General features: G+C 49.5%; 1 protein-coding gene across 1 annotated transcript; it reads right to left on the bottom strand.

Moving 5' to 3' along the window:
* Nucleotides 1–626: 626 nt before the first annotated feature.
* Nucleotides 627–46,313, bottom strand: LOC149433199 (uncharacterized; the record flags this gene model as incomplete). The annotated part of the gene is made up of 7 exons (XM_089664529.1): nucleotides 46,191–46,313; nucleotides 32,844–32,945; nucleotides 28,947–29,030; nucleotides 23,685–23,741; nucleotides 11,887–12,012; nucleotides 8,391–8,436; nucleotides 627–717 (listed from the first exon to the last, which is right to left on the bottom strand). Coding segments are annotated over exons 2-7 (479 nt in total), but the record flags the coding sequence as incomplete, so codon positions are not given.
* Between the last annotated feature and the right edge of the window lie 17,356 nt (nucleotides 46,314–63,669).

A 63,669-nucleotide genomic window follows, 5' to 3' on the forward strand; every position in this document is an offset into this window, starting at 1 on the left:
TGAAGACGGTTCATGTATTTGTTTTTTTTTTACTTTTTGTTAAATTCACCGGCACTTCATCATTTCACAATATTGTACATGTTTTTATCCGATGATTCCCAGCCGCCTCCTCCTACGACTCAGAACCATCTTCCTTTGTGAAGACCCCACACATTTCCTTCCTGGAATTCTGGGACACGCTGTCACTAGGTCGCGTGAGTAGGTGCTGCTGTGTCACACATTTCACAGAGCCCGCCTTCTGAGGGGAGGAGGCGGGGTCAGTCCACGAATCAGTAAGGTACCATGGGATATGTAGTCCTTAGAAATGGAGAAGCTGCAAGCATGCTGGGAGACCAGGAAGTTGTAGAAAGAGATGGCCAGCAGACAAGCAGCGCTCACAGAGTGGACGATTTTTCATGTACGCCTATATTGGATAACGATTGTTTGTATTATTACAATGCTGATGGTATGAAATGAAAGTGTACGCTGTGCCGGGGGTCTCCTTTAATGCTCAATTTCGAGCGCTGTGTCCAGAATTGTGCTAAAATGAAGACTTGAAATCCATTGTGACCCGTATTGTACGCCGACACACGCACCTCCCCGGTCTATCCCGCCAGAGATCGATCGAACGTCTGTAGAACACGTACCTGTATTCTTTCGGATCTAATCGGATGGCTTCACTGAACGCCTCGATGGCTTTGGCGTAGTTCCCGTCCTTCACCAACTGAATGCCTTGTTCTGGAACAACAGAAAATATCAGGAGCCAACGTTAGGAGTCCACGTGGACACGAATTGTACAAAATCCTCCTTCCTGATGTGTACTGGAGGAAAAGACCTGAGAATCCAAACACATCGGATGCATAAAGAGAACCTGTCATTGCTCCCAACAGTGCCAGCACACAGAGCAGGGACAAGGGGTGGGCGGGAGGGGCCGCTGCCCCAGGCACAACAGAGAATAGACGCAGGGCAGTACACCCATTCTACAAAATGCATCAGTGGTGGGAGGAGGGCGCAGTTCTGCATCCTTGTTCTGGATGAACCTGTCCCAGTACTGCCGGTACATTCTCTGTCAGTGATTGGCTGTACAATCTGCCTGTGCAGAGCCCTGAAATTACTCACCAATGCTATGAACCGATGACACCACCAATCATTTACCCCCCCCCCCCCGAGTTATCTCAGCTCTTGCCTCGACTATTGCAACTCTCTTCTCATTGGCCAAACTCTACATAGACTGTACCCCCTCCATTCAGTGTCCTCCACCCCTCTCTGCCAATCCCTCCACTGACCTCCATTCAGTGTCCTCCACCCCTCTCTGCCAATCCCTCCACTGGCCTCCATTCAGTGTCCTCCACCCTTCTCTGCCAATCCCTCCACTGGCCTCCATTCAGTGTCCTCCACCCCCCTTTGTCATTCCCTCCACTGGCCTCCATTCAGTGTCCTCCATCCCTCTCTGCCTTCTTCCCTCTCCCTCCCGCTGCTGCAGAGAGAGCCATACAAGAAAACAGTTACAGTAATACAGACTTCTCCAGGTCCTCCCCCATCCTCTGGAACTCACTACCCCAATCCATCAGACTGTCACCTTCCCTCCTCACATTCAGGCGCACCCTGAAAACCCACCTCTTCAGGGAAGCCTACCCCTCCCTCACCTAACAGCCGATCTCCTCCACTCCTCCTACCACTCCACCCCCCACAGCCACTTCCTCCTGTACCACTACCCCCTCCCTCCTAGATTGTAAACTGGAAAGAGTAGGGCCCTCGCACCCCTCGTGTGTTGTTTGTTATTGCTGTACTGTGCCATGTATTGTCCCCCCCCCCTATTGTACAGCGCTGAGCAAACCCTTTGGCGCTATATAAACTCCATATAATAATAATAATAATAAATGTAGCACAGATAAAAACCATACAGGCCTAATTATTCAGGTGATGAGTGGTGACAATATTGGGGGGGGGGGGGGGGGGGAAGCTCAGGTGTTGCATTTTCAGTGCGCTCAGTTCAGCCAGGAAATAGCTTCAGGACTTGCTGGCCAACTCTTATTTAACTCCTTCACGCCTGAGGGTAACAAATCTTAATGCCTAAGCGCAATTTACCAATTTTGATGGGTCAGTAAAACCATGGATATCATCACACCTACTTCGTACATCCAGGTGGATTATACCACGTTATTTTTTCAGGACAAATTGGGCTTTCATTTGGTGGTAAATAGTGATGGATATCTCCTGCTTATTTTTTTTTTTATCAAAAGGAAAATTGGCCCAAAAATATATATATAAAAAAAAATGAATAATATAATTTTATATATATATAATTTTTTTTTCTTTTTTTTTTTAATTTAGCTGTGTGTTTCTTGTTACTACCATAACCTACCACCAAAGTACAACCCAAAATACATTTTCCAGCTCCTGACGATCTCAGCGATACCATATATGTGTGTTATTTGTACCTGGAGTTTGGCCCAGAATAGCGCACATTTTGTGTTTTTACCTAAAACACACCGACATGGATACTAATTTACAAAAAAAAAAACACCTGACCTTTGACCAACACTGAACTAGATCAAACCTTGATCTAGGCATTTTGTCTTTATTTTTTAAGAACTATTTATATTTTTTTTTACCAGTTTTTTTGTTTTCTCTTTGCATGGAGTTAGAGAGATACAATGTATAACGGATGTATATAATGCTACAATGTATAATGGAATGTATATAATGATACAATGTATAATAGGATGTATATAATGCTACAATGTATAATGGAATGTATATAATGCTACAACGTATAATGGGATGTATATAATGATACAATGTATAATGGGATGTATATAATGATACAACGTATAATGGGATGTATATAATGCTACAATGTATAATGGAATGTATATAATGCTACAATGTATAATAGGATGTATATAATGCTACAATGTATAATGGAATGTATATAATGCTACAATGTATAATGGAATGTATATAATGCTACAATGTATAATGGAATGTATATAATGCTACAATGTATAATGGAATGTATATAATGCTACAATGTATAATGGGATGTATATAATGCTACAATGTATAATGGGATGTATATAATGCTACAATGTATAATGGGATGTATATAATGATACAATGTATAATGGGATGTATATAATGATACAATGTATAATGGGATGTATATAATGCTACAATGTATAATGGAATGTATATAATGATACAATGTATAATGGAATGTATATAATGCTACAATGTATAATGGGATGTATATAACGATACAATGTATAATGGGATGTATATAACGATACAATGTATAATGGGATGTATATAACGATACAATGTATAATGGGATGTATATAACGATACAATGTATAATGGGATGTATATAACGATACAATGTATAATAGAATGTATATAATGATACAATGTATAATGGAATGTATATAACGATACAATGTATAATGGGATGTATATAATGATACAATGTATAATAGGATGTATATAATGATACAATGTATAATGGAATGTATATAATGATACAATGTATAATGGAATGTATATAATGATACAATGTATAATAGGATGTATATAATGATACAATGTATAATAGGATGTATATAATGATACAATGTATAATAGGATGTATATAATGATACAATGTATCTCTTCTCCATTCTAGAGAGAAAAAACAAACAAGGGGGCTGGGCTGTACAGTGACTGATTACTGTGATAGCCAATCAGAGGCTATCACAGTGATCATGTGACCCAGAATTGGGAGTCCCGGGTTCCAATCGCTAGAGTGAAAAAAGCCCAGTTGTGCGAGGACGCGTATCTGTGTGAAGGGGTAAAAAAAAAAAAAAAAAATTTCACATCCAACACAGATGAAAATGTCCCCCTTACAGCGCTGCTGATCGCAGGTGAAATGCTTTACAGGCTCCCAGGACAGAGAAATGCACGTGTTTTACCTGCAAAAAAAAGTGCAATTGTTTTTTTTTTAAAGGTAAACATCCTTTAAATGTAAAATTAATTTTCAGTTCACATTGTGGGATATATAAAACACGATGTTACTTGACAATATCAGCGCCGTCTCCTGTAATAGCGGTCTACGAAGCTCCCAAATTCTTGCCGGTGGTACAGCTGCCCATTCATCTCGGCAAACACCCTCCAGGTCATGCAAAGTCTTTGATCGTCTTCCATGAACGGCACACAGAGATCTCACCAGAGCGGCTCGATGACATGAAGGTCAGGAGACTGATGGCCTCTCCAGAACGTTCACCCTTTTCTGCTGTAACCACTGGAGGGTCAGCTTGGCCTTGTGCTTGGGGGTCATTGTCGTGTTGGAAGGTCCAAGAGCGCCCCATGCGTGGCTTTCCTGCAAATTGTCTGCCAGTATTTTCCAATACATGAGGCATTCCTCTCGCCATCAATTTTCACAAGATTCCCTGTGCCTTTAGAGCTCACATCCTCAAAATATGAGTGACCACCACCATGTTTCACAGTGGGGATGGTATTCTTTTCACTATAGGCCTTGTTGATTCCTCTCCAAACTTATTGCTTATGGTTGTGAACATAAAGCTCTATTTGGGTCTCGTCACTCCAAATTACAGTGTGTCAGAAGCTGTGAGACGTGTCAGTGTTGTCAGGCATATTGTATCCAAGCTTTTCTGTGGCATTGGTGTAGTAATGGCTCCTACCTGGCAATTTGACCATGCAGCTCATTTTTGCTCAAGCATCTTCGTACTGTGGTCCTTGAAACAACCACACAGTCTTTTTCCAGAGCAGCCCGTATTTCTCCTGAGGTGACCTGTGGGGGATTTTCTTTGCATCCCGAACAATTCTTCTGGCAGTGGTGGCTGCAATCATTCTTGGTCTACCTGACCTTGGCTTGGTGTCAAGAGGTCCCCGAACTTTCCACATCTTAAGTGATTGAACACTGACTGGCATGTTTAGGGCTTTGGATATCGGTTTATATCCTCTTCTATCGTTATAAAGCTCCATTACCTTGTCACGCAGGTCTTTTGACAGTTCTTTTCTGCTCCCCATGGCTCAGTATCTAGACTGCACAGTGCATCCACATGACAGCAGACATACTCACTGACTATTTATACACAGACACTGATTGTAATGTAAAAAGCCACAGATGTGGGAAATTTCCCTTTAACTGCCATTGTACCCTGTGTGTGTCCCCTTGTGTGTTTGCACCAAGGGGGTGGAGACTTCTGATCGGGAAGGGGGGGGGGGGGAGAGAGGTCTTCTGATCCGGGGTTGAGACTTCTGCGCACAAGTGTACAATGGGGATACGTTGTATGGGTGATCCATGTTGGGTACATAATGGGGATACGTTGTATGGGTGATCTATGTTGGGTACATAATGGGGATACGTTGTATGGGTGATCCATGTTGGGTACATAATGGGGATACGTTGTATGGGTGATCCATGTTGGGTACATAATGGGGATACGTTGTATGGGTGATCCATGTTGGGTACATAATGGGGATACGTTGTATGGGTGATCCATGTTGGGTACATAATGGGGATACGTTGTATGGGTGATCCATGTTGGGTACATAATGGGGATACGTTGTATGGGTGATCCATGTTGGGTACATAATGGGGATACGTTGTATGGGTGATCCATGTTGGGTACATAATGGGGATACGTTGTATGGGTGATCCATGTTGGGTACATAATGGGGATACGTTGTGTGGGTGATCCATGTTGGGTACATAATGGGGATACGTTGTATGGGTGATCCATGTTGGGTACATAATGGGGATACGTTGTATGGGTGATCCATGTTGGGTACATAATGGGGATACGTTGTATGGGTGATCCATGTTGGGTACATAATGGGGATACGTTGTGTGGGTGATCCATGTTGGGTACATAATGGGGATACGTTGTGTGGGTGATCCATGTTGGGTACATAATGGGGATACGTTGTGTGGGTGATCCATGTTGGGTACATAATGGGGATACGTTGTATGGGTGATCCATGTTGGGTACATAATGGGGATACGTTGTGTGGGTGATCCATGTTGGGTACATAATGGGGATACGTTGTATGGGTGATCCATGTTGGGTACATAATGGGGATACGTTGTATGGGTGATCCATGTTGGGTACATAATGGGGATACGTTGTATGGGTGATCCATGTTGGGTACATAATGGGGATACGTTGTATGGGTGATCCATGTTGGGTACATAATGGGGATACGTTGTGTGGGTGTTCCATGTTGGGTACATAATGGGGATACGTTGTGTGGGTGATCCATGTTGGGTACATAATGGGGATACGTTGTATGGGTGATCCATGTTGGGTACATAATGGGGATACGTTGTATGGGTGATCCATGTTGGGTACATAATGGGGATACGTTGTGTGGGTGATCCATGTTGGGTACATAATGGGGATACGTTGTGTGGGTGATCCATGTTGGGTACATAATGGGGATACGTTGTGTGGGTGATCCATGTTGGGTACATAATGGGGATACGTTGTGTGGGTGATCCATGTTGGGTACATAATGGGGATACGTTGTGTGGGTGATCCATGTTGGGTACATAATGGGGATACGTTGTGTGGGTGATCCATGTTGGGTACATAATGGGGATACGTTGTATCGGTGTTCCATGTTGGGTACATAATGGGGATACGTTGTATCGGTGTTCCATGTTGGGTACATAATGGGGATACGTTGTATGGGTGATCCATGTTGGGTACATAATGGGGATACGTTGTATGGGTGTTCCATGTTGGGTACATAATGGGGATACGTTGTATGGGTGTTCCATGTTGGGTACATAATGGGGATACGTTGTATGGGTGATCCATGTTGGGTACATAATGGGGATACGTTGTATGGGTGATCCATGTTGGGTACATAATGGGGATACGTTGTATGGGTGTTCCATGTTGGGTACATAATGGGGATACGTTGTATGGGTGATCCATGTTGGGTACATAATGGGGATACGTTGTATGGGTGTTCCATGTTGGGTACATAATGGGGATACGTTGTATGGGTGTTCCATGTTGGGTACATAATGGGGATACGTTGTATGGGTGTTCCATGTTGGGTACATAATGGGGATACGTTGTATGGGTGTTCCATGTTGGGTACATAATGGGGATACGTTGTATGGGTGATCCATGTTGGGTACATAATGGGGATACGTTGTATGGGTGATCCATGTTGGGTACATAATGGGGATACGTTGTATGGGTGATCCATGTTGGGTACATAATGGGGATACGTTGTATGGGTGTTCCATGTTGGGTACATAATGGGGATACGTTGTATGGGTGATCCATGTTGGGTACATAATGGGGATACGTTGTATGGGTGATCCATGTTGGGTACATAATGGGGATACGTTGTATGGGTGATCCATGTTGGGTACATAATGGGGATACGTTGTATGGGTGATCCATGTTGGGTACATAATGGGGATACGTTGTATGGGTGATCCATGTTGGGTACATAATGGGGATACGTTGTATGGGTGATCCATGTTGGGTACATAATGGGGATACGTTGTATGGGTGATCCATGTTGGGTACATAATGGGGATACGTTGTATGGGTGATCCATGTTGGGTACATAATGGGGATACGTTGTATGGGTGTTCCATGTTGGGTACATAATGGGGATACGTTGTATGGATGATCTATGTTGGGTACATAATGGGGATACGTTGTATGGATGATCTATGTTGGGTACATAATGGGGATACGTTGTATGTGTGGGCGAGCAAACCTTGGGGTAAGAACGTATTGATGGGTTTTTTCTTTTGGTGGGTATCAAAATTGACACGCACCCCTTCTCATTCACATTGGGAGGGGGGCAGTATCTGGTAGCCCCCCTATTGTCAAAGGAGGCTTTCAGATTCCAAAAAGCACCTTGCCTGCAGACCCCCACAACCACTAGGCCAGGGCTATGGGGAAGAGGCCCTTCTGCTCATCAACATGGGGCCCTGTGACTCGGTATGCTTTAGAAGGGGCGCTCACCTTTCCATTATTGGATTTAGGTCTGGTGTGGAATTTGTGGCCCCATACAGTTTTGTTTTTGCATGGGGCCCCCCTCCAAGAAACATTATTTTGCGGATTACACTGCCTGTAATGTGATGAATGGAGGAGAGTGATCAGTCACACGGTTCCATCTCTCTTTCATAAATGGTGGTACAAGCTGTGTAATCAGCGAAAGAAATGTTCTCATTGGAGGAGGAGGCAGGAGGGGGCGTGTCCCCGTTGGATCTTCTTTAGTGCAGCTGAGCTGGGAGACCTGAACATGGTAACATTTTGTTTTCAAAATAAAAAGATTAAAAATCTTGAATATTTCCATAAACTAAATGAAAAGGAAAAACAATGGAATGTCAAAACCATGTAAATGTTGACTTGTGGAGGAGGGGATGTACTTACTGGCAAGGCCTCGGCTTCTTTGGATGGAGGAATCTGTGCAATCGTCCTGAAAGTAAACAGATGTGATGACCGGATTATAGAGACGTTTATCAGATGTCATATGGAAGACGATCGTCACATTATCTGCTAAAGTGTTTCAAACCAAATACAAAACATCAATTCATACTGCGCAGAAAATACGATCATGTGACCATGTGAGGTCAACCTTTTCACCAGGGTGGCCAGTTTTCTCATTGGTCAACAATATCAGAGGGCCCTTCCCCCATTGGCCACCAATGTTTAAGACCAATACACCTACTGCCGGTATAAGGCGGCACTTTTCCACTCGCCACCAATGTAAGGGCCTTTGGTAAGGTATCAGGGGTCCAAACAGACCCAGACCCCTGACATCTCACCTTTGAGACAGAGGAGGATTGAGGACACGGCCCTCATCTCTGCAGCTTCTTGTTCATAGACAAAGTGGCCGGTACCGATCACTGACTGTCCATTCAGACATGAAAAGGGGTGGTAAAGGACATCCTGACAGAGGAGAAGGGGGCAGCTGGGAGACAGCACAGGGGTCCGGAGAGAGAACGGGAGACCAAGAGAAAGCACAGGGGTCCGGGGGCAGCAGAAAGAAGATGGATAGGAGGGGCGGCATAGAGGAACCACTCTGGCCACTTCCCTACTGCTCCCACTCAATGCCTGCAGGAGAAGAGGTGGCAGGAAGGAAATGGACAGATCGGTTCCTCTATATGCCAACCCCATCTCCCCTCTTAGCCAGCTCTTGTTAGGAAATATGGCCCCGGCCCACCAGGCAAATGCCCGGTGTGCCCTATGGCCAGTCTGGGCCTGTTAATCGTTTGACTTCTAGACTCAGGAAATCTGGAGTGAGATTCAGTGATGTCACTAATGAGCAGTTTACGGTTCCCTTTGCTGGAGAGGAATCTGCACCAAGCACCCCCCTGCTCCTCCCCCATTCATTATGTGGGCCTTTTTCACCGGTCCTCTGCTTCTTTAAAATACCCCCAATAGGTCTTAAATCACCAAGTTATCCATGAAGGGGGGTGGAGGTCTCTGGCATGATGAAACAAAGCCTCACTCCTCTACCAAGATGGCCGCCTCCACATAGATAGTGGTGAACAAGGCAATGTAACTCAACAATGGGGAACTATCAGCTGGAGAGAGCATTCAGAATATACTGGTGACTAGTCCTTTACCTTCTGCCTGCCTTTTTTGGGGTACAGTTCTCAGAGTTGAGAATCTTAAAAAAAAAAAGAAAAGTGTGTGTTAAACTGTTCGGCCACTTTTCCAGCGGGTCCCTATAGGTACCTTCACAAGTATTTAGGCTGCAGACTTCCCTCAAAACCAAAAACACATGGTGGTCAATCATATAAATGAAGGCCGAAGACAGAGCTGACCTCTCATCCCTACGTCCGCCAAACCTCAGGCCCCTCATCCCTACGTCCTCCAGACCTCAGGCCCCTCATACCTACGTCCTCCAGACCTCAGGCCCCTCATACCTACGTCCTCCAGACCTCAGGCCCCTCATCCCTACGTCCTCCAGACCTCAGGCCCCTCATCCCTACGTCCTCCAGACCTCAGGCCCCTCATCCCTACGTCCTCCAGACCTCAGGCCCCTCATGCCTACGTCCTCCAGACCTCAGGCCCCTCATGCCTACGTCCTCCAGACCTCAGGCCCCTCATCCCTACGTCCTCCAGACCTCAGGCCGCTCATCCCTACGTCCTCCAGACCTCAGGCCCCTCATGCCTACGTCCTCCAGACCTCAGGCCCCTCATGCCTACGTCCTCCAGACCTCAGGCCCCTCATGCCTACGTCCTCCAGACCTCAGGCCCCTCATGCCTACGTCCTCCAGACCTCAGGCCCCTCATGCCTACGTCCTCCAGACCTCAGGCCCCTCATGCCTACGTCCTCCAGACCTCAGGCCCCTCATGCCTACGTCCTCCAGACCTCAGGCCCCTCATCCCTATGTCTTCTAGACCCCCCCAGGGGAGCCAATAGGATCATTCTTTATAGGGGTTTTTTTTTTGCCTTCCTCTGGATCCTCTATGGGTATAGGTGTTCTGTATATGAAGATTTCCCATTTCCTTATTAATTTTTTTTCTACTGGTCGAACTGGATGTCTTTTTTCCACCTAAATATGTAACTTACTGGTACCAACAAAAGGTATTGGGGAACCGTCCCCATCACTCACTCTGCCGGTGACAGTAATTCATACAATGCGGCACATGTTTTGACACAACACCCCAGAATATCAACACTACAAGTGAATGGGAACCTCAAGCATACGGTTGTAGGTAGTGCTCCTCTTCTGACCTCGAATACCAGAAGGAACCGCCCATGAGGAACTCTGCAATGCGTAGGCCTTGCTGCCAACTTCAGAGAGGGGAGATCCTTAGACCAAGGGCTGAAACAAAGACAAAAGAGAAGGTGCACCGTCCTTGTGCATCATCACAAGACCACTGCCCTTGAAAACGCGTCAGCTACGCCCCTGTGGATGGCCACCATATGATAATTGGGACAATTGAGGATATGCTTGCAGTCATTCACATTTGTGGGTATACGTGAATCCTATGATCATGCGCGAGGCTGGTGCACCTTCTCTTTTTGTCTTTGTTCCTGCACATATTTTGGTTCGGATTTCACTTTCGGCTCCGCCCTCCCCCACAGAGCAGTGTTGGGAGTAGGTTATTTGGCTCCCGCTCGAGGTGGGACCGGTCATGCTGCTCCCGGTCGAGCTGGGACCGGTTATTTGGCTCTTGGTGGAGCTGGGATAGGTTGTGCTGCTCCTGGTGGAGCTGGGACAGGTTATTTGGCTCCCGGTGGAGCTGGGACAGGTTATGCGGCTCCCGGTGGAGTAGGGATAGGTTATGCGGCTCCCGGTGGAGTAGGGATAGGTTATGCGGCTCCCGGTGGAGTAGGGATAGGTTATGCGGCTCCCGGTGGAGTAGGGATAGGTTATGCGGCTCCCGGTGGAGTAGGGATAGGTTATGCGGCTCCCGGTGGAGTAGGGATAGGTTATGCGGCTCCCGGTGGAGTAGGGATAGGTTATGCGGCTCCCGGTGGAGTAGGGATAGGTTATGCGGCTCCCGGTGGAGTAGGGATAGGTTATGCGGCTCCCGGTGGAGTAGGGATAGGTTATGCGGCTCCCGGTGGAGTAGGGATAGGTTATGCGGCTCCCGGTGGAGTAGGGATAGGTTATTTGGCTCCCGGTGGAGTAGGGATAGGTTATACGGCACCCGGTGGAATAGGGATAGGTTATGCGGCTCCCGGTGGAGTAGGGACAGGTTATTTGGCTCCCGGTGGAGTAGGGATAGGTTATGCAGCTCCTGGTGGAGTAGGGATAGGTTATGCGGCTCCCGGTGGAGTAGGGATAGGTTATGCGGCTCCTGGTGGAGTAGGGATAGGTTATGCGGCTCCCGGTGGAGTAGGGATAGGTTATGCGGCTCCTGGTGAAGCTGGGTTGTCTTTCATCAGCTCATCTATAGGAATTACCTCTTGCATTTTCCCTTCATTCTCTTTGTTGGCACTGTGCTGCTTGTCAAGTTTATTCCCGCTCTTTGGTCTGATATGACTGGCTGCGTTGGCAACGAACGCGCTGTTTACGTCCCACTCCGGTTCCTGTCAAGAGAGGACAACGTGTGAATGTTCTGACATGTGGGTGAAACCTGCGCTCAGGACAAGCCAACACTCGCTCACACGACTCTCAGGATAAAGCCGGTACTGGGATTAATTCACACATCAGAGTCACACATCAGAGTCACACATTCCTCAAACAACATTCTACCGGGTCACCAACCAACAAAGGCCCCATTACAACCAGTAACAGAGAATACACTCACTGGCCACTTTATTAGGTCCACCTTCCTAGTAGCGGGTTGGACCCCCTTTTGCCTTCAGAACGGCCTTCAATCTTCAGGGCATAGACTCAAGATGTTGGAAACATTCCTCAGAGATACTGGTCCATATTGACATGAGTTACTGTTGCCTATGATCTGGAACCAGGCTGCCCGTTCTCCTCTGGCAGTTATGTGGAGGATAATGCCTTGTTGATGTCACTCACTGGATATTTTCTCTTTTTTGGACCATTCTCTGTAAACCCTAGAGATGGTTGTGCGGGAAAATCCCAGTGACTCAGCAGTTTTAGAAATACTCAGACCAGCCCATTTGGCACCAACAACCATGCCACGTTCAGAGTCACTTAAATCCCCTTTTTCCCCCCATTTTAAAGCTCAGCGTGAACTTCAGCAAGTCGTCCTCACCACGTCTACATGCATTGAGTTGCTACCACGTGATTGGCCGATTAGCAAATTGTGTTACCGAGCAATTGACCAGGTGAACCTAATAAAGTGGCTGGTGAGTATCACAATGTGTATAGGGAAAATTGTATATTATTCCCCCCTCCCCCCAAGATGTTCAAGAAGATCCTCCCCAAGATCCAGAACTAGCTGGAACGCAGAGGATTTTTAAAAAATGAAGCGTCCCTGACGTATCTACAAAGGCGAGTCATAATTTTGATGCCAAATAGAGAAGATTTATTCCTACGACACGTCACTTTGACAGAATTTTAATTTAAAACAGAACTAAAGCCATCGATTAATATTATTATACAGGATTTATATAGCGCCAACAGTTCGCTCAGCGCTGTACATTATAGTGGGGACAGTACATGAGACAATACAGTAACAATACAATACATGAGGGGTTCGAGGGCCCTGATCCTTGGAGCTTACAATCTAGGAGGGAGGGGAGAGTGGTACAGGAGGAAGTGGCTGTGGGGGATGGAGTGGTGGGAGGAGTGGAGGAGATCGGCAGTTAGGTGAGGGTGGGGTAGGCTTCCCTGAAGAGATGGGTTTTCAGAGTGTGCCTGAAGGTGAGGAGGGAAGGTGACAGTCTGATGGATCTGGAGAGTTCCAGAGGATGGGGGAAGTCCTGGAGAAGTCCTGCAGTCGGGCGTGGGAGGTGGAGACCAGGGAGCTAGAAAGTAGGAGGTCTTGTGAGGAGTGAAGATTACGGGTTGGGTGGTATTTGGGTATCAGGTCAGTGAGGTAGTTTGGGGTGGAGTTATGAATGGCTTTGTATGTCAGTGTTATTAGTTTGAATTTAATGCGTTGGGCAATCGGGAGCCACTGGAGGGAATGACAGAGGGGGGTGGAGGACACTGAGTGGAGGCCAGTGGAGGGAATGACAGAGGGGGGTGGAGGACACTGAGTGGAGGCCAGTGGAGGGAACGACAGAGGGGGGTGGAGGACACTGAGTGGAGGCCAGTGGAGGGAACGACAGAGGGGGGTGGAGGACACTGAGTGGAGGCCAGTGGAGGGAACGACAGAGGGGGGTGGAGGACACTGAGTGGAGGCCAGTGGAGGGAACGACAGAGGGGGGTGGAGGACACTGAGTGGAGGCCAGTGGAGGGAATGACAGAGAGGGGTGGAGGACACTGAATGGAGACCAGTGGAGGGAATGACAGAGGGGGCTGGAGGACCTCGAGTGGAGGCCAGTGGAGTGAATGACAGAGGGGGGTGGCGGATGTGGAGCGGTTGGTGAGGTGGATGAGTCTGGCCGCTGAGTTCAGGATAGACTGAAGCGGGGATAGTCTGTGATGAGGGAGGCCGGTGAGGAGGGAGTTGCAGTAGTCCAGACGTGAGATAATAAGGGAGTGAACGAGTAGTTTAGTAGTGTCTGGGGTTAGGAACGAACGTATTTTGAAGATGTTGCGGAGGTGGATCCTGCATGAGTTTGCCAACGAATGGACATGAGGTTGGAAGGACAGGTTTGAGTCAAGAGTGACACCTAGGACTTTGGCTTGCGGGGTGGGAGTGATGGTGGCGTTGTTGGTCGTGATGGAGAGGGTGGGGTGTGGGGCACAGGGTGGGGTGTGGGGCACGGGCTGGGGGGAAAATTAGGAGCCCAGTTTTGGAAAGGTTCAAATTTGAGGAAATGGAGCGACATCCAGTCTGATAAGTTGTTCAGTAGGTGGGCGATACGGGTGGAGACTGAGGGGGTGGGATGGAGAGGTAAATTTGCGTGTCATCGGCGTAGAGGTGGTAGTTGAAGCCGTGGGAGTGTATCAGTTTGCTGAGGGAGGAGGTGTAGATGGAGAAGAGAAGAGAAGGGGCCCGAGGACAGAGCCTTAGGGGACCCCAACAGAGAGGGGGAGGGAGGGGGAGGTCGTGGCGTTATAGGTAACGCTGAAGGAGCGTTGGGATAGGTAGGAGGAGAGCCAGGAGAGGGCGGAGTCTCTGATGCCGAGGGAGTGTAGTTTATTGAGGAGGGGGTGGTGGACTGTGTGGAAGGCCGCGGAGAGGTCGAGGAGTAGGAGGACAGAGTAGTGGCCATTAACTTTGGCGGTTAGGAGGTCATTAGTGATTTGAGTAGGGCGGTTTCGGTGGAGTGTAGGGGACTGAAGCCAGACTGTAGTGGGTCAAGGAGGTTGTTGTCAGTGAGGTGGGCGCTTAGGCAATTGTAGACCAAGCGCTCAAGGAGCTTGGAAGTAAATGGCAGCAGGGAGATGGGTCTAAGGTTGTTCAGGTCGGTGGGGTCCAGGGAGGGTTTTTGGAGTATGGGAGTGATGTGCGCGTGCTTTAGGGGGGAGGGGAATGCGCCAGTGGAGAGGGAGAGATTGAAGATGTGGGTGAGGGAGCGTAGGATGGAGGAGGAGGGTGACTGGAGGAGTTCTGTGGGGACAGGGTCAAGGGGGCAAGTGGTGAGGTGGGCTTCTGAGAAGACCTTAGTGACCTCCTCAGTGGTAGCAGTGCTGAAGGAGCGGAGTGTTGGGGAGGATAAGGTGTGTGGGATGTTAGGTGTGGTGGGGGCAGGGCGGTTGCGAGGTCAGAGGAGGGGAGAGTTGATGAGGTTATAGTGGGAGGGAGGCTAGGTGGGGAGGTAGGTTGAGCATTGGCGATTCAACTGTATTCGAGGTTGAGAATGGTAACGGTCACTTTTGCTTGCTCTCTCAACCAAAATGTCAAGCCATCAAATGGCTGAGGTCAGAACTGATCACATGTGCAGCACCATGTCAACTGCAGATCCAACAGAGGCTAAGATGGCAGTTTCCTGGGCTGAGAAGGACCAGAGGGTTTAGTCATACTTTAAATCAGGTTTTCTCAACTAGGGTTCAATGGAACCCAAGGGTTGCTCCAGAGGCCACCAGGGTTCCCATGGGCAATAAGCTATTTCTTCCTCTCAGATAAATTCCCACTGACGCCATTAATCTTTTTAGCTTTGTGTAAGGAGCGTTCTTCCCACGGACCATCAGACTATAGTAATTGTTAGCAGGGTTTCCTGAGCCTGGAATGTTATGTTAAAGGTTCCTCTATGTTGAAGAGGTTGAAAAAGTCTGCTATAAATCAAAGTTATTGTGGATGAGGCCAAATGTGATTCCTGTCTGCAGGGTGCACCAAGGACCGGTGTAGAGGTTCCATTCCGACAACAGAAGAGTCAGACCATCCATGGTCCTATTACATGAATCCCAGATATCGGGAAATACATTTAACATCCATTTGTGATAACCTGACAAGAGACACGTGAGCTTCCACTGGTTTCCTCCTTCTGACTTGGAGCCAAGAATGTCCGGCTTCACAAGAAGAGGAAGTTCCTCCTCCACTCGGCCTTCCCTGGGATGACTAAGGAATTCAGCATTAAAGCTCAGAGTTCCCCATTATTTACGGACATTCCGGAGTAACACTCGGCGGTGACATCAGGGAGGATGGAGGTGTAATAGTTGTAGACGTCATTGTATTGAAGGCGTAATCGGTTCCAAAAAAGTGCAACAAAACCTGCTTTAAAGAAATCACCTCCCCATTGCTACACATATTTTAGTCAAAATCCCTTTTCTAAGTTTTCCTATGAGATCTTGTGAGCTCAGATTGGGGTGTATATATAGTTTTTTTTAATCAAAGTGTATTTTTTTTTCAAAAAAATATATATTCATTTTTAAAAACTGCGCATTTCAGTTTCAGTTTTCGGCCAAGTGCATTTTGAATTTTCATTTCGGTGCACCAATAACCCTATAGCTTCAGGTACATTTGCAAGAAAAAGTATGTGAACCCCTTGGGATTACGTGGAGTTTTGCATGACTTGGGCATAAAATGTGCTCTGAACGTCATCTAAGTCACAACAATAGAAGAACACAGTCTGCTGAACATAATACTACACAAACATTAGATGTTGCCATGGTTTAATTGCACATAACATGTAAACATTCACAGTGCAGGGAGGAAAAAGTATGTGAACCTTTTGACTTAATAACTGGTTGACCCTCCTTTGGCAGCAATAACCTCAACCAAACGTTTCCTGTAGTTGCAGATCAGACCTGCACAACCATCTGGAGTCATTTTGGACCACTCCTCTTCACAAAACTGTTTCAGTGTAGCAATATTCTTGGGATGTCTGGTGTGAATCGCTCTCTTAAGGTCATGCCACAGCATTTCAATGGGGTTGAGGTCAGGACTCTGACTGGGCCACTCCAGAAGGCGTATTCTGTGCTGTTGCAGCCATTGTTTTGTTGAATGACTTGTATGCTTTGGGTCATTGTCCTGTTGCATCACCCATCCTCTGCGGAGCTTCAGTTGGTGTACAGATGGTCGTACGTTTTCCTGCAAAATGTCTTGATAAACTCTGGAATTCATTTTCCCATCAATGACAACAATCCGTCCAGGCCCTGAGGCAGCAAAGCAGCCCCAAACCATGATGCTCCCTCCGCCATGTTTCACAGTGGGGATGAGGTTTTGATGTTGGTGTGCTGGGCCTTTTTTTTCTCCACACATAGTGTTGTGTGTTCTTCCCAAACAACTCAATCTTGGTGTCATCTGTCCACAGTATATTCTGCCAGTAGTGCTGTGGAACATCCAGGGGCTCTTTTACAAACTTCAATCGTGCTGCAATCTTCTTTTTGGCCAGCAATGGCTTCCTCCGTGGTGTCCTCCCATGTACTCCATTCTTGTTTAATGTTTTCCTTATTGTAGATGTGTCAACAAAATGTTAGCATGTGCCAGAGATTTCTGTAGGTCTTTAGCTGACACTCTGGGATTCTTCTTTACCTCATGCAGCATTCTGCGCTGTGCTCTTGCAGTCATTTTTACAGGACGACCACGCCTAGGGAGAGTAGCAACAGTGCTAAACTTTCTCCATTTGTAGACAGTCTGTCTTACCGTGGACACATGAACATCAAGGCTTTTGGAGATACTTTTGTAACCCTTTCCAGCTTCATGCAAGTCAACAATTCTTGATGGTAGGTCTTCTGAGAGCTCTTTTCTGCGAGGCATGGTTCACATCAGACAGTGCTTCTTGAAACCAGTAAACCCAAAACAGGTGTCAGCAACACATCCAATATCATCACACTGATTGGAGTCAAGGTTGGCTTACTCCTGGCTCCAATTAGCTCTGGGAGAAGTCATTAAGCTAGGGCCTCACATACTTTTTCCTCCCTGCACTATGAATGTTTACATGTTATGTGCAATGAAACCATGGCAACATCTAATGTTTGTGTAGTATTATGTTCAGCAGACTGTGTTCTTCTATTGTTGTGACTTAGATGACGTTCAGAGCACATTTTATGCCCAATTCATGCAAAACTCCACATAATCCCAAGGGGTTCACATACTTTTTCTTGCAACTGTAACTTTTCTGACATTTCTGTACCCTATGTACACACTACACTGATATTCAATACTTATAACTCTGTTTTGTTACTTTTAACGGTCTAAGCGGTTTTATTTGCACCATACTGGCATCTCTTCGCCACTCCTCCAATATGTCTCTCAAGATCACTTCACTAAATGCCAAAGGCCTCCACAGCCCATTTAAAAACTCCCTACTTTGGAGAGAGGCCATCTCTCAGCACGCAGATATTTTGTGTTTTCAGGAGACCCAACTCTCAACCTCTAATCCACCCCAATGGACTCAAATTATATCCTCATTGCTTTCACGCTCAAGCTAATAGAAAGGTCGGAGAAGTCACGATTGCGGTTTTCTCCTCAGTGTGCTTTTCCAGGTTGACAGTGACCCATCAGGTAGATATCTAATCCTTTCTGCATCTTTTCATAATAATCCCCTGCTGATTGTTAACATATATGCCCCAAATACCCACCAGAAGCCCTTCTATAAATCTATCCTGCGAAAGTTACAGAATTACCCCAAAGACCAAACTGTCATATGTGGAGATTTTAAAGGAATTATAGACCCCTCCTTAGACTCCTCTAGTCTCAAAAGAAAAAGATCCACGGCCTTATCCTCCCTTCTTTCCTTAGAACATCTCTATGATCCTTGGAGATCCACATGGTAATGAAAGGGACTACTCTTTCTACTCGCACACCCAGAACACATATTTGAGGATTGACCCGTTCCTGCTCTCCAAGGGATTGTTGCAACAAGTTTTTACTTCTTCCATAGGAGTAATAACACGGTCTGACCATGCACCTGTATCAATTACACTTTACCCCCCTTCCCGATTTAAAAAACTCTTTGGCGCATGAATACTTCCCTTCTGAATTCAAAGCTCAAAGTCTACCAAGCAGTAGTGCCAACTACCCTGATGTATGCCAGTGAGACTTGGACTTTATACAGGAGGCATGCTAGGCAATTGAACCACTTCCACATGACCTGCCTCCACAGACTTCTGGAGGATCTGTTGGCAGGACAAGGTGCCAGACATAGAAGTCCTCTCCAGAGCAGACCTGCCACCAGTTCACACCCTGCTGATGAAATCCCACACACGCTGGGCAGGCCATGTTGCAAGGATGCCAGACCACCTCATCTATGGTGAGCTGTCAGAAGGAAAGCGATCGCACGGGGACAAAGGAAGTGATACAAAGACACATTGAAAGCCTCCTTCATGTCCCTGGATATTGACATCAAGGCCTGGGGAACCCTGGCACAAGATCAATCGACATGGCACACGTTGATCCACCAAGGCTGCCAGACATTTGAGGAGAGAAGAACCACAGTACAAGAAAAGCGAGCACTCCGCAAAGCCAGAGCTGCAAATGCTGCAACAGTGGTGCCCACATATGTCTGCCCGACATGTGGCAGAACATTTTGTGCCCATATAGGCCTTACCAGCCATCTAGGGACACACCGGGGACAGCCCACTACATGTTAGATGTCAAGGTTCTCTTCGAACATGATGGACCATCATCATCAACAACATGGTCTGACCATGCACCTGTATCAGTTATACTTTACCCCCCTTCCCCATTTAAAAACCAAACTCTTTGACGTATGAATACTTACTTCCCTTCTGAATTCTTTGGAGACTCGGGAGCAGGTCCGATCCGAGATAACCGCCTTTTTCGCTTCTAATCTTGGCTCTATTGATAATCTCTCAACTCTTTGAAATGCTCCTAAAAATCGGTTATCAGAGGAATCTTCCTAAAAATAGGAGCCGAGGAAAAGAAAAAAAAAAAAAACCGCAACTCCACCATTAACGCTTTTTCAGATCACATCCAGATACTAGAAGGCCGTTACAAAGCAGATCCTCAGTCTGTGGACATCTCAGAACTACGTAAACTCAGAGGAGAGTTAGGATCCTATTTGCAAAATGGTTTCGGTTTCTACCTTAGAAGACTCAAAACTTAATTGGTATGCCCTGGGAAACAAACCAGGAAAATATTTAACCCAACAATATAAAACGTAGGGCAGCGCAATCAAAAATCCCCTTCCTCACTGATCCCCAAGGACGTAGACTTACTAATCCTAAGGACATGGCCAACTGTTTTGGTGCTTTCTACTCTTCTACTGTACCATCTGTGCCCGCCTCCTACTGAACCCAAACCCTCATCCAGAACTTTCTATCTCCACTTCGACTTCCCTCTAACTTCTACCCAAGCAGGAGGTCCTATCAATGCCCTTTACCACTCAGGAGCTCAGAGTAGCGATTAAATCCCTTCCATCTCATAAGGCCCCGAGTCCAGATGGTTTCTGTAATGAGTACTACAAGACATATCAAGAGTAGATTATTCCACATTTATGCAACTCCGTTAATAGATCTCTGACAACTGGAGAGATTCCTGCTGAATCTCCCAAAGCCGTTGTCACCACTATTCCCAAACCAGGAAAATCTGTTCAAGACCCAGATAATTACCGCCCCATCTCCTTACTCAATACGGATCTTAAGCTGTATGCCAAATTGTTAGCCACCCGACTTGCACAACATATGCTCCATCTCATTCATCCCGACCAAGTAGGTTTTATTCCCCACCACCAAGCAGCCAATGGAACGTGGCGCTTTATTGATCTTATTTCATGGGCGAAGCATCATCAAATGCCCTCTCTGTTGATCTCTTTAGATGCAGAGAAGGCATTCATAGAGTTCATTGGAAAGATCTAGAAGCATTTCTTTGGCATAGCAGGAAATTTCCTTCAAGCTATCATGGCTTTTTATTCTAAACCCAATGCTAAATTATGGACATCCTGATTCATTCCAATAACGAATGGCACCCGCCAAGGATGCCCACTATCACCTTTAAGTCTTGCCCTTGTAATTGAGCCTCTTGCTCAAGCCATCCGCTCTAATCCCCTTATAAATGGAATACGTGTTGCTCAGATTTCACACAAAATTGGCCTCTATGCTGACTATATCATTATTTTGATGACCAAGCCTTTGCAATCACTGCCTCCCCTGTGCCATTAGTTGGAACAATTTGGAGAAATCTCATACAAATTAAACCACTCCAAGTCCTCCATGCTGGGAGTTTCTATACAGCCTTCTTTAGAAAAACATCATCAGTACAATCTCCCCCTTTGTCCTGGGCTCCGAACTCATCCCTGACGTACTTGGGCCTCCAACTCAGCTCTCCCTCTAAAATGTTACTTTGTATAAACCTTACTTCTCTATTGCCGAAACTCCAATCATCATGTACTTCTATGTCCTCACTTAATACCTCGTGGGCGGGGCTTATCGCGCGGTCAAAAAAAGGCTCTATTACAAAGCGGCACATCTGGATCAAGCCAATTATTGGTGGACTCCTGACCCTAACATTCCTTGGCGACAAATTGAAACAGCAGCCCTCCCACCAGCTCTGAGTTTACTGCTTTCGGCGATCTGGCTAACCTATCACTCGCCTGGCTCCTTCTTGCCAACCATTAATGCCACAACCAAGGCATGGAAAGCTCTACATCAATCCTCAAAAGAAATCCACCATCAAGCTTTACACCAACTGCCACTTCTATCGCTACAACTCTTATCTCCAGACCCAGCACTGCAAAAATGGATGTTGGCTGGCATTCACAAGATCGGGGACTTATTCCATTCTCAAGGACCTAAATCCTTCAAGCAACTCTCGGCTACTTTTCATTTATCTAACAAAGATTATTATTATACAGTGTTTATATAGCGCCAAAGGGTTTGCTCAGCGCTGTACAATAGCGAGGGGGACAGAACATGAGACAAGACAGTAACAATACAATACACGAGGGGTTCAAGGGCCCTGCTCTTTCCAGCTTACAATCTAGGACGGAGGGGAAGGTGGTACAGGAGGAGATGGCTGTAGGGGATGGAGTGGTAGGAGGAGGGTCAGTGGGAAGAATGTCCCTTACATTGGTGGTCAGTGGGAAGAATGTCCCTTACATTGGTGGCCAGTGGGAAGAACGTCCCTTACATTGGGGGCCAGTGGGAAGAACGTCCCTTACATTGGGGGCCAGTGGGAAGAACGTCCCTTACATTGGGGGTCAGTGGGAAGAACGTCCCTTACATTGGGGGTCAGTGGGAAGAACGTCCCTTACATTGGGGGTCAGTGGGAAGAACGCCCCTTACATTGGGGGTCAGTGGGAAGAACGCCCCTTACATTGGGGGTCAGTGGGAAGAACGCCCCTTACATTGGGGGTCAGTGGGAAGAACGCCCCTTACATTGGGGGTCAGTGGGAAGAACGCCCCTTACATTGGGGGTCAGTGGGAAGAACGTCCCTTACATTGGGGGTCAGTGGGAAGAACGTCCCTTACATTGGGGGTCAGTGGGAAGAACGTCCCTTACATTGGGGGTCAGTGGGAAGAACGTCCCTTACATTGGGGGTCAGTGGGAAGAACGTCCCTTACATTGGGGGTCAGTGGGAAGAACGTCCCTTACATTGGGGGTCAGTGGGAAGAACGTCCCTTACATTGGGGGTCAGTGGGAAGAACGTCCCTTACATTGGGGGTCAGTGGGAAGAACGTCCCTTACATTGGGGGTCAGTGGGAAGAACGTCCCTTACATTGGGGGTCAGTGGGAAGAACGTCCCTTACATTGGGGGTCAGTGGGAAGAACGTCCCTTACATTGGGGGTCAGTGGGAAGAACGTCCCTTACATTGGGGGTCAGTGGGAAGAACGTCCCTTACATTGGGGGTCAGTGGGAAGAACGACCCTTACATTGGGGGTCAGTGGGAAGAACGTCCCTTACATTGGGGGTCAGTGGGAAGAACGTCCCTTACATTGGGGGTCAGTGGGAAGAACGTCCCTTACATTGGGGGTCAGTGGGAAGAACGTCCCTTACATTGGGGGTCAGTGGGAAGAACGTCCCTTACATTGGGGGTCAGTGGGAAGAACGTCCCTTACATTGGGGGTCAGTGGGAAGAACGTCCCTTACATTGGGGGTCAGTGGGAAGAATGCCCCTTACATTGGGGGTCAGTGGGAAGAATGTCCCTTACATTGGGGGTCAGTGGGAAGAATGCCCCTTACATTGGGGGTCAGTGTAGAAGCGACCCCTTACATTGGGGGTCAGTGTAGAAGCGACCCCTTACATTGGGGGTCAGTGTAGAAGCATCCCCTTACATTGGGGGTCAGTGTAGAAGCGTCCCCTTACATTGGGGGTCAGTGTAGAAGCGACCCCTTACATTGGGGGTCAGTGTAGAAGCGTCCCCTTACATTGGGGGTCAGTGTAGAAGCGTCCCCTTACATTGGGGGTCAGTGTAGAAGCGTCCCCTTACATTGGGGGTCAGTGTAGAAGCGTCCCCTTACATTGGGGGTCAGTGTAGAAGCGTCCCCTTACATTGGGGGTCAGTGTAGAAGCGACCCCTTACATTGGGGGTAAGTGTAGAAGTGACCCCTTACATTGGGGGTAAGTGTAGAAGCGACCCCTTACATTGGCGATGAGGGTAAAAGTGACCCCTTTCGTTGGCAGTCAGAGCTTAGAACACCGACCGCCAATATGAGGGTCACTTTTTCACTAAGGACCCCTAGTAACCTTTGGAGGAACCATGGTTGAGGAAATCTGCATTTGTGTGTAAATTTTGGCCAGGGACTGAGGTACGTGGCTCAGTGAAGTAGTGAGATGGCGTTCTATAGGCCGGGCTGATTGGAAGGTTAGAAGACCATCTACATACCTGTTCATTCTTTTCAAGATCTTTCTTTTTCTCAAGCCTTTTCCGCTCTCGCTGTCTCTGGGGGTAGAGGCAGAATTTAGCTCTTTGCCCTTCCAATAACTTCATATCATACTCATAAGTACTGCTCATAGTACCCGGAACATAAACCCCGGTACCCCAGTGATAAACTATTTTCCTTAATATAAAACATGGAGTACATTGTAGAACGTTCCTCCAATATGCATATGGCTCTGAAAACTCAAAACCAGAACCTACAAGTCCATCCAGCAACAGATAATAAGACTGACACCCCCAGGAATTGTCCCAGTGTCTCTAGTAGTACATCCCGAGTAGTAATTCCTATACCGCATCCACACTTAAAAGTATATCTAAGCCAAAACCGGGTTTTCAGTTTGGATAACAAGAATATGGACCAGTTTACTCTTGCTTGCCTCCCTTCAAGACCCCAGCCTGGACCCGACTATTCTCTTCCTTGTCTCCCTTCAAGACACCTGCCTGGACCCAACTATTCTCTTCCTTGCCTCCCTTCAAGACCCCTGCCTGGACCCAACTATTCTCTTCCTTGCCTCCCTTCAAGACCCCAGCCTGGACCCAACTATTCTCTTCCTTGCATCCCTTCAAGACCCCAGCCTGGACCCGACTATTCTCTTCCTTGCCTCCCTTCAAGACCCCAGCCTGGACCCAATTATTCTCTTCCTTGCCTTCCTTCAAGACCCCAGCCTGGACCCGACTATTCTCTTCCTTGCCTCCCTTCAAGACCCCAGCCTGGACCCAACTATTCTCTTCCTTGCATCCCTTCAAGACCCCAGCCTGGACCCGACTATTCTCTTCCTTGCCTCCCTTCAAGACCCCAGCCTGGACCCAACTATTCTCTTCCTTGCCTTCCTTCAAGACCCCAGCCTGGACCCGACTATTCTCTTCCTTGCCTTCCTTCAAGACCCCAGCCTGGACCCAACTATTCTCTTCCTTGCCTCCCTTCAAGACACCTGCCTGGACCAGACTATTCTCTTCCTTGCATCCCTCCAAGACCCCAGCCTGGACCCAACTATTCTCTTCCTTGCCTCCCTTCAAGACCCCAGCCTGGACCCAACTATTCTCTTCCTTGCCTCCCTTCAAGACGCCTGCCTGGACCCAACTATTCTCTTCCTTGCCTCCCTTCAAGACCCCAGCCTGGACCCAACTATTCTCTTCCTTGCCTCCCTTCAAGACCCCAGCCTGGACCCAACTATTCTCTTCCTTGCCTCCCTTCAAGACGCCTGCCTGGACCAGACTACTCTCTTGCTTGCATCCCTCCAAAACCCCTGCCTGGACCCAACTATTCTCTTCCTTGCCTCCCTTCAAGACCCCAGCCTGGACCCAACTATTCTCTTCCTTGCCTCCCTTCAAGACCCCTGCCTGGACCCAACTATTCTCTTCCTTGCCTCCCTTCAAGACCCCAGCCTGGACCCAACTATTCTCTTCCTTGCATCCCTTCAAGACCCCAGCCTGGACCAGACTATTCTCTTCCTTGCCTTCCTTCAAGACCCCAGCCTGGACCCGACTATTCTCTTCCTTGCCTCCCTTCAAGACCCCAGCCTGGACCCAACTATTCTCTTCCTTGCATCCCTTCAAGACCCCAGCCTGGACCCGACTATTCTCTTCCTTGCCTCCCTTCAAGACCCCAGCCTGGACCCAACTATTCTCTTCCTTGCCTTCCTTCAAGACCCCAGCCTGGACCCGACTATTCTCTTCCTTGCCTTCCTTCAAGACCCCAGCCTGGACCCAACTATTCTCTTCCTTGCCTCCCTTCAAGACACCTGCCTGGACCAGACTATTCTCTTCCTTGCATCCCTCCAAGACCCCAGCCTGGACCCAACTATTCTCTTCCTTGCCTCCCTTCAAGACCCCAGCCTGGACCCAACTATTCTCTTCCTTGCCTCCCTTCAAGACGCCTGCCTGGACCCAACTATTCTCTTCCTTGCCTCCCTTCAAGACCCCAGCCTGGACCCAACTATTCTCTTCCTTGCCTCCCTTCAAGACCCCAGCCTGGACCCAACTATTCTCTTCCTTGCCTCCCTTCAAGACGCCTGCCTGGACCAGACTACTCTCTTGCTTGCATCCCTCCAAGACCCCTGCCTGGACCCAACTATTCTCTTCCTTGCCTCCCTTCAAGACCCCAGCCTGGACCCAACTATTCTCTTCCTTGCCTCCCTTCAAGACCCCTGCCTGGACCCAAATACTCTCTTGCTTGCATCCCTTCAAGACCCCTGCCTGGACCCGACTACTCACTTGCTTGCCTTCCTTCAAGAACCCTGCCTGGACCACACTACTCGCTTGCCTTCAAGACCCCGATCTGGATCAGACTACTCTCTTGCTTTCCTCCCTTCAAGACCCCTGCCTGGACCCAAATAGTCTCTTGCTTTCCTCCCTTCAAGACCCCTGCGTGGACCTGACTACTCACTTGCTTGCCTCCCAACAAGACCCCTGTCTGGACCCGACTACTCTTGCGCTTGCCTTCCTTCAAGACCCCGGCATGGATCCGACTCCTTTCTTGCTTGCATTCCTTCAAGACCCCGGTCTAGACCCGACTACTGTTGCCTGCTGCCTGCCAAGACCCCTGCCCAGATCTAACTACTCTCCTTCCCCAAAGCCTTGTAAACAGCCTTCGCATTGTGGCCTTTAACCACTTGCCGTCCGCCTGCTGTTTTTAAATGGCAGGACGGTGGCACTCCAGGGGCGGGTTGCCGTTCATAAATGGCACCTGCTATTTCTAGTTGTGCGTGCTCCCTGGGAGCGCGCAGCAGCGCGATCCGGTGCCCGCTGTGTCCTCCAGACACAGTGAAACACCGATCATCGGAAGGGGACCTCTGTACGAGGTCCCGATCATGTGATCACTGATTGGCCAATCAGTGATCACATGCAAAGTAGTAAGCAAGATGTCACTTCTGACCTCATTGCTTACTACGTGTGAAATCTGTGAATGATCACAGAGGTCACATGGTGCAGGGCTATTCACAACAGTCTTGTACCATGTGATAAGCTGTGACCAATCACAGCTCACTCAGTAGTTCTCAATGGCTGCAAGAATGCAGACAGAGAGAAAGAAATGATTGCTTTTACATCCTAAATCTTCATCACCTCCCACAAGTAGTACAGTGTCACCATGGTAACACTACTGCTAGGGTGACAGTATGTAAAAAAAAAAAAAAAAAAAAAAAAAAAAACAAATAATATAAAAAAATAAAATAAAAGTTTAAACAATGTTTAAAAATTATAATTTTTGGTTATAAACTAATTTGGCGTATTTTTTTTTTTTACTAAAAAGAGAACGGAATACATTTGGCCGAGATTTATGATGAAATATTTATTTGCAAAATTTTATAAGAAAAAACACTTTTTTCAAAATTTTTGGACTTTTTCATTTACATAGCAAAAAAAATAAAAATCCCAGCGGTGAATAAATACCACCAAAATAAAGCTTTATCTGTCTCAAAAAAATGGTAAAAAATTAATTTGGGTACAGTGTTGCATGACCGCGCAATTGTCATTCAAAGTGTGATAGCGCTGAAAGCTGAAAATTGCCGGGACTGGAAGGAGGGGGAGGGGGGGGGAAAGTGTCCGGACTGGAAGGGGGGGGGGAAAGTGTCCGGACTGGAAGGGGGGGGGGGGAAAGTGTCCGGCCTGGAAGGGGGGGGGGGGGGTAAAAGTGTCCGGCCTGGAAGAAGGGGGGGTAAAAGTGTCCGGCCTGGAAGAAGGGGGGGTAAAAGTGTCCGGCCTGGAAGAAGGGGGGGTAAAAGTGTCCGGCCTGGAAGAAGGGGGGGTAAAAGTGTCCGGCCTGGAAGAAGGGGGGGTAAAAGTGTCCGGCCTGGAAGAAGGGGGGGTAAAAGTGTCCGGCCTGGAAGAAGGGGGGGTAAAAGTGTCCGGCCTGGAAGAAGGGGGGGTAAAAGTGTCCGGCCTGGAAGAAGGGGGGGTAAAAGTGTCCGGCCTGGAAGAAGGGGGGGTAAAAGTGTCCGGCCTGGAAGAAGGGGGGGTAAAAGTGTCCGGCCTGGAAGAAGGGGGGGTAAAAGTGTCCGGCCTGGAAGAAGGGGGGGTAAAAGTGTCCGGCCTGGAAGAAGGGGGGGTAAAAGTGTCCGGCCTGGAAGAAGGGGGGGTAAAAGTGTCCGGCCTGGAAGAAGGGGGGGTAAAAGTGTCCGGCCTGGAAGAAGGGGGGGTAAAAGTGTCCGGCCTGGAAGAAGGGGGGGTAAAAGTGTCCGGCCTGGAAGAAGGGGGGGTAAAAGTGTCCGGCCTGGAAGAAGGGGGGGTAAAAGTGTCCGGCCTGGAAGAAGGGGGGGTAAAAGTGTCCGGCCTGGAAGAAGGGGGGGTAAAAGTGTCCGGCCTGGAAGAAGGGGGGGTAAAAGTGTCCGGCCTGGAAGAAGGGGGGGTAAAAGTGTCCGGCCTGGAAGAAGGGGGGGGTAAAAGTGTCCGGCCTGGAAGAAGGGGGGGGTAAAAGTGTCCGGCCTGGAAGAAGGGGGGGTAAAAGTGTCCGGCCTGGAAGAAGGGGGGGTAAAAGTGTCCGGCCTGGAAGAAGGGGGGGTAAAAGTGTCCGGCCTGGAAGAAGGGGGGGTAAAAGTGTCCGGCCTGGAAGAAGGGGGGGTAAAAGTGTCCGGCCTGGAAGAAGGGGGGGTAAAAGTGTCCGGCCTGGAAGAAGGGGGGGTAAAAGTGTCCGGCCTGGAAGAAGGGGGGGTAAAAGTGTCCGGCCTGGAAGAAGGGGGGGTAAAAGTGTCCGGCCTGGAATAAGGGGGGGGTAAAAGTGTCCGGCCTGGAAGGGGGGGGTAAAAGTGTCCGGCCTGGAAGGGGGGGGTAAAAGTGTCCGGCCTGGAAGGGGGGGGTAAAAGTGTCCGGCCTGGAAGGGGGGGGTAAAAGTGTCCGGCCTGGAAGGGGGGGTGAAAGTGTCCGGCCTGGAAGGGGGGGAAAGTGTCCGGACTGGAAGGGGGGGAAAGTGTCCGGACTGGAAGGGGGGTAAAAGTGTCCGGACTGGAAGTGGTTAAGCTCCACCCTCTGCTTAGTGTAGTGATACTGAGGGCTATGACCTGGTGCCAGTTTGCAGCAAAGACAACCAGTGAACACGAAGGTCTCTCAGCCCATCATCCCTTGTGGGGTTCTCTACTAAAGACCAACTGTGGTTTAGATCCCATACCTCAGGTCAGCCCACAACACCTACCTGGGGGCACCAGAACACTAGATTGAAATATGTCGTCTACTCACTTAGAATGGACAATGTTCCTTCAACCAACTCCCACTCACCTTCTTCTTGGCTCTGCGTCTCTCAGCTTTATGTCTATTCTGACCATCTTCTGACAACTCGTCTTCAGAGTTTAGGTCTTCGTCCTTCAAAACACAAACATATCAAAGTACACAGATATTGTTAAGGCTCAGAGCCTCTGCTGAGAACTGGAACATTCTTAAGGTTTGGAATTGTCTCATGTCAGGAGATGTTGGTCATGGTACCCAGCGCTTCCAGTATAATACAGTGTTGGCTGGGTGGGTAGGTTCAGTCATGGTACCCAGCGCTTCCAAAAGAATACAATGTTGGTTGAGATAAGTCCGAGTACCCAGGCAGTGCCTACAATACAATGCAATGTTGGTTGGGTTCAGTCATGGCACCCAGTGCTTCCAGTATAACACGCTGTTGGTTGGGTTCAGTCATGGCACCCAGTGCTTCCAGTATAACACACTGTTGGTTGGGTTCAGTCATGGCACCCAGTGCTTCCAGTATAACACGCTGTTGGTTGGGTTCAGTCATGGCACCCAGTGCTTCCAGTATAACACGCTGTTGGTTGGGTTCAGTCATGGCACCCAGTGCTTCCAGTATAACACGCTGTTGGTTGGGTTCAGTCATGGCACCCAGTGCTTCCAGTATAACACGCTGTTGGTTGGGTTCAGTCATGGCACCCAGTGCTTCCTGTATAACACACTGTTGGTTGGGTTCAGTCATGGCACCCAGTGCTTCCAGTATAACACGCTGTTGGTTGGGTTCAGTCATGGCACCCAGTGCTTCCAGTATAACACGCTGTTGGTTGGGTTCAGTCATGGCACCCAGTGCTTCCAGTATAACACGCTGTTGGTTGGGTTCAGTCATTCATTCAATTGTATCCGAAACTGTAAATCAACCACACATGGACCAATACTCTTCCCAGAGGAACCTGGCGCCCTTCTTATAGGAACTCCAATCTTCTTGACAGTTGCCTGGCAGCCATGCTGACGTAATGTCTAAGTGACAGTTTCTTGGGAGCCATGCGGACAATGTCTAAATGACAGTTTCTTGGGAGCCATGCGGACAATGTCTAAATGACAGTTGCCTGGCAGCCATGCGGACAATGTCTAAATGACAGTTGCCTGGCAGCCATGCGGACAATGTCTAAATGACAGTTGCCTGGCAGCCATGCGGACAATGTCTAAATGACAGTTGCCTGGCAGCCATGCGGACAATGTCTAAATGACAGTTGCCTGGCAGCCATGCGGACAATGTCTAAATGACAGTTGCCTGGCAGCCATGCGGACAATGTCTAAATGACAGTTGCCTGGCAGCCATGCGGACAATGTCTAAATGACAGTTGCCTGGCAGCCATGCGGACAATGTCTAAATGACAGTTGCCTGGCAGCCATGCGGACAATGTCTAAATGACAGTTGCCTGGCAGCCATGCGGACAATGTCTAAATGACAGTTGCCTGGCAGCCATGCGGACAATGTCTAAATGACAGTTGCCTGGCAGCCATGCGGACAATGTCTAAATGACAGTTGCCTGGCAGCCATGCGGACAATGTCTAAATGACAGTTGCCTGGCAGCCATGCGGACAATGTCTAAATGACAGTTGCCTGGCAGCCATGCGGACAATGTCTAAATGACAGTTGCCTGGCAGCCATGCGGACAATGTCTAAATGACAGTTGCCTGGCAGCCATGCGGACAATGTCTAAATGACAGTTGCCTGGCAGCCATGCGGACAATGTCTAAATGACAGTTGCCTGGCAGCCATGCTGACAATGTCTAAATGACAGTTGCCTGGCAGCCATGCTGACAATGTCTAAATGACAGTTGCCTGGCAGCCATGCTGACAATGTCTAAATGACAGTTGCCTGGCAGCCATGCTGACAATGTCTAAATGACAGTTGCCTGGCAGCCATGCTGACAATGTCTAAATGACAGTTGCCTGGCAGCCATGCTGACAATGTCTAAATGACAGTTGCCTGGCAGCCATGCTGACAATGTCTAAATGACAGTTGCCTGGCAGCCATGCTGACAATGTCTAAATGACAGTTGCCTGGCAGCCATGCTGACGTAATGTTTAAATGACAGTTGCCTGGCAGCCATGCGGACAATGTCTAAATGACAGTTGCCTGGCAGCCATGCTGACGTAATGTCTAAATGACAGTTGCCTGGCAGCCATGCTGACAATGTCTAAAATGACAGTTGCCTGGCAGCCACACCGATTTTACTTGCTACATACGTGTTCTGCAGCATCGCCTGCTATGCAATGGCAGCCTACATATTTCTCCCAGCACAGTTCTCCTTCCTGCTCCGTTACCTGCAATTCTAGTGATACTATTTTTCCTGCTTGAGGGTAGGCAGGCAGCTCAAGCAGAATATTGTGTTTGCTCATGAAAGTGGTCTGCTGGACTTGTTCCTTCCCGAGTTCCTATCTCTCGTCTTCATATCTATTGGATGAGAACGGATGTTGCAGAGAGGATGGTCCCATCTCATGGAAAACAATACGACTCCCCTGTCGGTGGATCCCTTCCATCAACAGGTTATTGACACGCAACAAGAACATTCATCTCTTTGCACGCCAAAATGTATTGTTCCTTTTTCTTCATTGATAGGCGTTTCCACGTCCCCTCGGCTAGATGCCAAAGATGGCGCTTAAAGAGTGACTCCGCCTTTGTTGGGAAATAACCCCTCCCCCTCCGAGTGATCTCTGTACAACCAGGGATTGTAACAAGCAATGTAGCAGATTCCTGCCTTTTGTAATTCTGACGAAATATCTGTTTGCTTCTCTGTGTCCATGTGCAGAGTGACTGTGAATGGGAGGGACTTCATCATTATCAATCAGCTGCTGCACCTGCAGGGATCTAGTGAGGAAAGTGGCGGGGTCTGCATCCCTTTAGACATGATTTCCCTTTGGGAGTATCTCACCAAAAATGACTTCTTTGTTGCAGGGGATGCCCACAATCTGAATTGCATCTTATTGCAGACTTCTGGGAAGCAGGAAATGACATTTCTGGGAGGCGGCCCTTATACCTTCTATATACAGAACTCCAGGCGGCCATATTGCATTTTACAGAAAATTACAGCGGCTGAAGATTGAAAGGGGATTTTTAACAACATTCAATCACAATGGGACTTGTGTAGCGATTGTATGTTATATTGATTCTTTTCTATTTGCTATTTTTTATTCCCCATGGAAGCGGAGTTACCCTTTAATATGATGGAGCCCGTGTTCATCGGACAGAGGTAATCAGCCGTGGTCACAGCTCGTGTCCTCTGGGAACCGATATACATTGCATTGTGTAAACCACATACAGACAAGCAGATTCATCGTTCTTTTATTCCGAGGCTTTACTCAGCAACTGAAATCAGAGGAACTGCATGACGGCCAGGCAGCCAGCAATTCCTGAAGGAAGTCAGTGAAGGCAGCAACTCTTAATTCTCCCTCCATTCCCATATATCAGGGGTCTCCAAACTGTGGCCTGGCAGGGGTCTCCAAACTGTGGCCTGGCAGGGGTCTCCAAACTGTGGCCTGGCAGGGGTCTCCAAACTGTGGCCTGGCAGGGGTCTCCAAACTGTGGCCTGGCAGGGGTCTCCAAACTGTGGCCTGGCAGGGGTCTCCAAACTGTGGCCTGGCAGGGGTCTCCAAACTGTGGCCCTCCAGCTGTTGAAGTACTACAAGTCCCATCGTGCATCTGGGAGTCCTGCCTGAGGCTGTCAGAGTCTTGAAGGCCTCATGGGACTTGCAGTTCAACACCTGGGGGGCGGGCGTAGTTTGGAGACCCCTGCCGGGCCGTAGCTTGGAGACCCCTGCCGGGCCGTAGCTTGGAGACCCCTGCCGGGCCGTAGCTTGGAGACCCCTGCCGGGCCGTAGCTTGGAGACCCCTGCCGGGCCGTAGCTTGGAGACCCCTGCCATATATAAAGGATTGGCGTACCTGCAGGTTCAGATCCTGGCTCTGCATTATCTCATTCCTGCAGCTTCGGCTGCCTTCAGACGTCTGGAAGTCCATGGCATCCTCCGACTCCTCAAGGTGAAGCTTTATGGTGAAGAAAGGGAAAGTTTTGTTAGAGATTCACAGCCTGAACTCTTGGCTCCTCCATTATGGATCACAAGGCTAATGAATAATGAAGCACCTACCTGGAACTAAAGCATCTGTCTGCGCTGCTCACCCAATGACTGCGGCACGCCGCTCTGGAGACGTTTACGCAGCATAAGCAGAAAAGTTCATTGAATGTTTAAATAACGAATTAGCAAGATCTCCAGAACTTCAGAAATATCAAGGTCAGGCCGGAGCGCCTTCCAGGAGATGGAGAGGAACGGCGCGAAGAATAGGACCGGCATTTAAAGGGAAACCGTACTCCTCTGGGTCAGTGTTACTCCAGTCCAGGGACCAATCAAAAACTGCACCGCCTTAGTCAAAGCATTCTAAGATGTCGGACCTGCCGGGGTTCACTATGGAGACTGCGGTCATCTACAGAGTGAGAGAGGAATAATCCCGGGAGGTAGACTATTCCCTACCTGGGCTTGTGATCCTGAGACAGATCATCCAACCAGAGCGACAAGGCGCAACACGGGACATGGACAACCCATCTGTGGGCAGAACAACCAGCCCAACCATTCCTCCTCCCCAACGTTCCAATCTCCCTCCCCCCCCCCCACACATATTCCATCCCTTCCCCACCCCACTTCCAACGCATTCCGTCCCTTCCTCCCACTCCCCTGGGCATTCTGTCCCCACACACGTTCCATCCCTTCCCCATCCCAAGCATTACGTCCTGTCCTCCCACTCCCCTCCACATTCTTTCCCTCCCCCACACATTCCATTCCTTCCCCATCCCACTCCCCTCCAACGCATTCCGTCCCTTCCTCCCACTCGCCTCCCCTGGGCATTCTGTCCCCCCACCCAGCACACATTCCATCCCACTCTGCTCCAACGCATTCCGTCCCTTCCTCCCACTCTCCTGTGCATTCTCTCCCCCACACACACATTCCATCCCTTCCCCAACCAACTCTGCTCCCACGCATTCTGTACCTTCTTCCCACTCCCCTCTCCTGTGCATTCTATCCTCCCCCACCCAAAACACACATTCCATCCATTTCCCATCCCACCCAACGCATTCCATCCATTCCCCCATCACATCCAACGCATTCCGTCCCGTCTTCCCGCTCCCCACCCCTTTCTCTCCCCCACACACACATTCCATCCATTCCCCATCCCATCCAACGCATTCCATCCTGTCTTCCCGCTCCCCAACCCTTTCTCTCCCTTCCCCGTCCCACTCCCCTTCAGCACATTCCTTCCCTTCCTGTCACATCATTCCTTCGCTTCCACAACAACCCCCTCCCTCTTTTCACCTGCAGCTAATTGCAGGGATCACCCCCAGGGAACCCCGCCGAGTCTCCCACAGCCAATCACAAAACAGCCCCAAGTGTGAATGAGGCCCTCCAAGGACAATCCATAGCTACACAGTTGGGTTCAGGTGCACAGAATGTTAGACCATCATTAAGGGGTTAAACCTGGAAACTTCACCCAAATCTGAATAATTCAAGGAATATAAAACTATATTCAACAGGAGATGGCGTGCTGCCACCGGCCTGCGGTGATTGGTCTGCGGCGTGCTGCCACCGACCTGCGGTGATTGGTCTGCAGCGTGCTGCCACCGACCTGCGGTGATTGGTCTGCAGCGTGCTGCCATTAATCTGTGGTGTGCTGTGATTGGTCTGCGGCGTGCTGCCACCGGCCTGCGGCGATTGGTCTGCGGCGTGCTGCCACCGGCCTGCGGCGATTGGTCTGCGGCGTGCTGCCACCGGCCTGCGGCGATTGGTCTGCGGCGTGCTGCCATTAATCTGTGGTGTGCTGTGATTGGTCTGCGGCGTGCTGCCACCGGCCTGCGGTGATTGGTCTGCGGCGTGCTGCCACCGGCCTGCGGTGATTGGTCTGTGGCGTGCTGCCATTAATCTGTGGTGTGCTGTGATTGGTCTGCGGCGTGCTGCCACCGGCCTGCGGTGATTGGTCTGCAGCGTGCTGCCATTAATCTGCGGCGTGCTGTGATTGGTCTGCGGCGTGCTGCCACCGGCCTGCGGTGATTGGTCTGCGGCGTGCTGCCATTAATCTGCGGTGTGCTGTGATTGGTCTGCGGCGTGCTGCCATTAATCTGCGGCGTGCTACGATTGGTCTGCGGCGTGCTGTGATTGGTCTGCGGCGTGCTGTGATTGGTCTGCGGCGTGCTGTGATTGGTCTGCGGCGTGCTGTGATTGGTCTGCGGCGTGCTGTGATTGGTCTGCAGAGCAATCCAATGACACGGGATGTAACAAACGAAAGTCTGATATTGATAAATGGAGGACTGACCACAAAGAATCCATCACACTTCGAGGAGCATTCTGATCACCCGAGTCACAGCCGCCTGCCTTTGTTTGTCCGCATTCACCACACAGAACATTCCCCGATAAATCTGTCATCCCTCAAACAGAAGATCGCCGTGTCACCCGGACAGCGAGCACGCCCGCCCACCGCCATACAGGTGCCTAGCAACAGGTGACTCCTAACATCTATTTCAGGGATCCGGTCTGAGAATCGCTGTCAGCATGCGTCTAGTGAAGGCGACAATGTTAACCCCATCATGACCACCACCGCAAAACCTCCCATTTTGTAGAAACGTTCATTGATAAACTTTGTTTTCTTTTTATGAAATTACACAACAAGGACACCAACCACGGAAATTCCCATTTTTGGTGGAATATTTGTAAACATCGATGTCCTAATGTACAACAAACATGAAAAAGAATCGATCTCCTCCCTACGCAGCGCGCGGTTTTATCCCACAACCTTCCCGTATGTCTCCGGGCGGCGAATAGACATGTGCAGAACAATTTGTTACGTTACTCATTTCCTTTCGCTGCATTCGTTAAAAAAAAAAAAAAAAGTTTAATTTTGTTTCATTTATTCAACCAGATTTAAAGTTTTTCCGATGGATTTAAAGTATTCGAATCGAATTCAAACTGAGAAAATCGAATTGTTCCGAATTCAGTGCGAAGAATAGCTGGTTCCATTTTATTCAATATTTTAAATTTGGAGGACAGCTATAGTCTAGTTCCCCCCCCCCCCCCCCCCACTCTATTCTTTTACGTTCCGTTCTTTTATTTTCTACTCTAATTTATTCTATTCTTTTCTATTTTATTCTGTTAATTAAATTCTAACTGCGGAAGATGGCTATATTCGATTTGAAATTCAATTTTTGAAATTCGAATTACAGAAGACTGCTATAATTCTAATAAATTATTTTAATTTTCTATTCTATACTATTCTCTTCTACCCTCATGGTTTTCCTTTCTTTTTTTTTTATTCTATTTTTTTTTTATTTCGAAATTCAAATTTCAAAATTTTGAAAGACAATTATATTCTATTTTATTCTATTTGAATTTCAGAAGACAGTTAAATTGTAATCTAATTTTTCTTTTCTATTCTTTTCAAAATTCTCATGTCCTGAGGTGGGTTTAGTAACACGAATACACAATCTTTGAAGGAAATCCGCAATAAAATAGAGAATAATCGGGGGATTTTTTCAAAATTTTTGGTCTTTTTTCATTTACATCACAAAAAATAGAAAACCCAGCGCTGGTCAAAAACGGGAAAAAAAAAAAAGCTACCTGGGTGGAAAAATAAAATGAGAAAAATGTCATTTGGGTACAGTGTTGCATGACCGTGCAATTGTCAGGTAAAGTAGCGCAGTGCCGAAAAGCACAAAAAAAAAAGAAAAAAAAAAAATCGCCTGGTCCTGAAGGAGGTAAAACCTTCGAGAACTTGAAGTGATTATCTGAACAAGCTGACATTAGAAGCCGATTGGCTCTCATGCACGGCTGCACCAGATGTTGCACTCTCCAGTTTTAGGCCTCACGTACACATGAATTCCCCTAGACGTTTCGTTCTCCTGGCAGCAGAAAAACGCTGCAAAAACGCATGTAAAGGTGGTACTGTGTTTAGCACTTGGACATTTATTCATTTGATTGGCCGCAGTACAGCAGTGTCAGCTGACAGGAATAAAGGCCCAAGCTCTAGATGTGGCTAGCGTTTAGACGAGTTTAGTGTTTTTGGCCAAAACGTTCCTCTCCTGAATGTGATTCTTCTGCGTTCGGGAGAGGAACATGTAACTGCCCCTAAACTCTGCTGCTGCTGAACTCTGCATGGACACATTGGATTTTATTGAGTTGTGTTCAGGGGCTTTGCAAAGCAAAAAAAAAAAAAAAAAAAAAAAAAAAGGCTCACGTTTCGGAGCAGCCAGGGTACGGGGCCTCCATAAAATCAACCCTTCTTCTACAGGAATTCTGGAAGGTCTTCTACACAGCCGGTATGTACAATGACACTCAGATAGTCGCAGAGGTTCTAGAACATGAAATGAAAGCGGTGATCACCAGATCCGGAAATATAACTCCGTATCCTTCAAAGGTGGACATGTGGAATGGAGGCCGCCCTCTTGGAACGAGAAGAATTGCTCTGAAGGATGGAGGAAGAATCAAAGCAAGAGGTCCCGGGAGAGAATCTTCAGAATGGTCGAGGTCTATTGGCATTTCTGGAATCATTCTGAACGAGCCTTCCCAATTCTCATATCTGAGAGATTGTGAGAAGCCCACGTGGGAATCCAGCCACCTGTGACCTCTGCATGCAGAGAATATCGAGGTCTCCGAGCAGAGGGTGGTCACAGTCTAAGTTCAGTGAGGTTCTTCTGGAGTACTTGCACTGAGGGAGGTAGAGGGCAGGTGTATACATAGGTGATGGAGCTCAGCCCAAACAAGGTAGGTCATAGGGGTTGCAGAGGCACCCAAATGGAAGAGATGCTTGAGGTTCTTCTGGAGTACTTGCGCTGAAGGAGGTAGAGGTCAGGTGTATACATAGGTGATGGAGCTCAGCCCAAACAAGGTGGGTCGTAGGGGTTGCAGAGGCACCCAAATGGAAGAGATGCTTGAGGTTCTTCTGGAGTACTTGCACTGAGGGAGGTAGAGGTCAGGTGAATACATAGAGAATGGAGCTCAGCCCAAACAAGGTGGGTCGTAGGGGTTGCAGAGGCACCCAAATGGAAGAGATGCTTGAGGTTCTTCTGGAGTACTTGCACTGAGGGAGGTAGAGGGCAGGTGTATACATAGGTGATGGAGCTCAGCCCAAACAAGGTAGGTCATAGGGGTTGCAGAGGCACCCAAAAAGGAAGAGATGCTTGAGGCTCTTCTGGAGCACTTACGCTGAGGGAGGTAGAGGTCAGGTGTATACATAGAGAATGGAGCTCAGCCCAAACAAGGTGGGTCGTAGGGGTTGCAGAGGCACCCAAATGGAAGAGATGCTTGAGGTTCTTCTGGAGTACTTGCACTGAGGGAGGTAGAGGGCAGGTGTATACATAGGTGATGGCGCTCAGCCCAAACAAGGTAGGTCATAGGGGTTGCAGAGGCACCCAAAAAGGAAGAGATGCTTGAGGTTTTCTTGTGTAAAATTCTGGCAAACTTGCATCTCCAAAATATAACCCTTTGAAGGTGGTACAGCTATCTGGAGCTTGCCTTCACTGCCCATCTGAACAACCCCCTCATCATCCATCAATCTCCTCTCCTGCAGATATGTACTGTCACTGCCCTCCTCTCATAGCCATTAGCCATCTCTGCCAGCAGTCACTGTGTTCCCAAGCATTACATGGAAGAACACATCCCTGGCATCCCTTTAAACAGCCCTCAAAATTTCCACTCGCCTGGTTGCATTTGGTGAGCAGAAATTATACTGGGGGCAAGTAGGGCCGGGACTAGAAGTGGGTGAGAGGGGCAGTGGTGGGGGCAATTAAAAGAAACCAAATTTCCCTGTATGGCTTTCAGTGAAGTAGACCTTTCAACAACTGAAAATATGAAAACACACATGAAAGAAGACCCAGGACTGTTCGTCAGTCAGAATCCTCTATCAGGCAAGGATGGGGCAAAATTCCTCTCTCAGAACTCCAGCAACTGGTCACCTTCGGTCCCAGACCTTCACAGAGTGTTATAAGAAGAGGGGCAGATTTTAGGCATCCCCTGCAATAGGAATTTAAGGAAAACTCACATCCACAGGGATGCAGACCCTGCTACTTTCCTCAGAACTCTGCAAGTGCAGCAGCTGATTGATGATTAGAAAGTCACTTCCATACACTCTGCACATGGACACAGAGAAACAAACATCTTTTTTTCTTCAGCTCAAAAGATAGGAATCTGCTACAAATTGTGTTCAAATCCCCGCAAAGTCCATAGATCCCCGAGACGCAGGGCTTCTTTTCAGCAGGAATGCGGGGGAATGCAATTCCAGCACTGAATCTATGTAATGACGAGGGGTACTGGAGTGTGCTGCAGGGTCTATTGATGCTGGAGGGGATCCATTTCTGCGGGGGGGGGGGGGGCTGTTGCTGCTGAGGGTCCTTTTATTTTGCTGGGCAGTCAATTGTTGCGGGGAGGGATCAAGCGTTGACGGAGGGGTCTATTGCTGCACACTGCAGGGAGATCTGTTGTTGCTGGGGGGGGGGGGGGTTAGTTTGTTGCAAGTGGTCCATTTTTGCCGGGGGACCTATTGTTACTGCTGGGGGTCTATTTTACCGCTTTTCTTGTTATTACCAAACTCCATACAAATTACTTTGCACCACAAAATACTCGGTTCTGCACTCTTTCAAAGGGATGATACTGGGAGGTAGGTAGGGGGTGAAAAAAGAAAAAAAAAATGGTGGTCAGAGGTGGGTAGGGGGCGGAGACAAAGGGTGACAAGGAGAGGGAGTGTTCCTGCAACCTATTCTGAGAAGAAAAGCCCCGCCCAGATGGAAGTGGAGTTACTCTTTAATATATGCGTGAAATCTGCTATGTGACCCCCAACTTGGCTGCAACAGAATACAGAATGCTCCCAGGTAATTCCACATCACCATTGTACCAGCCAGGCGAGGGGGCGCCAGGGTAGCGCAGGTGACGCCAGGGTAGCGCAGGGGGCGCCAGGGTAGTGCAGGGGGCGCCAGGGTAGCGCAGATGTGAAGTGAAGGGTAATTAAACAAATGCTGAACATACATTATGTGAAGAGTAGCAAGTGTCACCCAAGTCTCTCCGCACTCTCCCCCCCTCCCCCACTTTTTTTGTTTTGTCTTTTTCTAACTGATCTTTTAGGGGGGGGGGGGGGGGAATCAGAGGACCTCATCTGTCCCTCCTCACACCGTCACAGCACCAGTAATAGTGATCTATGCTTCAATGATATCAACAAGCTATGGATCATTATACGGTTTTAGTGTTGGGGGAGGGGGGGGGGGGGCTGGAGGATTTTGGATCAAAAAATAAATCCCCCCCCCCCCTCACAATATTCCCATGCTGCGGGGGAATGAGATCAACAAATAATTATTTAGTGTCATTCACCTGACTGCTGCAGGGGAGGGAAACCGGCAGATCAGGATCTTCTTGGCTCAGCTGCAGAGCTTACAGGAAACTCTGATGCAATGAAAATGAAGAAGTTGTGCGCTTACGTGACGAGCTCGCCATCAGCACGGCATTGCCACCATTAGAGAAGGCAGCGGGTTCCAGAAATGAACCTACTAGGACGCCAAACAAAGAGCGTACCAAACAGGGAGACCAATGAGCGTACCAAACAGGGAGACCAAAGAGCGTACCAAAAAGGGAGACCAAAGAGCGTACCAAAAAGGGAGACCAATGAGCGTACCAAAAAGGGAGACCAATGAGCGTACCAAAAAGGGAGACCAATGAGCGTACCAAAAAGGGAGACCAATGAGCGTACCAAAAAGGGAGACCAATGAGCGTACCAAAAAGGGAGACCAATGAGCGTACCAAAAAGGGAGACCAATGAGCGTACCAAAAAGGGAGACCAATGAGCGTACCAAAAAGGGAGACCAATGAGCGTACCAAAAAGGGAGACCAATGAGCGTACCAAAAAGGGAGACCAATGAGCGTACCAAAAAGGGAGACCAATGAGCGTACCAAAAAGGGAGACCAATGAGCGTACCAAAAAGGGAGACCAATGAGCGTACCAAAAAGGGAGACCAATGAGCGTACCAAAAAGGGAGACCAATGAGCGTACCAAAAAGGGAGACCAATGAGCGTACCAAAAAGGGAGACCAAAGAGCGTACCAAAAAGGGAGACCAATGAGCGTACAAAAAGGGAGACCAAAGAGCGTACCAAAAAGGGAGACCAATGAGCGTACCAAAAAGGGAGACCAATGAGCGTACCAAAAAGGGAGACCAATGAGCGTACCAAAAGGGAGACCAAAGAGCGTACCAAAAGGGAGACCAAAGAGCGTACCAAAGGGGAGACCAAAGAGCGTACCAAAAGGGAGACCAAAGAGCGTACCAAAAGGAGAGACCAAAGAGCGTACCAAAAGGAGAGACCAAAGAGCGTACCAAAAGGAGAGACCAAAGAGCGTACCAAAAGGGAGACCAAAGAGCGTACCAAAAGGAGAGACCAAAGAGCGTACCCAAAGGAGAGACCAAAGAGCGTACCCAAAGGAGAGACCAAAGAGCGTACCAAAAAGGGAGACCAATGAGCGTACCAAAAAAGGGAGACCAATGAGCGTACCAAAAAAGGGAGACCAATGAGCGTACCAAAAAAGGGAGACCAAAGAGCGTACCAAAAAAGGGAGACCAAAGAGCGTACCAAAAAAGGGAGACCAAAGAGCGTACCAAAAAGGGAGACCAATGAGCGTACCAAACAGGGAGACCAAAGAGCGTACCAAAAGGGAGACCAAAGAGCAACCAAAGGGCAACCAAAGGGCAACCAAAGGGCAACCAAAGGGCAACCAAAGGGCAACCAAAGGGCAACTAAGGAGCGAATGAACCCACAAATTATTTTGCACAAACCTCGGAGACTAAAGAGAAGAAATACTTTAATAAAAGGCGCCATCAAATTTACTTCCGGATTCCATTATATTTATGTGACAAGAATCTGCGCAGTCATTCCACACCCCCTCCATATGCGGCCATCTTTGCATGCAGCTAAAACATCCAAGCGTTTCCACTCCACGACACCCACCATATACATGATGAAGCCGAATCCAAACCCACAAAATGTCACCAACAGAAATAAATCATAACTTTGTGAAAACAAATAAAATGTCCAGATATGATAACCGGAGACTTCCTCCACCTCCGGCCCGTGAAACAGACATGTTCTTCATGTTCCTCTCCGTTCAGTCCGGGCCGTGCATGCGTCCCCCCCAACGCCCTCATCACCCGCTCATCCCAACCCACTGACCCGACTACACAATCAAGGCCACGTGTGCTTATGGCCCCATGGTGGGCTTAACATGTGCTTGTGGCCCCATGGTGGGCTTAACGTGTGCTTGTGGCCCCATGGTGGGCTTAACGTGTGCTTGTGGCCCCATGGTGGGCTTAACGTGCGCTTGTGGCCCCATGGTGGGCTTAACATGCGCTTGTGGCCCCATGGTGGGCTTAACATGCGCTTGTGGCCCCATGGTGGGCTTAACATGCGCTTGTGGCCCCATGGTGGGCTTAACGTGTGCTTGTGGCCCCATGGTGGGCTTAACGTGTGCTTGTGGCCCCATGGTGGGCTTAACATGTGCTTGTGGCCCCATGGTGGGCTTACAGACCTTCACTCCTCCACTGGTCTGTATCATCAGGCCGTGACACATTCGGGGGAATGACGTGAAACATATATGGGACCAAAACAGCGCTCTCCGAATCGTACTCATCCATTTATTACTCCAATAGAAACGCACTTCGCATGTGAACGCCACTTTTGTTGAGAAATAAGCCCCTCCCCCCTCCGGGTGATCGATGTACATTGCAGGGATTGTAACACTTTGTAGCAGATTCCTACCTTTTGTTATTCTGAAGAAATCACTGTAGGTCTGTCTGTGTCCATGTGCTGAGTGAATGTGAATGGGAGGGACTTTATAATGATCAGTCAGCTGCAGGGATCTGAGGAAAGTGGCAGGGTCTGCATCCCTTTAGATGCAATTTCCCAAAAATGACATTTTTGTTGCAGGGGATGCCCAAAAACTGACTTGTATCTTAGTGCAGACTTGTGGGAAAATCAGTGAGCCAATCACACAAGCAGGAAATGACATTTCTGGGGGGGGGCGCTCTGTATACCATGCGTTTCTTCCACCCATCCCCAACGCCTCCAAGGCGGCCATATTGAATTTTACAGAAAATGACAGCAGCTGCAGATTGAAAAGGAAAGGGGATTTTTAATAACATGGATTTACAATATGATTTGTGTCACAATTGTATTATTATTATTGCATTTATTTGCCATTTTTCCCAGCAAACGCGGAGTTACCCTTTAACCGCTTTCTGATCGACCTTCAAACAAACATTCCATCAGCAAGTGTTTATGGCGGGATCTAGGCTGCAGCTGGTTTTTTTTTGCTGCCAATTGGCTGGTTGGTAAACGTGTCCCGGGTGCTGGGAAGGCTCCCACCCCCTCTCTACCTTTCCTCCCACCACCCCTGCTCACAGTGTGTCCCTGGCTCTCCTATCCCCCCAGGGAGCCTGGGACCGCAGTAAACAGCCAGGATGGCCACCCACCCGCAGAGAAGATGGAGGAACAACCATTCCCCGATCTCCTGTGTGATGAATGATCCCGGGAACGCCGATGATTTGTCACTTCCAGCTTCAGAGCTGCATTCTCCGGTTATTACAGCCAGGGGAGCATCTATCGAAGGACGATCGTTCAGACGAAGGAATGCCGGCATGCAGATCTGATCTACACAGCCAACTCTAAAGCCTGGTACACACGATCGGAAAATACGGCTTTCGAAGCGATCGCATGATCATCAAAACGGGACAAGCATGAAAATTCAGAATGAATGCGGCCGAAAACCGAACAGAAACATCTGCGTATGTGGGGGTGGGGAGGCACACATTTGTTTTTTCTACTTTCATGTATATTTTTATTTTTTTTTTAACGTGTGAGTTCATTGATATCACATGGGGGACCAATAGTGCCCCGCGTGACAGCATTTGAGTGACAGGTCCTCTTTGTAGGGAGCAGTGTGTGCAAGGAGGGGGCGGGAGCGGGGCACACAGAGAGGGGAGCGGGGTATACAGAGAGGGGAGCGGGGCACACAGAGAGGGGAGCGGGGCACACAGAGAGGGGAGCGGGGCACACAGAGAGGGGAGCGGGGCACACAGAGAGGGGAGCGGGGTACACAGAGAGGGGAGCGGGGCACACAGAGAGGGGAGCGGGGTACACACAGAGAGGGGAGCGGGGTACACACAGAGAGGGGAGCGGGGTATACAGAGAGGGGAGCGGGGCACACAGAGAGGGGAGCGGGGCACACAGAGAGGGGAGCGGGGCATACAGAGAGGGGAGCGGGGCACACAGAGAGGGGAGCGGGGCACACAGAGAGGGGAGCGGGGTATACAGAGAGGGGAGCGGGGCACACAGAGAGGGGAGCGGGGCACACAGAGAGGGGAGCGGGGCACACAGAGAGGGGAGCGGGGCACACAGAGAGGGGAGCGGGGTATACAGAGAGGGGAGCGGGGCACACAGAGAGGGGAGCGGGGTACACACAGAGAGGGGAGCGGGGTACACACAGAGAGGGGAGCGGGGCACACAGAGAGGGGAGCGGGGCACACAGAGAGGGGAGCGGGGCACACAGAGAGGGGAGCGGGGCACACAGAGAGGGGAGCGGGGCACACAGAGAGGGGAGCGGGGCACACAGAGAGGGGAGCGGGGCACACAGAGAGGGGAGCGGGGCACACAGAGAGGGGAGCGGGGCACACAGAGAGGGGAGCGGGGCACACAGAGAGGGGAGCGGGGCACACAGAGAGGGGAGCGGGGCACACAGAGAGGGGAGCGGGGTATACAGAGAGGGGAGCGGGGCATACAGAGAGGGGAGCGGGGTATACAGAGAGGGGAGCGGGGCATACAGAGAGGGGAGCGGGGCATACAGAGAGGGGAGCGGGGCATACAGAGAGGGGAGCGGGGCACACAGAGAGGGGAGCGGGGCACACAGAGAGGGGAGCGGGGCACACAGAGAGGGGAGCGGGGCACACAGAGAGGGGAGCGGGGCACACAGAGAGGGGAGCGGGGCACACAGAGAGGGGAGCGGGGCACACAGAGAGGGGAGCGGGGCACACAGAGAGGGGAGCGGGGCACACAGAGAGGGGAGCGGGGCACACAGAGAGGGGAGCGGGGCACACAGAGAGGGGAGCGGGGCACACAGAGAGGGGAGCGGGGCACACAGAGAGGGGAGCGGGGTATACAGAGAGGGGAGCGGGGCACACAGAGAGGGGAGCGGGGCACACAGAGAGGCTCCCTCACTGGCTGTCACTATAGGTCAGTAGCGTTTTTTAAATGCAATCACCGGCTTTTGTTTCTTCTTCACCCAGAGAATTAGCTGTCACTTTCCCCGGAGTAAAGGAAACAGTTTTTTATCTTGGGAAATAAACTAAAAGGAAACATTTTGCTGGGGGCGGGGGGGGGGGGGGGCGGGCGGGGGAGGGATGACAGCTGATCCTCTGAGCTATAGTGAAGGAAAAAAAAAAACCCGGTAATTAGATTTAAAAACTGGCACTGACCTATAGTGACAGCCAGTCCCTGTATACACCGCTCCTGTCCCGCCTTTCTCTGCTGCCCCTCCCCCCCCCACATCTGCAGTACACAGTCTCCTGTATCGGCTACATTTTTCCTATCAAAATACCGTTAGGGCCATTTTCGGCCGATATGTTTCGGTGGCTGAAGTTTCGGTGCATCCCTAATATATGTAGTCCAGCCTGGGTGGTTACCATTGCCCCTTCCTCAGATACAGTGGAGGAGTGAGCAGTGCCATCGGGGGCAGGGAATGGGTTATTCTCAGAAATACCAAATGAAAATAAAACGAATGCAAGCACTTCATCCAAGCACTGCTATAGGTTACATTTGTGTTTTTGGGGTCAGGTAGAATTGTTTTAGGAGAGAAAACCTGTGAAATTCCCTTCAGTGAATGGATTTTACAACGTGTCCCCGAGTGAGCACACAAATCCCCTTCCATATCAGGGGTACCCTGGGAGACATTAGGACCCATCTGTGCAGGCCTGCAGGATTCCTTCCATTCTCATCCGGGTAGATTTATGGTTGGAATTTAATTTCTTACAATAATATGATTACATTTGAATATTGGCAGTTCAGATGAGGGAGTTCCATCCTTCACCCTTTGTTCCATTTTCCTGCATAAACTCTCCCGTTCCATTTTCCTGCATGGGGGGGGTTTACAGGGATGGTACATAAAAATTAAAACACAAAAAGCACAATTCTACATCGCTTTGGTGAAATATTAAAAGTCATATTACCCACCAGGTTAAACAGGAGTCGTTCCTCTGGTTCCTCTCAGGCTGGACCATCCAATCCCTTTCTAACGTTCTCCTTTTTCCTTCTTGTGCAGCATCATGGCGGGTATCAAGGTACGAGATCAACTCTAAAGCAAAATCAAATGAAGGGAAAGTCAGAACTCTACAGTAGAAAGAAGATATAGAAAACCATTTTCCATAAATACAAACTGGTCTCCTAAAAATATATTGCTTCCCACCCATCAAACTACAGCATGGAGCTACAGACCTTGGATCCAGACGAATGGGATGTCTCACTACCATAGCAAGAGTAGTTATTAAAAATCAGGCAACTAGAGGGAACTACAGTATATGCAAAGTTCCATACAATGCTCAGGGCCCCAGGAGCCCCAAACCCTTGATGTTGGAGCTCAGCCCTTCTCCCACATCACACCTGGCCCATGAGGCCTTCCATCATACTTGTGGGCAAACAAGAACTCTGATGACCTGAGCTTCTCACACCAGCAGATGGTTGAAAAAAAAAAAAAACAGTGACTCAGAAGACCTGAGTTCTTCCCATCAGTGGCTGGTAGGACATACATCCACCGGCCACTTTATTAGGTCCACCTGTTCAATGGTTTGGTAACACACATTGCTAATCAGCCAATCACGTGGCAGCAACTCAATGCATTTAGGCATCTAGACGTGGTGAAAATGACTTGTTGAAGTTCAAACCCAGCATCAGAATGGGGAAGAAAGTGACTCTGAACGTGGCATGGTTGTTGGTGCCAGATGGACTGGGCATTTCAAAAAACTGCTGATCTCCTGGGATTTTCATGCACAGCCATCTCTAGGGGTTACAGAGAATGGTCCGAAAAAGAGAAAATATCCAGTGAGCGGCAGTTGTGTGGAGGAAAATGCCTTGTTGGTGTCAGAGGAGAACGGGCAGACTCGTTGGAGATGACAGAAAGGCAACAGTAACTCCAATAACTTGTTACAACCAAGGTATGCAGAATAGCATCTCTGAACACACAACACATGGAACCTTGAAGCAGATGAGCTACAGCAGCAGAAGACCACTCCGGGTGCCACTCCTGTCAGCTAAGAACAGGAAACGGAGGCTACAATTAGCAAAGGCTCACCACAATTGGACAATAGAAGATTGGAAGAACGTTGCCTGGTCTGATGAGTCTGGATTTCAGCTGCAACATTCAGATGGTAGGGTGAGAATTTGGCGTAAACATGAAAGCATGGATCCATCCTGCCTTGTATCAATGCTAATAGCTGGCAGAAGGCCTGAGCATGTATCTGGTTGGACATATGAGGCAGAAGACCTGAGCTCCTCAAATCAGTAGATGGTTGGACAAATAGTAAGGCAGAAGACCTGAGCTCCTCACTGTAATAGCTGGCACAAGACCTGAGCTCTTGATGCATGTATCTGGTTGGACATATAAGGCAGGTGACCGGAGCTCCTCAAATCAGTAGATGGTTGAACAAATAAGGCAGAAGACCAGAGCTCCTCACTCTAATAGCTGGCAGAAGACCTGAGCTCCCCACTAATAGCTGGCAGAAGACCTGAGCTCCCCACTAATAGCTGGCAGAAGACCTGAGCTCCCCACTAATAGCTGGCAGAAGACCTGAGCTCCCCACTAATAGCTGGCAGAAGACCTGAGCTCCCCACTAATAGCTGGCAGAAGACCTGAGCTCCCCACTAATAGCTGGCAGAAGACCTGAGCTCCCCACTAATAGCTGGCAGAAGACCTGAGCTCCCCACTAATAGCTGGCAGAAGACCTGAGCTCCCCACTAAAAGCTGGCAGAAGACCTGAGCTCCCCACTAAAAGCTGGCAGAAGACCTGAGCTCCCCACTAAAAGCTGGCAGAAGACCTGAGCTCCCCACTAATAGCTGGCAGAAGACCTGAGCTCCCCACTAATAGCTGGCAGAAGACCTGAGCTCCCCACTAATAGCTGGCAGAAGACCTGAGCTCCCCACTAATAGCTGGCAGAAGACCTGAGCTCCCCACTAATAGCTGGCAGAAGACCTGAGCTCCCCACTAATAGCTGGCAGAAGACCTGAGCTCCCCACTAATAGCTGGCAGAAGACCTGAGCTCCCCACTAATAGCTGGCAGAAGACCTGAGCTCCCCACTAATAGCTGGCAGAAGACCTGAGCTCCCCACTAATAGCTGGCAGAAGACCTGAGCTCCCCACTAATAGCTGGCAGAAGACCTGAGCTCCCCACTAATAGCTGGCAGAAGACCTGAGCTCCCCACTAATAGCTGGCAGAAGACCTGAGCTCCCCACTAATAGCTGGCAGAAGACCTGAGCTCCCCACTAATAGCTGGCAGAAGACCTGAGCTCCCCACTAATAGCTGGCAGAAGACCTGAGCTCCCCACTAATAGCTGGCAGAAGACCTGAGCTCCCCACTAATAGCTGGCAGAAGACCTGAGCTCCCCACTAATAGCTGGCAGAAGACCTGAGCTCCCCACTAATAGCTGGCAGAAGACCTGAGCTCCCCACTAATAGCTGGCAGAAGACCTGAGCTCCCCACTAATAGCTGGCAGAAGACCTGAGCTCCCCACTAATAGCTGGCAGAAGACCTGAGCTCCCCACTAATAGCTGGCAGAAGACCTGAGCTCCCCACTAATAGCTGGCAGAAGACCTGAGCTCCTCACTCGAATAGCTGGCAGAAGACCTGAGCTCCCCACTAATAGCTGGCAGAAGACCTGAGCTCCTCACTCGAATAGCTGGCAGAAGACCTGAGCTCCCCACTAATAGCTGGCAGAAGACCTGAGCTCCTCACTCGAATAGCTGGCAGAAGACCTGAGCTCCCCACTAATAGCTGGCAGAAGACCTGAGCTCCCCACTAATAGCTGGCAGAAGACCTGAGCTCCCCACTAATAGCTGGCAGAAGACCTGAGCTCCCCACTAATAGCTGGCAGAAGACCTGAGCTCCTCACTAATAGCTGGCAGAAGACCTGAGCTCTTGATGCATGTATCTGGTTGGACATATAAGGCAGGTGACCTGAGCTCCTCAAATCAATATAAGGCAGGTGACTTGAGCTCTTGATGTCAGTACCTGGTTGCACAAATTAGACCAAAGACCTGAGCTGGTCACACTAGTAGCTGGTTGGACAAACCATAAGGCAGAAGATCCAAGTGCTTTGACCCAGTAGCTGGGTTTCAGGGTTTCCAGGAAGCTCTACACTACATTTTAGGTGCCTACTTTCATCAGCCAATACGAATGTAGTCATTTTATACGCCCAAGGACAATGACAGGATGAAGTCTGGACAGAAGAGCTCCTAGTGGATTTGTGGCAGCTTGTGTCATTATCAATGCACAAATGAAGAACCCAACAAATAAATGGTTTGCTTAGCAGCCTCCATGTACATCCGAAATCTCTACAAAACCCGACATGTTTAACCGTCACTCAGATTTTAAACCAGGAATTGCTTCACTGAGCTTCTCTCTTGTGTGGATGTCACACAGAACAGATGTGAGAAGGGAACTCGCGGAGAATTTAATACGCCAAGGCAGCAGTTCCGACTGCCGCGCAGAAGATTACAGCGACGCAATATAAAAGCGGGCACCTGATTAGGAAGCGCCAGCAAGTCCCTTATCACACATTTGCTCTGAGAAGCAATAAGTAACACATAAAATAATGTCATTTCTCCAGATCTGGAAGCACTTAGCAGGGAAGTGTCACCATCACTTTTATGAAATGCCATGTAAGGGTATCATTTCATTTTCTGTGGCTCCGCTGCCAGCGGACGGGAGAGCAGAAGGAGTCTAATGGCATTAAACACATTGAATTTATAGAGAGGTGACGGGCTCATTGAAGGCTTGTGATCACATCATCAGGATTAAAGTGGACCTGTCATCTGCACATATTGAAAGTATCAGCTTCGGGATGATGATCCGATATCGTTGCTGAGAATCCCGAGTTTCTGGATTTAGTGATTTACAGTGGGGGATGGAAAGTTTGGGCACCCCAGCTAAAAATTTGTATTAATGTGCATAAAGAAGCCAAGGAAAGATGGAAAAATCTCCAAAAAGGCATCAAATTACAGATTAGACATTCTTATAATATGTCAACAAAAGTTAGATTTTATTTCCATCATTTACACTTTCAAAATAACAGAAAACAAAAAAATGGCGTCTGCAAAAGTTTGGGCCCCCTGCAGAATTTATAGCATGCACTGCCCCCTTTGCAAAGCTGAGACCTGCCAGTGTCATGGATTGTTCTCAATCATCATCTGGGAAGACCAGGTGATGTCAATCTCAAAGGTTTTAAATGCCCCGACTCATCTGACCTTGCCCCAACAATCAGCACCATGGCTTCTTCTAAGCAGTTGTCTAGAAAACTGAAACTGAAAATAGTTGACGCTCACAAAGCTGGAGAAGGCTATAAGAAGATAGCAAAGCGTTTTCAGATGTCAATATCCTCTGTTCGGAATGGAATTAAGAAATGGCAGTCATCAGGAACAGTGGAAGTTAAAGCAAGATCTGGAAGACCAAGAAAAATATCAGACAGAACAGCTCGCAGGATTGTGAGAAAAACAATTCAAAACCCACGTTTGACGGCACGATCCCTCCAGAAAGATCTGGCAGACACTGGAGTTGTGGTCACTATTCCACTATAAAGAAATACTTGTACAAATATGGTCTTCATGGAAGAGTCATCAGAAGAAAACCTCTTCTACGTCCTCACCACAAAAATCATCGTTTGAACTTTGCAAATGAACATATAGACAAGCCAGATACATTTTGGAAACAAGTTCTGTGGACCGATGAGGTTAAAATTGAACTTTTTGGGCGGAATGAGCAAAGGTACGTTTGGAGAAGAAGGGGCACAGAATTGAATGAAAAGAACCTCTGTCCAACTGTGAAGCATGGGGTTGGATCAATCATGCTTTGGGGTTGTGTTGCAGCCAGTGGCACAGGGAACATCTCACGAGTAGAAGGAAAAATGGATTCAATAAAATTTCAGCAAATTTTGGATGGTAACTTGATGCCATCTGTGAAAAAGCTGAAGTTAAAGAGAGGATGGCTTCTACAAATGGATAATGATCCTAAACACACCTGGAAATCCACGGGGGATTACATCAAGAGGCGTAAACTGAAGGTTTTGCCATGGCCTTCACAATCTCCTGACCTCAACATCATTGAAAATCTATGGATAGACCTTAAAAGAGCCGTGCGTGACAGACAGCCCAGAAATCTCAAAGAACTGGAAGACTTTTGTAAGGAAGAATGGGCAAAGATACCTCAAACAAGAATTGAAAGACTCCTGGCTGGCTACAAAAAGCGTTTACAAGCCGTGATACTTGCCAAAGGGGGCAGTACAAGATATAAACTCTGCAGGGGGCCCAAACTTTGCAGACGCCATTTTTTTGTTTTCGGTTATTTTGAAAGTGTAAATGATGGAAATAAAATCTAACTTTTGTTGACATATTATAAGAATGTCTAATCTGTAATTTGATGCCTTTTGGAGATTTTCCTTCTTTCCTTGGCTTCTTTATGCACATTAATACACATTTTTAGCTGGGGTGCCCAAACTTTCCATCCCCACTTTAGATGGTTATGCCTCAAAAAAGCTGCATTATTTTTTTTTCCTAATGCAGGACATCACAATGCATGTCCATCAGCAAAGTGTGATGGGTGTCCCCCAGAATTCGATGACTGCAGTGCAATAGGCCTCTGCCAAACGCATACAATATTCTATGACGGCCAGCATGTGATCTCATCACCCACAATGCACTGCAGCTTCGTAGGTGGTTATGAAGAGCGTGTACGTGAAGTGACCACACAGAAGGCGGACGCATCTTGACCACCTGACAACCATAAGACCGTTTATAAACGACCCGCACTTCAAGTGGTAAACCAAGATGATGGCTGCTGCAAGCTTAGTACGGCTTTCTTTTCAGACTTTAAGGCCTTGTTTACACTTGTGTTGCCTAATGAAGAGCGATTCACATTGGAGGGCAGGCGGTGAGGAGGCATAACCATCGCTCACTTCCCACCGGATTGAATACCTTAAACTGTGCACCAGTATGCATCTGCATGGACTTCCCATTCAGTTGAGTGGGTCACATTCAGAACTGTCCCCCAAACAGCAAGGGAGAGTTTTTGCTGCACCCACAATACAAAGCATCATGGCAGTGGCATATGTACACCCCCCCCTCCTCCCACCCCCGCTGCCACTGTAGCTTAAGGGGGGAGTTGGGGGCAGAAGAAAAAAGCAACCCAACCATGTGTTGTTAGGCTCCCCCAATCACAAGTGTAAATGAAGCCTTACATTTTTTTCAAACCCAGCAATTGACTTTCTTCTGACCTGCTGATGAGTTCTTATTGATTTGTATGGAGAGAGAAGCAGTTCTGATGAAGTACGAAGGTAACTGGTCACCATACTGGTCTGGCCATGTGATGGGGAGTCTCAATGACCAATGAGAATCTATATTCTGGGCTCCCAGGACACTTTATTGGAAATCTGGAGTGGTGTTTAAGAACCCATGGACCAACTCGAATATCGGCACAAGTTTTTGCCCGTACCAAAGTCTTAAACCAGTACCAGTCCTGGGTCTGGTGCTAAACTTTGGTACTGGTCTAAGACTTTGATGCTGGTAGGCCATTACCAGTCCTAAACCATTACCAACGTCTTAGACCAATACCAGTTGTAGAACAGTACCAAAGTCTTAAACCAGTACCAGTCCTAGGTCAGGTCTCGGACAATGGTACCGGTTCTAAACCATTACCAACGTCTTAGACCAATACCAGTCCTAGGTCAGGTCTCGGACAATGGTACTGGTCTTGGACAATGGTACCGGTTCTAAACCATTACCAACGTCTTAGACCAGTGGTTCTCAACCTGTGGGTCGCGACCCCTTTGGGGGTCGAACGACCCTTTCACAGGGGTCCCCTAAGACCATCAGAAAACACACATTTCCGATGTGTAAAGAGCAGCTACTGTGTAGAAAGCAGCTGCTGTGTTGAAAGCAGCTACTCTGTTAAAAGCAGCTACTGTGTTGAAAGCAGCAGTATTGGAGGTAAAGCGGCACTCATGAATTATAATTACTGGGTAAATAATTTTATGGTTGGGGGTCACCACAACATGAGGAACTGTATTAAAGGGTCACGGCATTAGGAAGGTTGAGAACCACTGTCTTAGACCAATACCAGTCCTAGAACAGTACCAAAGTCTTAAACCAGTCCTAGCACTGGTACTGGTTCAAGTCTTTGGTACTGTGCAAGATACTGGTACTGGTCCAAGACTGATACTGGTAGACCAGTACCAAAGTCTCAGACCAGCACCGAAATTTTACACCAGTACCAAAGTCTTACACCAGTACCAGTCCTAGGACTGATGAAAGACACTTTTACGGATCCAGGACTGGCACTGGTCTCAGGCTTTGGTACTGGTCTAAGATTGGCACTGGTCTCAGGCTTTGGTACTGGTTAAGGACTTACACCAGTATGAGTCCTAAACCAGTACCAAAGTCTCAGATTAGTACCAAAAAGTCTTAGACCAGTACCAGTTGTGACAATCGCGGCGTCAGACCCCTGACCTCACCAAACCTGTGACCGAAGGGCTAGCCAATCTAAAACCGCGAGGTCACATGCGTAACAATGCCATGCCCAGCTGCACCCTGCACAATGATTTTCCAGCTAATGGAGCACAAATCGACGTACCGGCAGCCTGGGAGGTATTGTTACTGGGTCAGGTTAATTACACAATTAACCCTTCACACTGCCACCACCTCCTTTTTGTACAGAGAAAGAGGAAACTCGGCAATATCAGCAATAACACTATAATGGTTGAGATAATCGTCTGCATAGCACAGTCACCATAGACCGGGTATACAGAGGGTTAAACAAACACGGTTGCGCTCTTTTAGAGGAAGGAATTCGTAAATTGCATTAAGGAGCTTTAGAAACAGTTCAACACTTTCAGAAAGTAAGATTTATTACTAAAAGGTCAAAAGAGTGCAATAAAAATATTTACAGAAAAAAGATGTAACATACATATATATATATATATATATATATATATATATATAAATAAATAAATGTACAGAGAACAACAGCACAGCAAAGAGGTAACAGAAAGGAGGTTAAAGGGTTAAAATACTTGCCAATCAGCCTTGGGTTAAGCAGATCAAGTTTCAAAGCAAAGGGTTGTCTCCCAAGTTGGTTCTGAGGTTAAAAAGGGAGAATTCTTCTACTTCCTCTTAGGCCTGACAGCCTATTTTGTAGTCCCCCAGCAGGGGGTGTCTCTGAAGTCAAGGACCAACGCCTCATTTGGGGAGGGAAGGTCTGGGGGTAGACCTAAACTAGAGCCAAAATCTCTCGTAGTTCATATTTTGGCTCATAACTTTTCCTATGCACAAGTGACATTCCACCCGCGGGTAGATTACTATGCAGACGCATCTGAGGAACGGTTAGATATGAAATACATACTCGAAGGGTTCCAGAGATGTAATTTTCTGCTTTCCTAGGTATTCCAGTCAGGGAGTGTGACCTATCAAACTGTTTGTCTTCTCGTGGGCAATCTGAAAATGGTGTTATCTAGTCTCTACTCCTCTGGAATGTGTTTGAACTCAGGGAAAGGCTTGTGTTATCTTTTTTACGATGTGCTAGATTGCACAGGTTCTTTGGACAGCGAGGCCCCAGCTCCCTTGGGGGGTTTTACAGCTCGGGGCTGCCTGCTGTGCTCTGGCCTCCTGTGACACTGCCAACACACAGGCCATATGTCACTGTGGCTGAACAGAGAGGAAGAAGGAGAATGAGGGGGATATGTTTGTACAAGATGGAGGATCCTTTGCAAAGATGGAGATTGGAGCCTAAATGGTTGAACCGTGTCCATCTCTGTGGGCATGATTCCTACACCAGTCCTAAACCAGTCCCAAAGCCTGAGACCAGTACCAGTCCTAGACCAGTCCCAAAGCCTGAGACCAGTACCAGTCCTAGACCAGTATGCGTGTACTATAAAGTAATCATGTCTTCTGGTTTACCACGTCTGGCATTCCATCACAAACTCCACAATGGTAGGCGGGGTGACACGGGTTAGGTCACGGCTCACCCATGTAAGGATCTATTGATGGGATGTTCTATTGCTATTGAACAATATTCATACAAGTCTCCTTCATGTGGCGTACTCATAGAATGTCTCCATTATTTATTCTCCACAATAAAACCCCCAGGAATGTGATCTCTCCTGATCTGTAGAGTTCTCTCTGCTGTCAATTAGTGATAATAAGTATGGTTGGCGTCTTCCTCCACCCACACAATGTCCTCCATGTGTTCATTCATGTGTGCCCACTCAATTACTCTCAAGGAAAATTGAACACGCTTATTTATCAGCCGGTAATGCACGCCATACTATAGCAGACTGCGCCGCTTTCACCGCAACATTGAAGCTGGCTGTTTGTTAAAGAGAACCCGTCATCTCTAGCAGTGCACCCCTCCCCCCATATTTTGATTGTTATATTCCTGCAGTTCTCCTGGATCATTTGAAATGTTCAATATCTCTAGTCATTTCTCCGTGTCGTAGCAAAGGTGACCAGCTAGAAGGCCCTACCATCTCCTTCCTCAGCCAATGGTCATAACACAAGATCAGAATTGTCCGTCTCACCCACTTCTGACCACCTAAGGCAGTGGTTGTCAACATACAAGGAGTGGGGGGGCCTCAACTGTGGCCCCTGGCATCTCCAAAGGGCACATAATGTTCAGCATACAACAGAAGACTTCATACATACTGCAAGAAGTGACCAGGGACTGCAGACATGCACCATGGGTGATGGGAGAGTGAATAGACACTACAGGAGATGGTCAGAGGGGACATGGTACACACGACTGATAGAGTTCACAGCAATTAAAGCCTCTTTACAAATGGTTGCTTCCTCTACTGACTTCTATGTTCTTCAAAAAGGGCCAAAGGGCGACAGGTGGCCCTCGAGCTCCACCCGGGACCTAGAGAGAACACGAGTTATCAGCCATGGGGTCAAACAAGAAAGAGGTCAGCTTCCCTGAGGGCCCTACAGCCGGACACTAGGATACCAGGAAGAGAATACAAGTGAACACCACCACTCACACCTATTCCTAAGAGCTCCACCATTAGAACTCTGCAAAAGTGGGAATTTAGATTCTTACAAGGTCTAATACTAAAAAGGTTCTCTTCAAAGAAGCCCTGTCATGTGGGACAAGGGTACAGGGCATCTAGGAAGCGCATCCCCTGGCCCCATTATAGTCCCCTTTGCCTGCATTCCCTTGCAGCTCTTCACTCCACCACAGCTGGGGCTGAAATGACTGGTGACAGCTACCTGGGAGCAGTGACATCACTCCCTTGGTCATGTGACAGTGCTAGGACCCACTGATTGGCTTCTGGGCCCAGGTCATTGATTAATGTGTAAGCGTTGGAGCATCTACTCTGTGCCCTTCACATGGGCGTCACAGCAGGGACAGTCCAAGGAGGGATTGTGGAGCTGCTGGAGCTATAAGCTTCAATGGGCACAGGAAGACTCATCCATAGTGCCAGCTGGACACAATGGTGGCTCCATGGGACCTGGTGAGGACAGAGCCACCCAAAGATACAATCAGAGATGGGCAAAGTTCACCAGTGGATATGAAATTAGCTAAAACATTACAGGAAAACCAGAGATGCAATCAAGTCAAGAGGTCTACAGTACTATGGGGGGGGGGGGTTTAGAATGTATTAGTTGAAAAAGGGAAATTTCAGGAGACATCATACAAAAGACCAAATAACCTGTGTGGTTCTATGTGCGTAGTTCAGGAAATAGCAGATCTATAAAGACTGGATGCCACCACAGAAACATCGGCAGTGGCTTCAGAGAGATATTTGGGATCTCAGCAGATGGAACTCGTGGAATGAAGACATGGAGGTGACCCACCCAATGTGCAGGTTGAATGAAGACACCACCAGTTTACTATGGAAGGTGATACCGGGGGGGGGGGGGGGGTGTTTGGGGACATTCAGCAAGACTGCACAAGTCTAGAACGGTCTTTTTTTCCCCATTTTTTCATGAAGAAAATTATTAAATCACATGTGGGCTTTTTAACGTCTTGCAGGATCCTCCCTGAAATCCCCAACTCAGCTATCACTTCCACTACAGAGCCGAGAGAGAGCCCGCCCCTGCCGTCCAAGAGAGCCCGCCCCTGCCGTCCAAGAGAGCCCGCCCCTGCCGTCCAAGAGAGCCCGCCCCTGCCGTCCAAGAGAGCCCGCCCCTGCCGTCCAAGAGAGCCCGCCCCTGCCGTCCAAGAGAGCCCGCCCCTGCCGTCCAAGAGAGCCCGCCCCTGCCGTCCAAGAGAGCCCGCCCCTGCCGTCCAAGAGAGCCCGCCCCTGCCGTCCAAGAGAGCGTTAATTGGATCCTGTCTAAATTGGCCCTAGTATGTGTATGTATGAATGTGAGTTAGGGACCTTAGATTGTACGCTCCTCGGGGGCGGGGCCTGATGTGAATGTACAATATATATGTAAAGTGCAGCGTAAATTGACAGCGCTATATAAGTACCTGAAATAAAATAAAGAGAGCCCGCCCTTGCCGTCCAAGAGAGCCCGCCCTTGCCGTCCAAGAGAGCCCGCCCTTGCCGTCCAAGAGAGCCCGCCCTTGCCGTCCAAGAGAGCCCGCCCTTGCCGTCCAAGAGAGCCCGCCCTTGCCGTCCAAGAGAGCCCGCCCTTGCCGTCCAAGAGAGCCCGCCCTTGCCGTCCAAGAGAGCCCGCCCTTGCCGTCCAAGAGAGCCCGCCCTTGCCGTCCAAGCGAGCCCGCCCCTGCCATCCAAGAGAGCCCGCCCCTGCCATCCAAGAGAGCCCGCCCCTGCCATCCAAGAGAGCGTTAATTGGATCCTGTCTAAATTGTCCCTAGTATGTGTATGTATGAATGTGAGTTAGGGACCTTAGATTGTACGCTCCTCGGGGGCGGGGCCTGATGTGAATGTACAATATATATGTAAAGTGCAGCGTAAATTGACAGCGCTATATAAGTACCTGAAATAAAATAAAGAGAGCCCGCCCCTGCCGTCCAAGAGAGCCCGCCCCTGCCGTCCAAGAGAGCCCGCCCCTGCCGTCCAAGAGAGCCCGCCCCTGCCGTCCAAGAGAGCCCGCCCCTGCCGTCCAAGAGAGCCCGCCCCTGCCGTCCAAGAGAGCCCGCCCCTGCCGTCCAAGAGAGCCCGCCCCTGCCGTCCAAGAGAGCCCGCCCCTGCCGTCCAAGAGAGCCCGCCCCTGCCGTCCAAGAGAGCCCGCCCCTGCCGTCCAAGAGAGCCCGCCCCTGCCGTCCAAGAGAGCCCGCCCCTGCCGTCCAAGAGAGCCCGCCCCTGCCGTCCAAGAGAGCCCGCCCCTGCCGTCCAAGAGAGCCCGCCCCTGCCGTCCAAGAGAGCCCGCCCCTGCCGTCCAAGAGAGCCCGCCCCTGCCGTCCAAGAGAGCCCGCCCCTGCCGTCCAAGAGAGCCCGCCCCTGCCGTCCAAGAGAGCCCGCCCCTGCCGTCCAAGAGAGCCCGCCCCTGCCGTCCAAGAGAGCCCGCCCCTGCCGTCCAAGAGAGCCCGCCCCTGCCGTCCAAGAGAGCCCGCCCCTGCCGTCCAAGAGAGCCCGCCCCTGCCGTCCAAGAGAGCCCGCCCCTGCCGTCCAAGAGAGCCCGCCCCTGCCGTCCAAGAGAGCCCGCCCCTGCCGTCCAAGAGAGCCCGCCCCTGCCGTCCAAGAGAGCCCGCCCCTGCCGTCCAAGAGAGCCCGCCCCTGCCGTCCAAGAGAGCCCGCCCCTGCCGTCCAAGAGAGCCCGCCCCTGCCGTCCAAGAGAGCCCGCCCCTGCCGTCCAAGAGAGCCCGCCCCTGCCGTCCAAGAGAGCCCGCCCCTGCCGTCCAAGAGAGCCCGCCCCTGCCGTCCAAGAGAGCCCGCCCCTGCCGTCCAAGAGAGCCCGCCCCTGCCGTCCAAGAGAGCCCGCCCCTGCCGTCCAAGAGAGCCCGCCCCTGCCGTCCAAGAGAGCCCGCCCCTGCCGTCCAAGAGAGCCCGCCCCTGCCGTCCAAGAGAGCCCGCCCCTGCCGTCCAAGAGAGCCCGCCCCTGCCGTCCAAGAGAGCCCGCCCCTGCCGTCCAAGAGAGCCCGCCCCTGCCGTCCAAGAGAGCCCGCCCCTGCCGTCCAAGAGAGCCCGCCCCTGCCGTCCAAGAGAGCCCGCCCCTGCCGTCCAAGAGAGCCCGCCCCTGCCGTCCAAGAGAGCCCGCCCCTGCCGTCCAAGAGAGCCCGCCCCTGCCGTCCAAGAGAGCCCGCCCCTGCCGTCCAAGAGAGCCCGCCCTTGCCGTCCAAGAGAGCCCGCCCCTGCCGTCCAAGAGAGCCCGCCCCTGCCGTCCAAGAGAGCCCGCCCCTGCCGTCCAAGAGAGCCCGCCCTTGCCGTCCAAGAGAGCCCGCCCTTGCCGTCCAAGAGAGCCCGCCCTTGCCGTCCAAGAGAGCCCGCCCTTGCCGTCCAAGAGAGCCCGCCCTTGCCGTCCAAGAGAGCCCGCCCTTGCCGTCCAAGAGAGCCCGCCCTTGCCGTCCAAGAGAGCCCGCCCTTGCCGTCCAAGAGAGCCCGCCCTTGCCGTCCAAGAGAGCCCGCCCTTGCCGTCCAAGAGAGCCCGCCCTTGCCGTCCAAGAGAGCCCGCCCTACACAGGGGTATTGGAAGAGTCCATCATGGTCATGAAAAGTGCGAAGCGCTAGATGGTTTTTGATGATCAAACGATTAAATATATCTAATAGTTATAACATAAAGGAACTAGTTGTTGCAGTTTTCTAGTTGAAGGGGCCCTGTCACCAAAACTGCAGGTAGAAGTACAAAACAATCCAGTATTGGAAAATGCTTCTCTGCCATGAGTTCCCTTTCTATAAATGATTTTGTATTGACTGTACCTGGACAAAGTCAGACCCCCTAGCACAGTCCCCTTCCTCCTTGCAGGTCGTAGCCTTCTCCTCCTCTGACAGGGTCTAACTTAATGTGCTGGCCCAGCACCTCTGCCCCTCCTCTCACCTCCCTATGGGGTAGTCAACAGGAATACTACAGAGCGGTTTGAGTGACAGCTTCCGTTGGGGATGCCGATATCACATCCAATATGGCGGCACCCAATGGCAGTCTCAGAGCATTAGGGTGTCTACACAGGGAGGACTTTACAGGAAAGTAACATGAATGAATTACATCAAATTCACACGAGTTTATGGGAAGATTGGTATTGAAATGGACGGTTAGCCTCACTTTGTTCCTTCCAGCCTGGCCTACTGACTTTCCATCAACTTCTTCTATCCTTACAATGGAGATCTGGGGCTCTCCCACTCTTGTAGAACCTCAAAGTCTCTCCTGCCTGGCCAACGAGTTTTCTTTATGATTCAATATACGTTCAGAATCCACAATGTGAGTCTCCAACCCGACCGATGTGAAAGCCAAAAGACAAATGTGGATTTAATGAGAGCAGACGGGGATTTCCACCTGTATGGGAATTTCTCTTTAATCACAAAAATAGAAGATTACACAACCAAAAATATGAAGAATATTTCTCTGGAAGAGGTAGGATGGAATGCCCCCGCCATTCCTCAGACATGTCCACTTTTCACCGACACCACACAGAGAACCCGACTCTTCCAGAGCACGTCTGACAACACAAAGACAGGACACGTCAAAGCTGGAATCATATCCTAGAACAGTGGTCACCCAACTGCCAATTACCCCGACCAGCGGGTAGCATTGCCGGGAGATCGGCACTGACACCACACAGAGAACCCGACTCTTCCAGAGTACGTCTGACAACACAAAGACAGGACACGTCAAAGCTGGAATCATATCCTAGAACAGTGGTCACCCAACTGCCAATTACCCCGACCAGCGGGTAGCATTGCCGGGAGATCGGCACCGACAGCCTACAGACTTCTCCCATAGCGGGTGTACAACTATGGGCATGTGCAGACCCCACCTCATTTACCGCTGATCGTTTCAGGAACACTCAGACTTCTCTCTCACCAATCTGCATTATGCAATGGAGAGAAATCACGTGTCTGGGGCCAGCTATAGAGGTAGAAACCTGACAGACGAATCCACCGTCACCAGTGTAGTCACAACCATCACAATTAAAGCAAGGTGCTATGGCCGGGGCCTTCGGGGACCCTTCTGCAGAGCAGTCAATGTTCAGTAGACCTGTTTGGAAGAACGATCAAATAACTTTTTTCTTGAACTTAAGAACTCTTTCATTATCGGTCTGTGGGGGAAGCTCCATCTCTAGGACCACCCAAGCAGCCTCCAGACTAGTCCAAGCTCCTCAGGTTCCCAACCATAGGGATAAGATGTCCCACCCAAACAGGACAACGTCCCATACTCTGGTCCATGAGCACCTACAGGACCTCCAGGACTGGTCTACACTGCCACACTGCATCCACTCATCAGGTGTCCACCTCAGAGGATCCTCCATTGGAAGAACTCTAAAGGATTGCAATGTCTGGACCAGAAGATGGTGGACTAGGCTACTCTGATGGACATTTCCAACATAAAGGGGAACAAGGTCGCAGTAGTAGAACATTCAACACTTTTGAGGAGAACTCTTCACAATGAACCATGCTGTCCTATGAGCTCCTGATCGAGCAGAATGCGTTATGGGGTACTGTAGGTTCGGAAGGACGGGTTTGCAGCCGAATGACTCGGTAAACAGTTTGGAGGTTTTTGTACAGTAATGTATACGTATGATAAAATATACTTCATGCCGTAGAACCTCCAATATGGTGACAAGAAGCTCAGCTTCCTCCTCTCAGGTCTAAATGGCAGGCAAAAATGGGGTTCTCGGAATGTTAAAAACTTCCTGCAACTCCTGAAAGGATTCCGATTCTTCCTCTGAGCTTTGTGTATTTCTTCCAGATCTCTCCCTAATCCTGCGTGAGACTTCCTGGAATGAAGACCGCTCACTGCTGCTCCCTCTCCCTACGCACGTGCACCGGTCTGGTTTCAGCCCCCTCCTGTAGGTTTCTGCAGGGGGTGGAGCCTTCAGGCCCCTCCCACAACTCTGCTTTCCCCCTGTGAAGGGGGACTGGTTTTGACTCCTCCCCCTCCTGTAGGTTTATGTAGGGGGTGGAGCCTTCTGGTCCCTCCCACAGTTCTGCTCTCTCTACCTGTACAGGGAGACTGTTCTTGTCTCCTCCCCCTCCAGTAATCAGTGGAGCCTACTGGCTCTTCCCACAGCTCTGCTCCCTCTCCTTGTGCAGGGGGACTGGTCTTGTCTCCTCCCCCTCCTATAGGGCTCCTCCCACAGCTCCATTCTCTCGACATGACTGGTCTTTTCTCTGCCACCTCGAAGTGTGTGGATCCTGTGGAGCCCCGCCCTCAGCTTTGCTCTCTGCCCAGTCTATTTACAGCACAGTGATGATGTCACAGCTACTTCTACAAGGTAATATCTGGGTTTACAAAGGAATTTGGCGCACAGAGTGGATTTCTATCCATTGTGGATATTGAGAAATATATGTAAAATGTTTTTGTGGCCGGAGTTCAGCTTTAACATGTCATGTGACAGAATTCCTCCCCAAAATCCCAGCATCTATCCCGCCATTTGTAAACGCTATAAATCTCACGGAAACCAATTCATTTACACGTATTGGGATTTTTTTTTAGCGAAGACACGGAGCAGAACACATGACAAAAGTAGATTGTTTACTGGATATGATTAACCCCTCACCTACCGGGCGCCTCTACCCCCTTCCCGCCCACCGGGCGCCTCTACCCCCTTCCCGCCCACCGGGCGCCTCTACCCCCTTCCCGCCCACCGGGCGCCTCTACCCCCTTCCCGCCCACCGGGCGCCTCTACCCCCTTCCCGCCCACCGGGCGCCTCTACCCCCTTCCCGCCCACCGGGCACCTCTAGCCCCTTCCCGCCTACCGGGCACTTCTAGCCCCTTCCCGCCTACCGGGCACTTCTAGCCCCTTCCCGCCTACCGGGCACTTCTAGCCCCTTCCCGCCTACCGGGCACTTCTAGCCCCTTCCCGCCTACCGGGCACTTCTAGCCCCTTCCCGCCTACCGGGCACTTCTAGCCCCTTCCCGCCTACCGGGCACTTCTAGCCCCTTCCCGCCCCCCGGGCACTTCTACCCCCTTCCTGCCTACAGGACACTTCTACCCCCTTCCCGCCTACAGGGCACTTCTACCCCCTTCCCGCCTACAGGGCACTTCTACCCCCTTCCCGCCTACAGGGCACTTCTACCCCCTTCCCGCCTACAGGGCACTTCTACCCCCTTCCCGCCTACAGGGCACTTCTACCCCCTTCCCGCCTACAGGGCACTTCTACCCCCTTCCCGCCTACAGGGCACTTCTACCCCCTTCCCGCCTACAGGGCACTTCTACCCCCTTCCTGCCTACAGTGGGCACTTCTACCCCCTTCCTGCCTACAGGGCACTTCTACCCCCTTCCTGCCTACAGGGCACTTCTACCCCCTTCCTGCCTACAGGGCACTTCTACCCCTTCCTGCCCCGGCCAATCTTCAGCTTTCAGCACTGTCGCAGTTTGAATGACAATTG

Source organism: Staurois parvus, unplaced genomic scaffold (genome assembly GCF_062004578.1).
Source record: "Staurois parvus isolate SC_StPar_1 unplaced genomic scaffold, SC_StPar_1.0 ptg001937l, whole genome shotgun sequence".
NCBI classification, from domain to species: domain Eukaryota; kingdom Metazoa; phylum Chordata; class Amphibia; order Anura; family Ranidae; genus Staurois; species Staurois parvus.